This window comes from Equus asinus, chromosome 17 (genome assembly GCF_041296235.1).
Source record: "Equus asinus isolate D_3611 breed Donkey chromosome 17, EquAss-T2T_v2, whole genome shotgun sequence".
Taxonomy (NCBI): Eukaryota; Metazoa; Chordata; class Mammalia; order Perissodactyla; family Equidae; genus Equus; species Equus asinus.
The window spans coordinates 23,506,377-23,578,465 of NC_091806.1; the positions used below are offsets into that span (position 1 = coordinate 23,506,377).

The 72,089-nt window shown below is 37.6% G+C and overlaps 1 protein-coding gene and 1 pseudogene across 8 annotated transcripts; both read left to right on the plus strand.

The window, feature by feature from the left end:
- The first annotated feature begins 7,347 nt into the window (after positions 1-7,347).
- LOC123277808 (olfactory receptor 5L1-like) lies at positions 7,348-54,067 on the plus strand. 8 transcript variants are annotated; one of them, XM_070487781.1, is made up of 3 exons: positions 7,348-7,396; positions 16,116-16,202; positions 51,247-54,067. In XM_070487781.1, the coding sequence occupies exon 3, from the start codon at positions 51,328-51,330 to the stop codon at positions 52,261-52,263; it is 936 nt and encodes a 311-aa protein (XP_070343882.1). In that variant the 5' UTR covers positions 7,348-7,396; positions 16,116-16,202; positions 51,247-51,327; the 3' UTR covers positions 52,264-54,067. The 8 variants fall into 8 exon arrangements, with proteins under 8 accessions (XP_070343882.1, XP_070343876.1, XP_070343877.1 ...); XM_070487775.1 differs by lacking the exons at positions 7,348-7,396; positions 16,116-16,202 and adding exons at positions 31,358-31,463; positions 49,400-50,084; XM_070487776.1 differs by lacking the exons at positions 7,348-7,396; positions 16,116-16,202 and adding exons at positions 31,358-31,463; positions 49,846-50,084.
- Positions 32,297-43,295, plus strand: LOC106821887 (olfactory receptor 5D18-like; annotated as a pseudogene).
- Positions 54,068-72,089: the final 18,022 nt, after the last annotated feature.

A 72,089-nucleotide genomic window follows, 5' to 3' on the forward strand; every position in this document is an offset into this window, starting at 1 on the left:
AAGGACATATTAGTAGACTGGAAGATATGTGAGGAGAAATTATCCAACTTCTAAGACAGCTAAAAAGATGGAAAATATGGAGAAGAAAGTGAGTAGGTCTAACACACATTAATTGGTGTTACACACGCGGAGAGGAGAGAGTGGGTTAGGCAAAATTTAAAGAGAGAATCACTGAGAATTTTTCAGAAGTGAAAAGATAACCTGTAATTTCATGAGGCCCAACAAATCGCAGTCAGGAAAATTAAAAGAAACCGTTACGCAGATTCATTATAGTGTTAGTCCAGAGCACTTAAGACTGAGAAAATCTTGGGCCAGCCCTGGTGGCCTAGGGGCTAATTTTGGTGTGCTCCTCTGTGGCGGCCTGAGTTCAGTTCCCAGCTGTGAACCTACATCACTCCTCTGTCAGTGGCCATGCTGTGGTGGAGGCTTACATACAAAAAGAAGAAGATTGGCGACAGACTTTAGCCCAGGGTGAATCTTCCACAGCAGAAAAGAAGGAAAAAAGGAAAAGACTAAGAAAATCTTAAAAGTTTTCAGAGAAGAAAGGTGGAATTATCCTAAAGTTAGTGACAAATGAAACAAATTGACGCAGCAATAAGACGCATGAAAATAATAAAATGATTTTCAAAAATGAATGGAAAGAAAATAACTGCCAGAATTTTATACTCTGAAACTGTGTGGGGTAGTCTCACCAAGGCACTTTTCTTTGTGACTAAGGTTTCAAGGGCAGTTCTGAAAGACAAAGATTATTACTATCCCTCCTGTTTCCATGTTTCCTACACCCCTAGACGTGGGGTGCTTCTATTGCCTCCCCTGCCACAAAATCTGTGTGTCCCAGTAATTTTACCTTTTTTCCCAGTAATTTCCTACTTGTACCTGACTTTTCCTCCAGAAGGGCAGGTACAAGAGGAACAAAGACATTTTTATAAAATTAACACGGACTCGTTGTGCCTCCCACTTTGCCACTGTAGGGGAACTAGGTGAGCAGTGTACTCAACCAAATAGTGGTTATCTTCGCATTCTAAGACCACTCAGTTCAACACAGAAATCCAGGTATCTGAACTGGAGTTAAGTCTGGGAGCCTCCTGGAGGGTTTACCAACCAGGACGGCCTAGAGTTGCCCTTTGGAGAAAGAAAAGAGCATCATATCCAGGAATGGTTAGGGTAGAATTCTGAATTTTTAAGTTGGTCTCCATAACTCCTCTCATTTTCTTTCTGATCATTACCTGGGAAGCAGCTGTGAGGGGGAGCTTCCCTAAGAATATGTGTGGAACAGGAGTAAGTGAGGGAGGCAATTACAGCCTTTTTACAGTTGATTTATGAGGAGAATTCTAATGCTCAACAATACCAGTTGTCTGGATGATAGGGAGCATAGGAGGTCCATTGACTGCTTTGACTATCATTCCTTTTTGAGTGTTTTTTATGGTAAGAGGTACACCAGTGTCAGATTACAAGTGGTCTGGAATGGTTGAAAATATGAAGCATATTAGTTCTAAGGGCCAGAGTTGCCTGATCAGACTGGAACAGCACGAGTGTCACTTGAAAAAGTGTCAACAACACTGAAGTACCACTGATAGTCCTAAGAAGGATTGGGGCAGGAGGGGGCTGTTCAAAGGTTTGATATAGTCAGTCTGCCAGGAGTGGGCAGCCACACCCCATGCAATGTGGCCTCCTTCACCATGAGAGAAACAGGTCAACTTTTGGCAGGAGTCACATGTCTGACATGCAGTGGTAGCTTCTATGTTAGAAACAGAGAGTCCCTTAAATGGTACTTAGTATATGATTGTGGACATGTTGCTGTGGTGGATGTGATGATAGATTGAAGCAATGGTGGCGATCTGGGTAGTGCAAGCTCGAAAGTCATCTCATTAGAGAACAGGCACCGCTGTATATCCATCACAATGGCTAAAGTTAAAAAGACTGACAATACCAAGTGTTGAGCATGTAGAGCAACTGGAACTGTCATAGACTGTTGGTAGGAATGAATAATGGCATAACCACTTTGGGAAACTGGGAATTTCTAATGAATTTCAACACATACTGTGCTAGGACTTAGCATTTCCACTCCTAGGTGTGGACCCTTGAGAAAGGAGTGTAGAGTAGCTTTATTCATAATAACTAAAAACTGAGCGACCAAGTATAAGAACAGAATAGTAAACAATGGGTGGTATATTCACACAATGGAATAGTAAGCAATATAATGGAAAACATTTTCCTGGTACTGGCAAAAATGTGGAGGAATCCTCAAAGCAAAATGCTGAGTGAAAGAAACTTGACATAAAAGAGTAACTGCTGTGTGATTCCGTTTACGTGATGTTTAAGGACGGGCAGAACTAATTTATGGTGATAGAAGTCAGGATGGTGATTATTGAGGGATGGAGAAGACGGCACTGTTGGCTGAAAAAGGGCATGAGAGGCTTTGCTGGAATAATGGAAATTTTATATATTTTCGTCTGTGGTGGTCACATGGGTGTATACATATCTAGAAAAATTTCACTGAACTGTCCATTTAAGATTTCTATATCTTATTATATGTAAATTATCCCTAAAGTACTCCTACCAAGAAAAAAAGAATATTTAGCTATGTTGATTAATAATCAATATAAAAAGATTATATTTTTATGCATAAGAAAGAATGAGAAAGTGAAATTTTACAAGCTACCATTTAAAACACATAAAACTATTAAAGACCAGGAATAAATCTAATAAGAAATGTGCAAATACTCCAAGAAAATTGTTAAATATCATTGAGACACATTAGTGAATATGTAATGATTGGAAATATAGTCTATTTCACAAATTGGAGGACCGAACGTTGTAAAACTGATCAGTTCTCCTTAAATTGACTTACAGTTTAGTGTGATCTAATCAAAATACCAATAGGTTTTTTTTTTTCTTTTAAGACTGGCACCTGTGCCAACATCTGTTGCCAATCTTTTTTTTCCTTCCCCCAAAACCTCTAGTGCATGGTTGTATATTCTAGTTGTGGCACGTGGGACACCGTCTCAGCATGGCCTGATGAGTGGTGCCGTGTCCTTGCCCAGGATCCGAACTGGCGAAACCCTGGGCTGCTAAAGTGGAGCGCGGGAACTTAACCGCTCAGCCCCAGGCCAGGTCCCGCAATAGGTTTTTTTGAAGGCAGTCAACAAGATGATTCCCTCCACTCTCTTTCTCTCCTTCTCTCCCTCACTTCCTGCTTTTTTCTTTTCTTTTTGGATGATCTATACAGCTTAAATGATAATGCTTGTTTTCCAGTGAGTATGCTGCTTCCCCAAAATGGACTTAGATAATCTAAAGTGGAATGTTTTCAAGATTACTGCTATAATTCGGTTTAAATAACAGTACAAAACAAAGTAAAACAAGCAAACCCTCCCCCCCCCCCCAATCACTGCAATAAAATTTCACTGGGAAGGTGAACATTTACCCTAAGTTCTCTGAACATTCAGTATGGGAGAAAAAGAGACACAAAACATTTTGTCGTCTTTTTCTATTGCTGAATGCCATGGTCATGACCAGTGTTGGGAAGATAAGAAAGCAGGTGATGTGTAGGGGGTTTGGTTTTTGATTGTGGCTTTTGGGGTTGCCTCTCTGGGCATTTTGTTATAAGCTGTTTCTGAGCTCTCTGAGATTTGCATTGTTTTTTGTTTTTCCTTTTTTTTTCTCTCTCTCCTGGCAGCTTTAATGCCTAGAATATAGTTCTTGCATACTCTTTACTAGTTTAAAGCCTGGCTGGTATCACTGGCTTTAGTCTGGTGAGTCCAGGGAAGGGACCCTTATGTAGAAATTGGCGTTATAGAAAGTTTATGTTCATTAAACCAGTACTGGACTATAGAAGGGGTCAAGGGCTTGGGAATAGAGTAATATTTAGCTGGAGATGGGCTTTAGCTAAAAAATGAGAGAGGTATAGCATCATCTAACATCTTAATCATCCATTTACTTTAAACACTCGTTTAGCCCCTATATTTATCATGTAAGCTCTAGCGAAGAAACAGATGTGTGTTTCTGCCCTCCACATGCTAATGGGAGAGACTGAGTAATTAATAAATATTTTTGGTGCAGTGTAATAGATGTGTTTGTAAAGTCCTTCATGATCCTGGAGGAGGCGGTAGGAGGAAACCCACTGAAGCATGTTGTAAGTCCCCGGTGATACAAAACTGAATGAGTTGTAAGCTCTAAATCAAGGAGATCACAAAGTCATGGCATTCTTTCATCCACCGTCGTTTAGTACCATAATTTCACCATATGGTGTGGCTAAGGAATTTATAATAAACCTATTTCTTGAACACCTATACTTTTGTGATAATGAATGATATTTACCATATGACAGAATTGAGTTATATGAATAATTATATGTACACATATACACACAAAATATAATTTAGGAAATGGATATTCTTTTATTTTTGTATCTTAGGTAACTTTGAGCAGCAATGAGCATGTATCTCTTGAGTCCTAATCAAACAGTTATTACAGTTTGTACCTAATTTTACCTCTGTAAAAAAGGGTACATAGGAATGCTGGGGAGATGGTATCTTCAATTTATATCCTTGACCTTCTTTCCCTTCCCACTTGCTTTGAGGAATAGTATAACAAACAGTGCAGGCAAGCTACTTGGTCCTAGGAAGTACATTTGAGGCCATACATTCTCCCAGTCCTACGGGGAGAGATTAGGCAAGGGAACCAAAAAGTTGACGTAAGTTAGCTCATTCCATTAATGTAATGTTTAACGTACAAATTTGTGTGTAAACATACAAATCAAGAGGTGTATTTTCTGTGTAGGAGGGGGCAGAAAAGGAGGGTGAGGGAATTGATTGCATCAAAACATTAAAAAAAACCTTCCTGGATTTTAGTAATCTTAACCAGATCTAGAATAAGAAGAATATCATTATCTCAGGGCAGTCTGGATTGTAGATTTGGGTTGGGTCGTTGACATTTGTGGGCAATATGAGACCTAGTTTAAGTCAATCTGGTCTTGAGGCTGAATTTCCTTTTGTTATTACTTCGTGTGACTCATATATGCATTTTAATTTTTGCAGATTGGGTGTATTTTGTAGAAATTAGGTATTCTCATGTTTTTTATAACAAATGTCTATGTGACCCATTGCCTGGTCGTTATGATGGATGTGATCTGGTCTGTTGACATTATTAAGGGTTCATTTCTTAGTGGTATTTTATTATAATAGTAGGTTAAAAATATGTAATGGTAGAGGTTTATCCACCAGGAGATTCAGGATTGAGTGTAGTTTTCCTAGACTTTTGACCAGTTTATACTTTTAGAGTATGTTGTAGAATCCTCCTTTTAAATGGTGATTGTACATGCCCGCAGGTGCTGGTCAATTGCCGGATGCCTCTTCTCTCTCTTGTGTATGACCTCTGGCACTAATTCTTCTTTCCTGTTTGTGGTATTGTTGCTTCTTCCCCCAGAACTCATTGCTTGTTTTTGTTCATTCATCTTGAATTGCCAAGATACAAATAAGATCCCTTTATTTAAACTTCTAAATGTACATGTGCATTACAAAAGGAACAAAACTTTCAAATGAAAACACTCCCGTTTGTGAAAGTCAATAAGAAATTAAATATACCTTTCTATATACAGCAGTCTTTGTGTTACATAGACCTTTTGCATACTGTTAACTTTTCTCTTTTGAGCATAACCTAGTTGCTTTGTACATAATCCACTGTATTATTGCTATTGTTTTGTATTATCCTGAACTGTGCAGTTGAACAGTAGGAAGCCTCTCAAGTTGGCTCTGACTTTTTATCTTCCCTTAGGTTCTTGAAAACTTGCTTTCTGGCCACAGTGGGATGTTCTAGATAAATTCTGATTTTCTTCTGACCCAATTTATCTACCTAAATACCTTCCAAGAAATTCTGGTATACTTTAGTAGTAAATAGTTTAAGAGAAAAAGCCCAGGGGTGGAGGGCGCATGTGAGAGTTAGTTTTGGGGCAGAGAATACTGCTGCTAATGATGGATCACACTTAAAAGTGACAGAGGTGTAACCTGTTTATTTTTAAGTATATAAGGTTACTTTGACCTTTACATTTTAACAACTGTTGTTGTTACTTACTTTCTTTTAGTATGTGGTTTCGTTGTGTCCCAAAGAAAGACTTTATTCTATTTTCACATAAGTTATTTTAAGTAATGATGATTTGGAGTCCTATTACATTGTGTCTAATGTCATGTTGCAAATACTGCAGTGAGAGCTAATACAACAATTCACTTTTTCCCCATCATTAAGAAACATAGCTATATTATTTTGACATTGATCTAGTCGGGCAAAATCTTGAGCATAAAGATGATGTAGCATGAATGAGATTATCTCAGGAAGCCAAAAAATTGGAAAAACTCATTCTTGCTGAGGTTTTTGTAATTAACATAAAGTGGGTTAAGACACCTGAATATTACTTAAGGCTTATTTAGAACACTAAGTAACACATGTCTTGAGCAGGCAGTTTTCCAGCATGTAATTTCTTGCTTAAGAGCAAGAAAAACGTCATTGAGCCAAGTAGCATTACTCTTGCTGCGTTTAGATATATTTAAGATATTCTGTAGGCTGAGTTTATTTTCAGGAGGTTAGCCTTTTATTATTCTGACATGTAGATATTTGTTTCACTAGATTTTTCGCTAGGCAAACTTTTGGGTGAAGAAGTGAACACTAAGTATTCTCTGCCTTTATTTAACTGTCATAGAGTCATAGATATCTAGAACTGAAAAGAATCCCAGAGTTTACGTTATTTAACATTTTTTATAGGCAAGGAAATTAATGGTCAGAGGAGTAAAAGTGTAGTTTGTCCAGTTTTTGATGTTTTCTTGATGACTCAAAGTAATTGTTATAAAAACGAGTCATTATGTTATATTTTAAATATATACTTTAATAAAGTGATTACTCAGAAAACTTGTCTAGGTGCTATATTCCTGGTACTAAACTTGTAATTGGTTGACATAATTTAACATACTTTCTATATTATGTAACATTGTCTTTTTGTGTTTGAAATTTCATTTTTCTGAGGAAAACTGCATGTCTCTTGATCTGTTGGCATTGCCGCTGCTATATTCTTAAAGAAAGCTAACCTCTACTTGAGTAAAGTTGGCATTAAATATTACTTCCTCAAATACGTTATCCAGAGCTTAAGTAATTAAAATAGTTAGTTTGTGATATGCTATTTCCTAGGGTACGGCACTAGATTAATACTTTATTTTTTTTTTCATCATTTTCTCCCCATGGCTTAAGAGTTCTTGAAGCCAGCATAGCGGAAAATAAAGCCTGTTTGAAGAGGACACCTACGGAGGTTTGGAGGGATTCTCGAAACCCTTACGATAGAAAAAGGCAGGACAAAGCTCCTGTTGGACTAAAGAATGTGGGTAATACTTGCTGGTTTAGTGCTGTTATTCAGGTAAGGGTCTTTTTGCAGATCTGATTTGGTGGGCACGATAGCAATAGAAACTGGCTTGGGGTTGTGTTTCTTTTAAGTTGTATACTTGAAACATAACTGCAGGCTAAGTTTTAATATGCCTTTCTATCTAATAAACTAGTTTGGGGATTGCAGTATTCCCCACCCCACTCTGTTCCTTCTCCCGGTATGGAGTTTTAACACTAGAGTACTATCTGTGCTTTATTTGAAATTATTTTGAATTAATTTCTCCTCCTTCCCGGCTAAGAATTGTTGTCAGAATGTAAAGAAAATATTTTTGTATGTCTTGCAAATTAAGGGAAGGATGTAACCAAGATGTGAAATTAGAACTGCTTTTTTTGTGATTAGATTTATTTGTATATAATGGAAAGTGTTATTCATAGAATTATAGTCATTTAAATACTATTTTTAATACAAGGAAGCATTTCATTTGAGGAGGGTATAGATTGGCAGATAATTCTCAATGTATAGGTGAAAATGATGTAAAGAATAAATATTGATGAATCAAGAATAACACATGTTCCTTCTAACTTGGGAAGCCCTTAATGGAATGTTTTTTGAGCCCCTTATTCTAAAATGAAAAATCTTTGTATGCATAGATATCTGTCCTCTTCTCAATTTTAACTAATTTTCTTTTCTTTTTTTTCTTACTCTTTTATGTGATGACTATTGTCATAATTCTTTACCATTCTCAGTTAGACATTAATAATGTTATTAGATTGCAAAACCTTAACAATCTCCTTAATCTATGAATAATAACCCTTTAGGAAAATTAATATTTATGTTTATTTTGCTAATACAGTAGAATTGTAGCTTATTAATTAGTGTTCCTGATGAGTACTTTTTAAATCATTAAGATGTAGGGGCCGGCCCAGTGGCACAATGGTTAAGCGCGCATGTTCTGCTTCTCGGCGGCCCAGGCTTCGCCGGTTTGGATCCCGGGTGCAGACATGGCGCCACTTGGCAAAAGCCATGCTGTGGTAGGCGTCCCACATGTAAAGTAGAAGAAGATGGGCATGGATGTCAGCCTTCCTCAGCAAAAAGAGAAGGATTGGCAGTAGTTAGCTCAGGGCTAACCTTCCTCAAAATCAATCAATCAATCAATAATAAAATCATTGGATGTCTATGCCACTTCTTTTTATATTAAAAATATCTCTTCATTTGTAGCTTTCCAAACCTGTATGTATGACAGTGTAAATTTTCATGTGATATTAAAGCAGCTAACTTGGTTATGTAGTTCATTTTCTATAAGGTTAATTGTATTCTGTAGGATATTAATTTGTAATTTTACCATTTTTTCCACTTCAGTGTAATAAATTTCAACCTTTTCCCCCCTTTTTTTTGCTTCTGGCACATGATACCATGCAATTTGAATTCCTTTAGCTTTCTGGATTTATGCCTCACTCTTCAATATACTATGGTAAACACTAGTTAGCATGTAGTATGTATGTATATTTCTTTTCCAAGCTATTGAAATATTAAGGAATACCTGGATTAACCTAAATCTGTAATAATAGCTTTGTTCCTAGGCTTGATTGCACATGAATTATTCACTTACATCCCAACAATATCTAACATTTTCTTTGCTATCTTAGAGTCTCTTCGATCTTCCTGATAGGCTATCTTGCTTTACTTTACTTGCACTATTAGTAAGGGGTTTTACATTTCACTGTCCAATCTAAATTTTATAATTTAGACATCATTTTAAAATATGAAGCTCACTATGAAGGCTGTGATCTGAGTGTTCATGAATATGCTTCGCTGCCTCTATTTGGACAAGTGGATGCTATCTCTGCGCTATTATGGCCAATAAGTGAGGCTCATTGATTAGACGCTTCTCTTAGAAAACTTTAAGAAGAAAGAAAGTACTTGGAAATAATCAATATTTGTTTGTTAGAAGAGGAGTTCTTTATTTTTCCACAGCGTATTGTAAGAGGCCTGTTTGAAATGATAACTAAATTACTAATAATAGGTATGGGGATCATAACCTATCATTTTCATAGGTTAAACTCCTCTCATATCTTAATTCAAATTTGAATCAGTTGTTTATCTATTTCTATCTTAAGTGTTATTTGCTGACCTTAGATTTTGCTTTACATTTCAAATTTTTGGTGTTTTTTGGTAGAGAGCAGAATGAACTAGAAAAATCGCTTGTTTTCAAAATTTGAAGTAATTTTACTAATTTTTAAGTTTTATCTTAGATTAGTGGCTACTTAACTGGTAGCATGGCTTTACCACACTCCTAACATAGGCAAGTATAAGGTTTTCGGAATTACTTATTTTTTCTTTTGGAGAGATTTAGACACCTAGGAGAAGTAACCTCTAACCTTAAAAAATTTGAGTTATAGTGAATTATTAAGATATTGACTTGGGGATTTGGAAAAAAATGTTAAGCGTCAAATTTTGGAAAATTGTGGACGGGAAAAAATTTGTCTGAAGATCACTTTGTGGTTTTTTTTTTTTCCTTACTATAATTATTCTAAGTAGTTTTTTATTTTCATCTCTAGTAATAAAAACTTTTTGTTTTTTCATTTTCTGACATTATTCCTTAATTCCATAGACATAATCTGAGATATAACAGTTTATCATCATAATTGGAACTTCTCACTTATGAAAGAAAAGTTGGGCAGGAAGTCTGTATTAGTGTTGGAAGTGTTTTATTATATTTTCCAAAGTGAGTTGGAGCTTGTTCAAACTGTGACGTAAATGTACTATAAAGTTTCAATTACAAAATTTCTCAGGGATGGAATTTACTTAGTTGGCAGGACTTGCAGGAAGCAACTGGGATTCTTTTCCTTCTAAGTATATCTGCCAATTATAGAAGGTTACTGAGATTATAAACTGCTAACTTCGGAGTAGGTAGTGGGAGTAGGCTACAAAAGGTAGAGCTTTATTGTACTTGTTCTTTTAGCTATTGGGACCGATAATTTGGGAGAAAAGTGGTAGAGTATCAGAAAGGGATTATAAGAGGCAAAGAGAAGATTTTACAGAGAATAGCTTAAATAGTCTTTTGGATGCTAGCAATATTAGCCTGACTGTCTTTAGATTGAGCATCGACCCCTTATCTAGTCAGGACTGTTTTAATCCTGTTCAAATGAATTTTTATGTAAAAAGCACTAAGTGGGGCTACTTTCTCCACTAGGGTATCCGTGAGTGAGGTAGTTATTTAGAGGTATGTATTCTCCTCTCTCTCTAGTTTGGAGTGTAATCCGTAGATTCTCAGGATGATCCTTAGCACCTTTCCTATTTGGATGCTTCTGAGATGCTCAGAAGTAAGGTGCTCATGCTTCTCAGTTTGCCTGGTACAGTCCAGTTTATTCCTCTTGTAGATCCACTAGTGCCTATTAATTAGTCATAAAGCCCTCTTTCATCCTTGGATAATGAAGGATATGGTCACCCTACTCATAAATCATGTAACTACAGGTTGACTAAAATACAAGCATCCTGAGGGCAGAGAACATATCTTCTAGGTTATTGTTCTATACCAGTATACAGTACAGTGTCTGACACATTGGAGGAGCCTTTTAAGTAATTATTGAATGAGTGAGTGAATGAACCAAAAAGGACCATATATTATTTATGGTGGAATTGAAGACTTTAATTGCTTCTATCACCCTAATGCTGTATGGGATTGAAAAGATGTGGCAAGTTTTCAAAAAATCTCAAGATATCATTTAACATGTTTATTCACATTACTTGCTCTTATCTCTTTAATCTTCATCAAAGAACGTAAGTACATAGTTCAAACAGAAAACCAAAACCCCATAGCAATAAAAGGCTTACAGTGAAAAACAACAGTAATCAGCCTCAATCCTCCCTATATCATACTCCTTAAAGGCAACTACAGCCACTTCTAGCTGTTTCTCCTATCTCATTTTTCTAAATGACATGCCTTCCTGCTGAGAAGAATGAGGATTTAGCTCTTTCATTTCAGCTACCTAGAATTGCCTTTCCTTTCATCTCCCAACATAACTTATATTACAAGTTAAAAATAGTCAGTAGTGTTGATGTTTTCTGTGACTTTACATATTACACTGATTTACTACGACTACCCCTTTGAAATCTTTTGTTTTCCTGGAATTGTCAATTGCCATTATTTTTCCTTTCTGTTTTCTATATACTTGTTCTTAAAACTTTCTATATGCTCCAACATCTCTGTTATGGTCTTATCAATAATATGTTTTATTTGCTCGAACATATTAGATCCATTTTTAGGGGGGTTGGGGGAGTACTTTCCCACAGAAGATTGCCCTGCCTCAAATCCAGACTGGATTGTGATTCTTTTTGTTTTAAGCACTGTTGCTGGCTTTCCAGAAGCAGGTCTAGAGAAAGGGGATCCGGGAAGGGTCGATTGGGGCTCAGTTGGCGAGTTTTTACTTAATCCTCCTGTTTGTAGCCCAGAATCTCATGCCCTCTCCTACCATGGCACACACTGCGACTGATTTTCCTGAACCTCAGTCACTTAAGTTCAGTTATATCCAAAGACTAAACTTTCTGTATGCCACGCACGGAGGGAGTAGTTGTCTGATCTTCTGGGTCTGGGAAGGACAGAGGGACTTAATTGCTCTGTATCCAGACTTTCATCTTGTAATCAGGCCATCTACGTTTAGTCCCTACCTTACCTTGAAACTTACGTGGTACCATTTCATTTTTTTTTTAAATCTACCAAGGAGAATTTATCTTGCTTCTCCTTGGTATCCTCCATTACAGACAGTTGATGTCTTCCTTTGCTCTCTTGTCATTATTCTTTTTGTTTTCCACAAATTGTTTGAATTCTCATCTCTCATAGCTCTCTGCTGTTAGCAGGAGTTTAGGCAAAGTCCATTTCGGCAAGTGCTCTTCAGAATTCACATTTTAGCTTTAGACTGAATGAAAGGATACTTGTTTTCAGTGTGCATCAATCATAAACACAATTTAGGCAGTAGTGATATTTACCCTTTCCCACCCCTTTTGGAGGAATATGTTGACCACTACTATTATGACTGTGATTTAGAGTACAGAGTGTTTTGGACTTAAAAAAGTTAATCTCTATGATTTGTGTGATGGTCACAAGTTCTACTTCGGGTGATAACTTGTTAGGTTGTTCTAGACCAGCTTCTTGATGATATTTTCCTGGACTGCAAAACAAAACAAAACGAAAACAAAAACAGCTTTTTGAAGACATCGCATAACCCTAAAGCAGTGAGTAATTTTGAGGCTAAGCTTTGAGAAAACAAGAGGTTCAGAGAGTAAGCTTCACATTTTGGGCTGATTTTATTCTCGAGGCAATTCCAGAAATAGTTGCTGAATGGCTGGGAAACTAAGCAAAGTTTTGCACAGATTTAGAGCCCTAGTAAACACCTCAGACTTTCAGTTAGAATTATAAAGGGCTGGAACCTAGGATTAACTGAGACCCGAAAATAAAGCGTGCTTTATGGTTTCTGAATTCCACCTTCATCTCAGAATTGATTGGATGAAATTGATCTTGGATTGCAAATGGCCTCACTCTTGCTTTCTGCCAGAAGCAAATGTAAATTCTTTTGGAAGATAATATCATCATTGAATTTTCTCCAGTTCATCGTGTATAATGTCTAGCACTCACATCAGCTGTAATCAGTCATATCAGCAAATAAGATGTGTCTAAAAATTAATAGAAAATAATGGGCAATAGAAATATGCCTACAGGAAAACCTGAAAATTGAATTGATATAATAACTATTAATATGCTCAAGGAATTAAAAACCAGAATGAGGATTTTTTTCTTGATTTTTTTTTTTTATTTTATTGAGGTCTAACTGGCTTTTAACATTGTGTAAATTTCCGGTTTTCCATTATTATATTTCAGTTTTTGTATAGATTGCATTGTGCTCACCACCAATAGTCTAGTTTTTATCCATCACCATTCACATGTGCCCCTTTACCCATTTTGCCTGCCCCCTATCCGCTTTTCCTCTGGTAACTGCTAATCTGTTCTCCTTATCTATGTGTGTGTTTGTTTCAGATTGAGAATTTTGATAGAAAACTAAAAACTATTAAAAAAATAAAAATTTTAGAACTGAAAAATATAACAAAGTCACAAAATCAATGGATGAATTATAGCAGCATATTAGAAACAGCTGAAGAGAGAATTAGTCAGCTAGACAGTTGGTCTGAAGAACATTTTCAGATTAAAGCCATGAAATGCAGATAAGAGCATATAAGAGATTTTGAACATGGTGAATAGTACTAACATAGTGTATTTGTGGTTCAAGGGAGAGTAAAAAGAGAATAGGGCAAAAGTAATATTTGAAGAAATGACTGAGAGTGTTCAAAACCTAATGAAAGAGATTGAGCTACAGATTCAGGAAGGAATAGGAATCAAGTAGTATGGACATAAAGAATACTGTGACAAGGCATATCATAATAAAACGGAACAAACTATAGACAAAGAGAAAATCCTAAAAGTAGCCAGTTGGAAAAGATATATATCACCTCTATGAAGGAGCAAAAATAAATCTAACAGCTGACTTCCCAACAGAAATGCGATCTTTAAAGTGCTGGAAATACTAACTGGCCATATAGAATTCTAGAACTAGCAAAAATATACAAAAATGAAGTAAGAACAATTTTGATTTTAGCAGATGGTGAAATAATTCACCACCAGCAGACCTACACCAGATGAAATTCTACTGGGTGTTCAGGAAGCAGGAAAATGTTCTCCAGCGGGAACTCAGAGCACAGAAATAGGACTGGGATTCTCCTCATTTGTCCATATTCTCTTTCCAATTTAAATTCCTCATAAGAACAGCCCATACGTTGCCCCCCTTACTTATATCTCATTTCTTCAGTACTTATTACTGCTGTTCTTCTCCCATTCTACTGAAAAGATGGTTTTCTAATTGACAAATCCAAAGGTTGTTTTTCCTGCCCTTACTTTACTGGAATGTGGCAACCTTTGAGAGTAATGCTCATCTTGTCCTTCTTAAAATTTGCCGGTATTCTTTGATGTGCTTCAGAATCTTCTGTGGTACTTTGTGTCTTTGTTGAGAGGCCCCTGGCACAGGTTCCTTTTAAAGCTCCACTGTTATTCTGATACACAGCTATATGTGAAAGCCCTTGGTTTCTCTACTCCTTTTTCTTCTGTGATCTCATACTCTCCATTTCCCTTACTATTCTTATTTTGTGTTTCTCATCATTCCTCTGGCTTTTAAATGATTCTTTTTCCCTAGGGTTCTGAGCTTGGTCTACTATTATTGTATTCACATTTTTTCTGATTTATAATGTCTATACTCATTGTTTTAACTTGTAATCACAAGATTGTGATCAGGGCAGAGACTTAATATATTTTATTCTCTTTTGCCTGTCTTCCTTGTGTCTGGCCATGTAGTGAGTGCTCCATAAATATTTGCTAAATGAATAAATAAATGAATTATCTCATGTTCATATTGTTGCATTAAGAAATACTTCCAGATCGCAAGATAACCAAAATATTTTCCTACAGTTCCTGTTATCAGCTTTATGGTTTTACCTTTCATATTTAGGCCTTTAATCCACATCTATATCTATATATCTATATCTGACTCTATTTCTTATATATACTAGGCCAATTTTCCAAACACCCACCTACTAAACAAAACTTTGTTTTTATTTGTAGTGCCACCTTTATCTATGTGTTAGTCAAGTTGGCTAACCCATCTTTACTAAGATTTAATACATCATTGCCTCCTGTCCAGTGATTTTCAAACTTTATCAACTGTGATTCTCAGAAAGGAAGACAGTCTACGTTGTAAAACACTTTACATGTACACATGTATATAAAATATATACAAGAAAAATTTTACAAACAGTATCCTGTGGTGAATTTACAGTGTATGATATGTTCTGATGTTTTCCATTGCATTTTACTTCATGTTTTAAACATGTTCATCGTGATAACATTAATGGATTATAAGTTATAGTTTAAAAAACAGCTCCAGGAAACCTTCCCACGGACGTCTTTCATATGCTCTCGTTATGCTCTGTATGATCTGAATTAGAGTATCTTGGAATCATATTTCTATTGTTATAATTATATGTGTGTCTCCTTCTAGGTTGTGTGTCTCCTTGAGCACAGAGATAATATGTAATTTCTTTGCTCTGCTATCACTGAGCATCTGATTTATTTATTTATAAATAAATTTGTTTATTTTAAATGAATTAGAATTATTTACAAAATAAATTATTTATCATTATATTATAACAGATAATATAATAAATAATATAATAATATATTATAATATAATATACAATATATTATTATTAAATAAATTTAAATTATTATAAGTTTATTTGTGCTATATCCTTGTAGAATTGATACGTCTAGATAACTCATAGTGAACATAACGTGTCTGAAAAGTTGTAGACTTTACATTTGTTTATCTTCTATTTTGAGGAAACTGTTAAGCACGTAGTAATATAAGGAAAGCTTTAGTAATATAATATGGTGTGGGGTTTTATTTTTGCATTGTCCATGTATACTTTTCTGCTTTGCAACACAATAAATATTGTTAATGATCAAGAATAGTATGTTAAGGTATAAGAAATTTGACTTTTTCTTGGGGAGAAAATAGTCTTATGCTAATTGCATCTGTTCTGTGTATAAGCAGTATAATTGTCAAAAACAAATCTCTAAGACCCGTCATATTTTTATGGTTTTGTTAATAGAATTTTCCCTTAGTTATCTTAAATTGTTGTTCTTTTTCAGTCATTATTCAATCTTTTGGACTTTAGAAGATTAGTCCTGAATTATAAGCCTCCATCACATGCTCAAGATTTACCCCGAAACCAAAAGGTAAAATACAAAAAGATTTTTAAGCAGAGCATGTATGATATGGTCTTCCTGTATTATCTGTGCTTGTTTTAGGAGCACTTGCCCCGTCAAGTGTGAAACAGTGTCAAACTTGAAGGTCAACCCATTAATCTCACTTTAGTAATTGCTTTTTTCCTTCCTTTTGAGTTGTCAAATTTCAGTAAACTTTATAGGTTACAATTTACACTTCAAGGTCTTTCCTCAATTGTCTGCTGAAAACTTATGTAGAAATCAAAAAGTTTTTCTATTGTTTCTGTAGATAAGCCCTTGAGAAGATTAGTTTTGCACTGGCTGTCTTTGCAGTACAAATGTATAACTTATATTTTGTAAGTTAATGTTGTTAGGCAATATAATGTGAGAGCTCAGACACAGGGCCAGATTGTCTAGGTTCTGGCTGTGAAGCTAGAGCAAGTTACGTGATCTGTCTTTGTTCAGTTTGCTTATCTGAAAAGTGTAAGTAACAACAGCAGTTATTTTATAGAGTTACTGTGAGAATCAGATGAGATAAAACACATAAAGGGCATAGAAGGGCCTGGTACATAGTAAGTACCAGATGTCAACTCTTGTCTGTTATTATATTGTTTATATTAGCTTTTAAAAAGATAAGACTTGATTTGCATGCAGAAATTCATACTTAGTGGAAAAAAATTGCTTATGGAGACAGTATGCTTGAGTATAGGGCTTTTCTGGTCTTGTCATTAAAGAATTTGTAGCCCTGTAGGGAACTAGTCTCAAAGATATAGAAGTTAAAATTTTAGGTTTCAGTAAAGTCTTGAACTTTGTGTGACCTATTGTTAGTAGTAATGATACATTATTAAACTATAGTTTTCTTTTAGTGTATAATTTTGAAAACTACTTTTACTGTAAACATAGGAAACATTTATAATACAAGCCAGTGGGAATATAATTTGATTTATAACTAGCTTTTTAAGCTATAATCGTTGGGCTATAAAATGTCAGGCTGATAAACAAGCCGTTTTTAAAAGGGAACTCAGATCACCTGACAACCCCTCATACCTCCAGAGAAATTAAGAAAAACTCCTTCAATCATTACAGTTTGTACATGAAACTTTTTGAACCTATTGCTTCCTGTTATTGCAGTTTGTTATTATCGGTGGTTCTTTCTTCTGATGTCTCAGTTGAATTATATTTATAATTTATGTGACATTATTTAGAATTATTACTTCTGGTTAGGTATTCATATGCATATTGACCTTTTTTTTATGTTCCAGAATTTTAGGGCTTTACAGAGTTTTAATTTCTCAGTTGTAGCAGATTTTTGGCAAACTGAATCCTCAGTATATATAAAGGATAATATCTCACTTACAAGTGGGATTTTTGTAGGACTGCAAGATTGGTTTAGTGTTTAGAGTTCAGTGTAATTCACCGTTTTAACAGACTGAAGAAAAAAAACCATATGATTATCTCAGTAGATGAAGAAAAAAGGATTTGACAAAAGCTAGCATCTATTCATGACAAAATCTCTCAGAAGCTAGGAATAGCAAGAAACTTTCTTATCCTGACAAAAGCTCATTTATGAAAAATCTACAACTTATATAATATTTAATGTTGGAAAGGCTGAATGCTTTTCTCCAAAGGTCAGGAGCCAGCAAGGATGTCGGCCCTCACTACTTCTATTAAGCATTAGACTGGAGTTCTCAACCAGTTTTATTAGCAAGAAGAAGAAATAACATGCATGTTGGAAAGGAAGACAGAAAGCTGTCTTCTTATGTATATGACTTGACTGTCTATCTACAACATCCTAAGTACTCTCCACCTACAAAAAGATGCTAGAACCAAGAAATGAATTCAGCAATGTTATATGATACAGGCGAACACACAAAGATCAGTTGTATTTCTAAATACCAGCTGCACACAATTGGAAATTTAAATTAAAAAAATACTTATATACAATAGCATAAAATATGGAATATTAGGGCTAAAGTGGACAAAAGATATATATGAAAACAGCAAGATATTGTTGAGAGAGGTTAAAGAAATAAAGTGATATATTATGTTCATGGATCAGGGGATTCAATATTGTTAAGACATGAATTGTCCTCAGTTCAATCTATAGATTCAATGCAATCCCAGTCATAATCACAGCAGGCTTTTTTATCGGAATTGACATACTGATTCTAAAATTTATATCGAAAATCAAAGGATATAGAATAGCCATAGCAATTTAAAAAAGAAAGACAATGTTGGAAGAATTAATTCTCAGGCTACAGTGATCAAGACACTCTGTTATTGGTGAAAAGATAGTCATATAGCTCAATAGAACAGAATAGAGAGTCCTGAAATAGACCTACATGTACAGGGTGAATTGATTTGAGTCAAAGTTGCCAAAACAATTCAATGGGCAAAGGGAAAATCTTTTAAACTAATGGTGTCATAGGCAGAAAAATAATTCTCAACTCTTACAGGACACTATATATGGGAAAAGAAATTCATAATAGGGTATAAACCCAAAAGGAAGAAAACCATAGGAATTCTTAAAGAAAACACAAGAGAAAATTTTAGTGTCCTGAGCTAAGAAAAGATTTCTTAAGTAGGACATTAAGAAGGCACAAATCATAAAAGAAAAAAGTGATAAAATGGACTTCATCAAAATTAAAAACTTTTAATCTTTGAAAAATTCATACAAAATAAAAAGACAAGCCACAGACTGGGAGAAAATATTCTCAAAACATGTATCAGATAGAGAGGGTCGGAGCAAAATGGCGGGGTGAGCTGACCCGGGATTCTCTCCCCTCCAAAATACAACAAAAGATTGGAAGAACTGAATTTCAGAGAATAAACATAATGCCAGCTCGTTAGAGACCTACACTACCAAGAAGGCGGAGATCATAACCTTGCTTACACCCTCGGAGGCGCTGGAACGGTAGGAGAGAACATCGCTCCCTCCCCTAGAGTCTGCGATGCTGCGGCGCGGGTCGGGCAGGTGCAGGGGAGGGGCCGCGTGACCAGGGGATCATCCAGGACTCCTGCCGCTGATTCAGTGGAGACCCGCTGATGGGGGGGAAAGCTTCCGTCCGTGGGGACCGTATAAATCAAGGGCCTTGGGAGACCAGAGAACAGAACTGATCTGAACCCAGACCAGCACGTAACAGCCACTCCCCCCCAGCAAAGCCAGTGGGCGCAGCCATCTTGCCCCAAGGCGGAGAGCTAACGCCACTCCCGACCCCCATTTAGTGGCGACAGGCTGTAACTGCAACTGAATTCTACCACCATGAGAAAAAACCGCTCCTCTACCATCCAGCAATTTATAAAAGCCCCAGACCAGAAGGAAAACAATAAAAACACAGAATTAAGTCCTGAGGACTTGGAATTAGGTAAACTAAATGATAATGAATTCAGAGCAGCTATAATCAAAAAACTCAATGAGGTAGAGAGAAAGATAGAGAAACAAGCCGAGTTCTGGAGTTACTTCACAAAAGAGATTGAAATCATAAAGAAGAATCAAACAGAATTACTTGAGATGAAAAACACAATGGACCAGATAAAACAGAATACGGATTTCCTGAATGCCCGTGTAGGCAACCTAGAGGAGCAAATCAGCATAATCGAGGACAGACAGGCTGAATGGCGCCAGACAGAGGAAGAAAGAGAACTAAGAATTAAAAAAAATGAGGAAAATCTCCGAGAGATAATGGATTCAATGAGGAGTAAGAACATAAGGATCATAGGAATTCCCGAGAATAGGGAAAAGGAAAATGGAGCAGAAAGTGTGCTTAACGAAATTATTGAAGAGAACTTCCCAAATCTAGGGATCAACGGGGAAATGTGTGTAGAGGAGGGTTTTAGATCTCCTAGATTTGTCAGTGTAAAAAGACCCTCCGCAAGGCACATAATAGTAAAGTTGGCACATAGGAATGATAAGGAAAGAATACTCAGGGAAGTAAGGAAAAAAAAGAGAATAACCTATAAAGGAGCCCCTATCAGACTGTCAGCCGATTTCTCTACAGAAACCCTACAAGCTAGGAGAGAATGGAGTGATATATTCAAAGCTTTAAAGGATAAAAACCTTCAGCCAAGAATACTCTATTCAGCAAGAATTTCCTTCAGATATGAGGGAGAAATTAAATCTTTTCCAGACAAGCAAAGGTTAAGGGAATTTGTAACTAAAAGCCCTCCATTACAAGAAATCCTCAAGAAGGCTCTCATACTTGAAAAAAGAGAAAAAGGGAGAAAGGGGACACAAGCCACAGACTAGGGAGACCGATGGATAGAACCAGAACAGGATAGCAAATATTCAACTATAGCTTTAGGGTAAAAATAAGGAAACTACCAAAACAAGGACGATCTTAGCACTCTAACTACCAGTTAATAAGACAAGTTGGAATAAAAAATGAAAATAATTATTTAGGAGGGGAAGAGCAAAGGGTCTAAATCAGTGTTGGTCGAGTAAGTAAGAGACCACCAGAGAATAGACTATATTATACACGAGATTCTAAATACAAACTTCAAGGTAGACACTAAAATAAAGTACAGAACAGAGTCACAAATCATAGATAAGGAAAAATCTAAGAAACCCAGCATAAGAAATTGCAGTATTAAATGGATAGTCTAAAGCACACAGGAAAAGAAACACAGGAAAACAAGATAATGAGCGAAAGATTGACAGCATTAAGTCCACATGCATCAATAATCACTCTCAATGTGAACGGGTTGAACTGTGCAATAAAAAGACACAGAGTGGCAAAATGGATTAAAGAACAAGATCCAACAACTTCTTGCCTCCAGGAAACACACCTCAGCCCCAAGGACAAACACAGACTCAGGGTGAAGGGGTGGAGGACAATACTTCAAGCAAATAGCAAGGAAAAAAAGGCAGATGTTGCAATTCTCATATCAGACCAAGTGGGTTTCAAAATAACACAGGTAAAGAGAGACACAGAGGGACAATATATAATGATCAAAGGGACACTTCATCAAGAAGAAATAACGCTTATAAATATCTATGCACCCAACACAGGAGCACCAAGATTCATAAAGCAACTATTAACAGACCTAAAGGAAGATGTTAAAAACAACACAATCATAGTAGGGGACCTCACCACCCCTCTCACATCAATGGACAGATCATCCAGACAGAAAATCAACAAGGAAATAGTGGAGCTGAATGAAAAACTAAAACAATTGGACTTAATAGACATATATAGATCACTCCACCCTGAAGGAGCTGAATACACATTCTTGTCAAGTGCACATGGAACATTCTCTAGGATAGACCATATGTTGGGAAACAAGACAAACCTCTACAAATTTAAAAAAATTGAAATAATAACAAGCATCTTCTCAGATCATAGTGCTATAAGGCTAGAAATTAATTACAAGAAAAAAGCTGAGAAAGGCACAAAGATGTGGAGACTAAACACACTACTGAACAAGCAATGGATCATTGGAGAAATTAAAGAAGAAATAATAAAATACCTGGAAACAAATGAAAATGATAGCATGCCATACCAACTCATATGGGATACAGCAAAAGCTGTATTAAGAGGAAAATTCATCGCAATACAGGCACATCTTGACAAACAAGAGAAATCCCAAATAAGCAACCTTAAAGCACACCTAACTGAACTAGAGAAAAAAGAACAAATGAAGCCCAAAGTCAGCAGAAGGAGAGAAATAATAAAAATCAGAGCAGAAATAAATACTATTGAAAAAGGCAGTAGAAAGGATCAATGAGACAAAGAGCTGGTTTTTTGAGAAGATAAATAAAATTGACAAACCACTAGCCAGACTTCCAGAGAAAAAAAGGGAGAAAGCTCAAATAAACAAAATCAGAAATGAGCGAGGAGAAATAACAACAGACTCTGCAGAAATACAACAGATTACAAGAGAATACTACAAAAAACTATATGCCAACAGAATGGATAACCTAGAGGAAATGGATAAATTCTTGGACTCCTACAGTCTCCGAAAGCTCACTCAAGAAGAGGCAGACAATTTGAACAGACCAATCACAAGGAAAGAGATTGAAACAGCAATCAAACGCATCCCAAAGAATAAAACCCCAGGACCAGATGGCTTTCCTGGGGAATTCTACCAAACTTTCAGAGAGGATTTAATACCCATCCTTTTCAAGCTACTCCAAAAAATTAGGGAAGATGGAACACTTCCTAACACATTCTGTGAGGCCAACATCATGCTGATCCCAAAACCTGACAAGGACACCACGAAAAAAGAGAACTACAGGCCAATATCACTGATGAACATAGATGCAAAAATTCTAAACAAAATTTTGGCAACCAGAATTCAGCAATTCATCAAAAGAATCATACATCAGGATCAGGTGGGATTCATACCAGGGACACAGGGATGGTTCAACATCCACAAATCAATCAACGTGATACACCACATCAACAAACTGAGGAATAAAAACCACATGATCATCTCAATAGATGCAGAGAAGGCATTTGACAAGATCCAACAGCCATTTATGATAAAAACTCTGAACAAAATGGGCATAGAAGGAAACTACCTCAACATAATAAAGGCCATATACGACAAACCCATAGCCAACATCATACTCAATGGGCAAAAACTGAACGCCATCCCCCTGAAAACAGGAACGAGACAAGGATGCCCTCTATCACCACTCTTATTTAACATAGTACTGGAGGTCCTGGCCAGAGCAATCAGGCAAGAAAAAGGAATAAAAGGAATCCAAATAGGGAGGGAAGAAGTGAAACTCTTGCTGTTTGCAGACGACATGATCTTATATATAGAAAACCCCAAAGAATCCATTGGAAAACTGTTAGAAGTAATCAACAACTACAGCAAAGTTGCAGGGTATAAAATCAATTTGCATAAATGAGTAACATTTGTACACTCCAGTAATGAACCAACAGAAAAAGAACTCAAGAATACAATACCATTCACAATCGCAACAAAAAGAATAAAATACCTTGGGGTAAATTTAACTAAGGAAGTGAAGGACCTATATAATGAAAATTACAAGGCCTTTCTGAGAGAATTTGGATGACGACATAAGGAGATGGAAAGACATTCCATGTATGTGGATTGGAAGAATAAACATAGTTAAAATGTCCATTCCACCTAAAGCAATCTACAGATTCAACGCCATCCCAATCAGAATCCCAATGACATTCTTTACAGAATTAGAACAAAGAATCCTAAAATTCATGTGGGGCAACAAAAGACCCCAAATTTCTAAAGTAGTCCTGAGAAAAAAGAACAAAACGGGGGAGGCGTCACAATCCCTGACTTCAAAACATACTACAAAGCTACAGTAATCAAAACAGCATGGTACTGGTACAAAAACAGGTGCATAGATCAATGGAACAGAATTGAAAGCCCGGAAATAAAACCACACATCTATGGACAGCTTATCTTTTTTTTTTTTTTTTTAAAGATTTTATTTTTTCCTTTTTCTCCCCAAAGCCCCCCGGTGCATAGTTGTGTATTCTTCATTGTGGGTTCCTCTAGTTGTGGCATGTGGGACGCTGCCTCAGCATGGTCTGACGAGCAGTGCCATGTCCGCGCCCAGGATTCGAACCGACGAAACACTGGGCCGCCTGCAGCGGAACGCGCGAACTTAACCACTCGGCCACGGGGCCAGCCCCTGGACAGCTTATCTTTAACAAAGGAGCTGAGGGCATACAATGGAGAAAAGAAAGTCTTTTCAACAAATGGTACTGGGAAAACTGGAAAGCCACATGTAAAAGAATGAAAATTGACCATTCTTTTTCACCATTCACCAAAATAAACCCAAAATGGATCACAGACCTAAAGGTGAGACCTGAAACCATAAGGCTTCTGGAAGAAAACGTAGGCAGTACACTCTTTGACATCAGTATTAAAAGGATCTTTTCCGACACCATGCCTTCTCAGAGAAGGGAAACAATAGAAAGAATAAACAAATGGGACTTCATCAGATTAAAGAGCTTCTTCAAGGCAAATGAAAACAGGATTGAAACAAAAAAACAACCCACTAACTGGGAAAAAATATTTGCAAGTCATGTATCTGACAGAAGCTTAATATCCTTAATATATAAAGAACTATTGCAACTCAACCACAAAACATCAAACAACCCAATCAAAAAATGGGCTGGAGACATAAACAGACATTTCTCCAAAGAAGATATACTGATGGCCAATAGGCACATGAAAAGATGCTCATCATCGCTGATCATCAGGGAAATGCAAATCAAAACTACACTAAGATATCACCTTACACCCGTTAGAATGACAAAAATATCTAAAACTAATAGCAACAAATGTTGGACAGGTTGCGGAGAAAAAGGAACCCTCATACACTGCTGGTGGGAATGCAAACTGGTGCAGCCACTATTCAAATCAGTATGGAGATTCCTGAAAAAATTAAAAATAGAACTACCATACGATCCAGCCATCCCACTACTGGGTGTTTATCCAAAGAGCCTGAAGTCAGCAATCCCAAAAGTCCTATGCACCCCAGTGTTTATTGCAGCATTATTTACAATAGCCAAGACATGGAAGCAACCTAAGTGCCCAGCAACAGACGAATGGATAAAGAAGATGTGGTACATATATACAATGGAATACTACTCAGCTGTAAAACAGAACAAAATCATTCCATTTGCAATAACATGGATGGACCTTGAGGGAATTATGTTAAGTGAAATAAGCCAGCGAGAGAAGGATAATCTGTGTATGACTCCACTCATATGAGGAATTTAAAATTATGGACTATGAACAGTTTAGTGGATATCAGGGGAAAGGTGGGGTGGGGGGTGGGCACAAAGGGTGAAGTGGTGCTCCTACAACATGACTGACAAACATTAATGTACAATTGAAATTTCACAAGATTGTAACCTATCATTAACTCAATTAAAAAAAAAGAAAAAAAAGATGCTTTGTATGGTTTTAATCTTTTTAAGTATACTGAGGCTTGTTCTGTGGCCTAACATTTGGTCTATCCTGGATAATGTTCCTTGTGCACTAGTTAAGAATGTGCATTCTGCTTTGGTTGGGTGGAATGTTTTATATATGTCTATCAGGCCTAGTTATTTTAAGTGTTGTTTAAGGTCTCTATTACACTATTGATCTTCTGTCTAGATGTTTTATACGTTATTGAGAGCGGTATATTGAATTCTCTAGATATTATTGTAGAACTCTCTATGTCTGTCTTCAATTCTCTCAATTTTTCCTTCATATACTTTGAGACTGTTAAAAACAAGACAGCAGGTCCAAAATGGAGTCAGTTATGCTAATTCCAACATTACCAAACCAAAACTTGACTTAATTATAGTTTTGGCTCTTCCAAAAGTGGAATCTGAAGTCGGTCAATCAGGAATTGTCTGATCCTCACTAGTCAGGTAATCTGCATGATAGATTCCTGCCATCCCCTAAAGGAAAGTAACCTTGCAGCAACCAATCTGTTTTTATGCCTAGTATAACTTCCTTGTTCCTGCTCCCTTCTTCCAATAAAAGTCTTTCATTTTGTATAGTTCTTCAGAGCTCATTTCTATCTGCTAGACTGGATGTTGCCTGATACAGGAATCATGGAATAAAGTCAATAAGATCTTTAAAATTTAACAGGGCTCATATATATATACATATATATTTATAATTGTTATAGCTTCTTGACAAACTGAACCTTTTATCAATATATAATGTCCTTCTTTTTCTCTTGTAGCCATTTTTGACTTGAAGTCTATTTTGTCTCATATTAGTACTTCCAAACCTGCTCTCTTTTGCTTATCCTCTGCAAGGTATATCTTTCTCCATCATTTCACTTTCAATCTATTTGTTTCTGTGGGTCTAAAGTGAGTCTCTTGCAGACAGCATGAAGTTGTCCTCCAGGCTTTGCAGATTGGCTAAGGGCTGGGACACTCTTTCAACAATCAGCCAGGCTTATACTGAGCCTAGGGATCTGCCAAAGATGAAAGCCTAGGGTCTTCTCAAGTTCTTTCTGAGCATATATCTCTCCCTGAACATGAACATATCTTCCTAATTCCCCCATATTCAGACGTGCTTTTGAATGTCCTAATTTCCCGAATAAACTCTGCTCTGTATTTTCTTCTGGAATTTAGGCATCAGTAGATTCTTATTCATCTTGCAGTGTTTTCACGCAATACCCATTGTTATTCCCACCTGAGATTTGTGTTAGATGGAAGAAAAGATACTTTGTATCAGTCTTTCACGTAGCCTCCTAGCCTCCAGACAGATAAGAATAGACATACACAATAATTTGCAAATATGATTGTTTCTGCTCCCTCCAGAACGAGAGTTCTGAATCCCACACTGGGAATGCAGGCTACCATTTCAATACTGCAACCACACCAGGGAGAGGGTGGCCAAGGGCAAGTAAAAATGCCGCAAAAATTTGCTACCTCTTTTAAGTTACTTTTTATTTTTTGTTTTGTTTTATCATCACCTTGGTTGCTGTACATCTTTGGTGGTTTTCCAGTTTTCTGATAGTTTGTTCTGGCAGTATTTGCTTTTTTCATTTTTTGTGATTCTGGAGGAGCAGGAAAGCTGGGAGTGCCTACTCAGCCATTTTAATACATCAAGGTATGCACAAGAAGAAATAGAAAACTTGATTTGAGATATTTGTTCATTTCATTTTCATGAATAAGAATGATAATTGGCTTCTCTCTCCTTTACTTTACAAGAGGAATGGAGAGTGGTATTTTGTTAAATGCTGGGGACTGACAGCTCTAAATGAATTCTGTAAAAGTCTTTAGATTTCCCAGAATATAGGAAAAGAATGAAATCTGCATATCTCATTCTAAGTATCAAATTTTAAAGATAATATTTTAAAAATGTGATTAATTTCTCTTGTGAACAAATATGCAAAAATCTGAAATAAAATTTTTGCTATTGAATTCACTAAGCCTTTTATAATAGTATATTTAAAAATAAATGTATGAGACAGCATCAGAAAGCTTTCCATTTTATTTCACGTATGTGTTACATTGGTTTAGCATAATAAGAAAAGTCCTGGCAAATCTAAAGAGAAAGATAAATATGAGGTATATGATAAAAAATGACAAAATTATTTATAGTATTTGCTTATTATCTTTCTAATATCTATAGGATATCTTTTTTATTTTTTTAAAAAATTTCTTTTTTTCTTTTCTTTTTGCTTTTTCTCCCTAACTGCCCCCAGTACGTAGTTGTATATTTTAGTTGTGGGTCCTTCTAGTTGTGGCATGTGGGATGCCGCCTCAAAATGGCCTGATGAGCATTGCCACATCCATGTCCAGGATCTGAACCAGTGAAACCCCAGGGCAAGGAAGCAGAGCACGCGAACTTAACCACTTGGCCACGGGGCCAGCCCCAGGATATCCTTTTTAAATATTGATATTGGTAATGTTTTCTTTTTCTTTTGATACAAAAGCTGTGCATTTACTAATTGTATTGATCTATCCAAAGACCCAAATATGATTTCATTGATTTTTTTCCTATTATTTTTTTCTTCAATTTCTTTATTGAGATCAGTCAACTCTCTTTAGGTATAATCTCTTTTTTCTATTTAGGTTGTATTTTTTTGAAGTTTTTATTCAAGGCATATTTTTAATATTTCTAAGGTACTATTTAAGGATATTTAGTTCAATTAAAAATGTTATGTTATCGTTTCCTTCTGCTTATTTTGTGTATACTATTTTGGGGATTTTTAAAAATCATTTTGACTCTTATTTTGTGTCCCTCACCCCCCTTATAGAAACAGTGTGTGGATATAGACATTTTTATTAACTTTGTGCACTAAGTTGAGGGGTCTTTTCGGTTTACAAGATTTCTGGTTTAAGAGGCTTTATTGCTTTCTTCTGACAGTATAGTGAAGTGAAGTGTGTGTGTAGTTTAAAAACAACACTTACATACTTCCTTTTCTCTTAACCATTACAACTCTAAAGGATGCTGTCCTTGTTTTCCTTCCCTACTTTCCTTTAGAAATATTTTTCATTGAGTTTTTCACCTCAAATCCTGTATAATTGCTATACTTTTTCCTGTATCCAATGCTGTCCTCTATCAGACTTTGGAGGTGTTTTTAATTATTGGTTATGTAAGAGGAATTTTCTTATTGATTTTATCTGTTTTATATTACTAACAGTATCTCCACTTCCCTTTTCTCTTTTCTAAACCATTTCTTCAGACTTCTTCACTGGTCACTCATAGAATTATGGTAATTGGAGGGCCAGAGATAGTTTTTTTTACTTTTGATAAATATTTCTCTACTTATAGGCATCTTCAACTTCATAAGATTATCTTCCTTACAGTGATGCAGAAAGTGTGGGAAGTTCATTTGCTTTATCTGGTCTGAATGGGCTTTGGGCGGATGAGTGGGAAGATGGAATTTTAGGTGTTATTATCTTAAGACCTTCTTTTCGACCTTCGGAATGGAGTGTTTATTTATTTTCATTTAATGAGTTTAATAATATCAATATGCATTTCCATAAAATTTCTTCTGAAACTTGCCTAGTATATATCTCATATAGTAATTTTGCAGTCGTGGTCTATATTTTTCCTTTGTTATTTTCTAATGGCGTGCTTTTACATTTTCAAATGGAATGACTTATTGTTTGATAAACATTGTTATTAGTTTATATTTGGATTTATTAGTATTCACGGAATGCTGTTTACATTTTTATCTATTTACGTTGTATCTATTAGTATTCAGGGAATGTTATTTACATTTTATTTTTTGTTGGATTTATTGTGGTTACTCTTGGTTTAAAATATAGTCAGTTTTCATGAATGTTCATGTGCAGTTGAAAAAAATTGTATGTCTTATTACTGGAGTTCCATGATATATATGCGATTGTGTTATTTGGGATTATAACCTTAGTTACTAAATGTCATTTCTTTTTCTTTTCTTTATTTCTCTCTTTTTTTGTGCGTGTGAAGAAGATGGGTCCTAAGCTAATATCTGTTGCCAGTCTTCCTCTATTTATTTTCTCCTCAAAGCCCCAGGACACAGTGGTATATTAGAGTTGTAGGTCCTTCTAGTTCTTCTGTGTGGGATGCCACCACTGGCATGGCTTGGATGAGTGGTGTGTAGGTCTACACCCACATTTCAAACAGGTGAGCAGTGGGCCAAGGAATTGGAGCATGCAAACTGAACCAGTAGGCCACTGTTTGTTATTTTCCTTTTGTCTTGAATTGAGAGTCTCTGTTACTTCTCCTCTCATCTCTTATAGCTTTTGGTTTATGGAAATCATTGCTTTGTCATTAGATATATAAATATTAATAACTGCTATATCTTCATTGTGGATTCTAGCTTTTGTAATATAGTGTTTGTTTCTTTTACTACATTTAAAACTTTATGGTCTGCATTTTCCTTTGTCACATGTCATGATTTTGACATCATTTTATTTCCTTTTTTCTAATACCTTTATCAAATTGTAATTATTTTTTTAGTTTTAACATGCATACAAAAAAGTGCATGAAAGCCAGCATGTGTTTTTACAAAATCAGCACAGCTCTGTAACTAGCATAGAGACCAAGAAGAAGGACTTTAACAAAACTCAAGGCACGCTTGATCATTTTCATTTACCAACCTTCTCTAATTCAAATAAAATTACTATATAAATTATAACATCAATATTTTATGTTTTTAACTATAAAACTATACAGAATATTTTTGTATCTAGTTTCTTATGCTCAGCATTATATTTATAACATCTATTCATCTTGTTTGCAAATTTCTTTGAATATATCCCAAATTATAAAGGTAAAAATGTTGATGGCTTTTTAAGTTTTTTTGTTTTTGTTTTTTACTTTGCAGGTATTACAGATAGTGGCAGTACGAAGAATCTTGCTATATTGTTTGATGAACATAAATATTTCCATGGGGTATAGACCTGGGTAAATTTCTGAGTAGTATCTTATGCATGTGTTTATCTACTTTAAACATTATGAAACGAGACACAGAGCTAAGTCTCTCTAGAGAAACTCATGCAGCTATAATAATATAAGACATACTATATTTTAAGTAAAATAAAATTGCTAAATATAAAGAGGATTATTTCTAAATGTTATAGAGCTCTACCAACTAAGAAGAAATTACAATTCAAATATCCATACACTTGATAATAGATCTTCAAAACAGGTAAAGAAAAGATCCAGAGCTATAAGAAGAAATAGATAAGTCCTTCATTGCCATGGCAGAATTTAACGTACTTCTCCCATTGATGAATAAACAAGCAATACAATATCTAAGAATATAGAAGTTGTGAATTACATAATTGAAATATTTGACTAGTTAACTTTCAAAGAATATGACTACCAACAAAAACAGCATACATATGTTTTTCAGTGCACATAGAAAATTTACTACAATTGACTATTTGCTGGATCATAAAGCAAACCACAACAAAGATTGAAGGACTGAAATCATTCAGAATATTTTCTGTGACAATGAAATTAATTTAGGGATCACTAACTTATTCTTCAATTTTAACTTTACTGAATCTCCTTGTTTATGAATTTCTCATGTATATAGCACAGTGTTGAATTTAAGCATGTCCTTAAATTTATTAATCAGTATGTTCTGTTTCAGTTCTGTAATATTTTGTCATGTATAAGATATTTTACATCATACACATGCATGTATATTTATACGGATATGTAATACTCATAGGTGTGTATATATCTAGAGAAATGACTTTTCACCATTTTGGGTTTTTTGCTCATCTTTTAAGGAAGGTTTGTATTTTTGTCTTTATACTAATATCTGTATATATTGTTGATCCCTTTTATTTGTGTATTTACTTATTATAAATGAATTGAAATGAACTGTTAATGCTCTTTATTACTCGAACTGTGTGATGTGTAAGCAACCACGAGACAACACATTACTCCTAGTTTAAAATTAATAAACAGAAAAACAGGATAAAAATAAAAGGTGAGTTGATGCTTGAATTGTTACGTAATTTATCATCTTTGCACATATAGTCCCTTATCCCTGAAAGAAAGAGGATGGAATAAACGATCTTCAAGGTATATTCATACTGTGAACATCTTGTTTTCTATTCCTTTTCTCTGTTACTCTTTAGAGAAATTAATACACTGTGATTTTAGTGTCTTGATTTAAATTATGGTATCACTTTGCCATCTAGTCGTTATTGTATTTGTACCACTTGTAAAGGAAAGAAATTCATACTTTGCTACTATTTGCAGAAGGATTTTTGTAGTACTGGACCTTATGAAAGAATTCTGCCAATTCCTATATAATTTGGTTGATAATGAGATTACAAATAGATGAAAGCTGAACTGGCAATGTTGGAAGTAAGTGAAACCAATATTTCTTTCTCTTTACGTCAAATTAGAATAACCTTAAGAAAAAAAATTACCTCTTTTCTAATAACAAATAATACTAAACTGAGATTTAAGAGATTCAATATCAAGTGTACCTTAACTCTTTAATCTTTTCTGAAATATGTGCCAGATTGTAGACTCAACTTAGATCAGAGAAAGATGAAGAAAATTGCCTGTAATCACATTAATTGAGAGTTATACTACACACAGAGCGCTAGTCATGGGCATACAGTTTATACTTTCCATTATCAAAGCTATCTATATCTCTATCTACCTATCTACATCTATACTAATATCTATATATCTCTATCTCTAGCTATATATGTATATATCATACTGGATTTGGGAGGCTATTTTGAATTGAATTTCTTCTTATTGTATGCTATACTTACATACTTATATATGCTTGCATGAATGGTATCCTCATTTGAAGGAAAGAATTAATAAGTCTTACATTGAACCAAATCCCTTTTGGTTAGGAAGGTTAGAGCATGCTACTTAATTAGTGTAAGAGTCACTTTTTTTGAAAGGGTGGTTAAACCAATCCATGAGATACTTCTAATTTCTGAGATCTGAGAAACATAAAAATAATTTAAAAACAATAGAGTATTTGGGAACGCCCAAAATGAAGTGATCTTAGCTAGAGCTCCTATGAATATGAGGATTAGTCACAGAATATGGGAAATGCAGAGAAACATCGTAGAGTTTTGTTGTTTTATTGAGGAAGACTAGCCCTGAGCTAACTGCTGCCAATCCTCCTCTTTTTGCTAAGGAAGACTGGCCCTGAGCTAACATCCTTGCCCATCTTCCTCTGTTTTATGTGTGGGATCCCTACCACAGCATGGCTTGCCAAGCAGTGCCATATCCACACCTGGGATCCGAACCGGCGAACCCCTGGCCACCAAAGCAGAACATGCGCACTTAACCGCTGCGCTACGAGGTCAGCCTAAGGAGTTTTATTGTTTGTCTACATTCTTCCTCAAGAACCTCCCCGTTCCTTTTACTTACATTAAAGTTTTTATCTTTATAACCTCTTCTTATATCCTATTAATAAAATTGAGCAACAAAGGGATGCTAAGAATCATTCATACTATTCTATTTTTGGACACTCTGGAGAGAAAGTTCTTTTTCTTAATTCTGAAATTGGTTTTCCTGTGGTTTTTAATTTAATGGAATTAATTCTCTTTCTTGAATACACAGTAAACAAGACCAGCCAGTCTTTCACATTTTAGCCTTGAAATATTTGAAGACATTGGTCAGAGTCTCCTTTTACTTTTCTTCTGTGTTCCAGAAATCTCGAGGACATTAATTGGTTTATTAGATGCTTTATTGCAATATATATTTCTCACTGCTATTTACTTGACACTGCAGGGTACCTACACAGTTATTCATAGTTATTGGGAACCACTGGCTCACACAATGAGATGCTATCCAGGACACAATGCTTCCTTCCAAATTAAAATGGAAATGGGAGTTGCCTCTTTCTGTCTACATAATCTATTTATGGAGTCAATATATCATAATATTAGAATGGGATCAATTTCATTCACAATATCTGTACCTTTTGACAACCACAACTTCTTCATCATTCCTTACTTGTTCTGTTGGCATGGGATCCTATTAAAGAGTTCAACCACGCTGACCCCAACTGCATTCTCTTCACAATTTGGCTCTTCTGATCCTCCAACCTTATCTTTTACTGCTACCTGCATAAACTCTACTTCTAGTTGATAGGAACATGAGCATCCCTATTACTACATTGGCTCAGACTATCTTCTGCTTAAAAATTATTTTGTTTTGCTTTCTTGTCCCTGCAATCCTATCTTAACATTATAGTTCAGCTGGAAGTTCAAAATCCTATTGTGATTTTGCCAATAAGAAAAAAATCTTGGATGTTATTCAATTATCAGAACTTATGAAGAGTATTCCTAATGTGCTTGACAACAGTTTAAAGTAAAAAAAAAGAATGATAAAACAATGAAAACTTTGTGCATAGTGATCATGTAAAAAGTGTAGTATCTTTTTTTTTTAAAGATTTTATTTTTTCCTTTTTCTCCCCAAAGCACCCCAGTACATAGTTGTATATTCTTTGTTGTGGGTCCTTCTAGTTGTGGCATGTGGGGCGCTGCCTCAATGTGGTTTAATGAGCAGTGCGATGTCCGTGCCCAGGATTCAAACCAACGAAACACTGGGCCGCCTGCAGCGGAGCGTGCGAACTTAACCACTTGGCCACGGGGCCAGCCCCAAAAGTGTAGTATCTTTTAAAACAGCTGTTGTGCTTGATAGGTGGGGCTTCCCCACTGAGTCTGTGCCTGTGCCACTCCCTGTGACCATGGTGGGATCCTGGACTCTCCCACTGGTCAAGAGAATAACCACACAGGGGCTCAGCATTGTCTCCACCTGCTCCCACAGTCTTGCCAGTTGTACTGCCCCTTTGGGGATGCTGTAATACTGTGGACATTTGTGGCAGCTGAGGGCACTTTCCTATGTGCTGCAGATATGCCACATCTGTTCCTAGGGCACACCAGCCTTTGTGCTTGGTGGGCAGGGCTTCTCCACTAACACTGAGCTGAGTCTCTCCCTGGAGCTGTGGTGGGACTGTGGATTTTCCCACTGGACAAAGGAGTGATCAAGCTAGGGCTCAGGGTTGTTACCACCTGCTCCCGTGGTCCCACTGGGACTCACTTCCCCTTATGGGAGTACAGTAGAGCTGCGGGAGTTTAAGGAAGCTGGGGGTTTGTTCACCCAGAATTGCACTTGGAAGTAAGAATAATCACTAGGCTATTTATTTCATTGAATGCAGCAGTCACTAAAATAATCTTCTGGCCAATGTAGGGGTCAGAGCAAAACACAGAAACAAAGAGCTCGATCTTCAAGATCATAAACAAAATTACAATGAGTACCACAGGAATATAAAATATTATAAGAGAATACTATGAAAAATTATATGCCAACAAATTGGACAACGTAGAAGAAATGGATAAATTTTTAGATTCTTATCAGCACCCCAAAGTGAATCAAGAAGAAATAGAGAATCTGAATAGATCCATCACAACTAAAGAGATCGAAACAGTAATCAAATACCTCCCAAAATAAAACTCCAAGACCCAGATGTCTTCTCTGGATAATTCTATCAAACATTCAAAGGAGATTTCCTACTTATCTTTCTCAAACTATTACAGAAAATTGAAAAAGATGGAACACTTCCTAAGACATTCTATGAGGCCAACATTACCCTGATATCAAAGACAGACAAGGACAACACAAAGAAGGAAAATTACAGGCCAATATCACTGATGAACATAGATGCAAAAATCCTCAACAAAACACTGGCAAATGGAAGACAGCAATATATTAAAACAGATCATACACCGTGATCAAGTTCTATTTATACCAGGGACACAGGGATGGTTCTGATTTGCAGGAACATCTGCTAATGAATCAATGTGATACACCATATTAACAAAATGAAGAACAAAAACCTCACGATCATCTCAATAGATGCAGAGAAAGCATTTGACAAGATCCGACATCCATTTCTGATAAAAATTCTCAACAAATTGTTTATAGAAGGAAAGTACATCAACATAATAAAGACCATGTACGAGAAACCCACAGCCAAATCATACTCAATGGGGGAAAACTGAAAGTCGTCCCTCTGAGCAAAGGAACAAGACAAGGGTGCCCACTCTTACCACTCTTATTCAACATAGTACTTGAGGTTTTGGCCAGAGGAATTAGGAAAGAAAAAGAAATAAAAGGAATCCAATTAGGCAATGAAGAATTGAAACTCTTGCTGTTTGCAGATGACATAATTTTATATATAGAAAACCCTAAAATATCTATCAGAAAGCTATTCGATGTAATCAACAATTACAGCAAAGTTTCAGGGTACAAAATCAACTTACAAAAATCAGCTGTATTTCTATATTCTGATAATGAGCTAACAGAAAAAGTCAAGAACACAATCCCATTTACAATCACAACAAAAATAATAAAATATCCTGGAATAAATTTAACCAAGGAAGTGAGAGACCTATACAATGAAAACTACAAGACTTTGCTGAAAGAAATTAATGATGACACAAAGAAATGGAAAGACATTCCATGCATATGGATCAGAAGAATAAAGATAGCTAAAATGTCCATGCTACCTGAAGCAATCTAGATTCAATGCATTTATCTTCTTTCAATGCATTCATAGTTCTAAGAATCTATTCCAAAGATAGAGTAACAAAACTATGTATAAATCACATATTCCCAAGCATTATTTATAATATCCATAGACTGGATAAAATCCAATATGAGGGTTGTTGATTAAACTATGGGTCAGAATAAAGAAGTATACAGCTATGAAAATGGAAAAAGGAATCTTTCTATATATTGCAATGGAGTGCCCTACAGGAGATTTTCTTATGTGAATAAAGACAAGACAGAAAATTTTTGTAGTGTGATAAATTGTGTGAGAGAAGAGGGAAAGATAAAACAAAAACTAATAAAGATAGGAAGAGATGAAAGAAAACTTTTAGGAATGTAAGTTATAATTTAGCTTTGATTTGGGGGAATGTAATATTTTACATACTTTAAAAGACATATTTATCTCAAAAAGTAAACAAAAAATCTCTAAAATTTAAAACAACAACAAACGAATCTATAATGTTGGACACATGGTCACACAGTGTTTCTATAAAAGACTTTAAACACAGCGTTTTGAGAGTATATCCTCATTGTGTAATGTTTATTTACTATAAATTAAATAAGTAACTATTGAAATATCGTTGAAACTAAAGTTGCAAACATAAAAGAGTTACAGCTCTAAAGGAAGAGAAGATATGCAAAAAACTTTTCATCTTAATTTGAAATAGAAATTTAGTTTGAAACACTTTTTCTCTTAAAAATAGTGTCACTCATAGTGACAACCTGGTAGCAATGAACATCCCTATTCCCAAAATTTTCTCTAAAGGGAAATCTTTGATCTCTAAACAGAACCAGAACTTTTTGGAAAAACAAATGATTTGAAGGCTGAGGTAGAAAATGTTATGACCCTTAAGCAACTTAATTTTCCAGAAAGCAAGAATGTTTTTAACAGCTAGTTGAATCATTTCAAAGAGATATAGAAGGCAGTTTGAAATGGTTCCCACTGGCTTACAATTAACATAAAAATGAATGTTGATTGCAATTAATTTAAAGGCATGAAATATGTTTAAATGTAAACATTTAAATCCAGATGCCAACAACACAAAAAATAATGTCACTGGTTACTATTAAATGAACTTTGCTGGGGGATCAAATCATTACTTTGAAAACTGGTAAATAAAGAAGATAAATATTTATACTGGCTTTCCTTTATGAACTTTATATCAGGATTACCTAATAGTTTATGAGGGGAAATTCAGAAGAAATAAGAGCAGATAAAAGGATTGAGTTGATAAATCACAACTTTGGAGCTCCCAATAAAAAATGGATCAAGGAAATGCTTTCAATAGATAGTAAAATCATTAAGTGAAAAGTTGATAAGAACTGTTAAAAGGAAGTAATCAAGCTGACGCTACCTGAATCCACAGATCAGACTAAGTGGCACTAAAATTTGGAGAACTAATTAACATGTACCTTACAATTTGGTGCAACCAGAAGTAGTCAGAACCACCTATGAAGAATTCTTGCCTAAAAGAAGCAGAGTGAAACTGAAGTAATAAATCTTGATGTGAGTATCAATTTACAAACATTGGTGCAGGAACAAGACAAATGACAAAGCAATAAGCTAAATACAGAACTTGCAGCATTCTACAAACGGTCCATGTTTTCCAAAAAGTTACCCGAACACACATATGTGTACAAACTCATACACGCGTGCAAACACACGAGGAACGGTACATAATAGAACATAATGTTACATAATAGAGAAAGCTTAGTTATAGCAAGGATATTTTTTTGATTTTTGAATCAAACTAACTGTAAAAATATATCTTTGAAGCAATTGGGGAAATTTAAACATGAGTTTGGTATTAAATTATTTAAGAATACATTATTATTTTTATTAGGTGTAATTTTGACATGAGTGTTTATTTGAATGTTTATTTTATCAGTTTACATTTTTTATAAATTCCTTTTAATGACTTAGTTCTGTTAGCAAGTGGATTGATAGAGAAATATAATACCCTAAACATATAATTATATTTTAACTGACTCAAATTTGTAAGACTGGAAGTCATGGACTCGCTGTCCCTAAAATGTCTCAACCCTTCAGGACAAAGAACACCACACGTAGTCCTGTTTTCTGGGCTTCACACAGCACTTTTGGCCAAAAATACATTTGGGACAGGAAAAATATCGGTGTAGAAAGCAGTTCTTGTAGTTCCTTGTTTTGAGACTTGCAGCATTGGCTGAAGTACTTTTTGTTTTCATGAATGCCTTCAAAAGACTTAAAGTTTGAAAATTACATTGATAAACCTCTTTTACATTTACAATCTCAGTTCATATTGCAGACCTGAATTTATTTCATGGTAGTTTATTAATGAAAATGTACTTCAAAAGTGCTCAACTAATGTCATCTCATATTTTGTTATCGTTCTAATAAATAACAACACTGTGGCATAAATACAGCTTTAAAGGACATCCATAAATGTCCCAGATAGATGTCCTTGTTTTTCTTTCTGCCATAAATAATGTCATTCTGAAAAACCCGTTGTATTTTTACAAAAGGGATTTAGAAGGCATGAAATATCACCACAAACTGCAAATTATTGAGATGCATTAAAAAAAAACAAACCTGATTGTCGATTTGAAAATCAGTAGTATTTGCTGCTGCCTTTGGCAAAAACTCAACACTCTTCCCCCAGGTATTTGCATAATTTACTCTCTCACTTCATAATGGTCGATACTCAAATAACACCTCACTATGGTCTTTGCTGAGCTCCCTGTTTAAAATGACACCTTCAATTTTATGTTTCTTCCATTTATAATTACAGGAAATTATGTATTTTTTTGTTTTTTTGTACCCCCAATTACATATAAATTTGTTGACAAAGGGGAGTTCTTTGTCTTTTTCCCCAATACCTAAGAGAGTACCCAGCTCAGGGTAAACCTGTAATAAATATTTATTGAATCAATGAATGAAGGAAAGAAAAATTAGCAATTATGTATCCCTATTACGTACTCAACCTTCTTTCCCTGGTTTCTGACTAGAGAGAAAATTCAGCAGAGTGCACATTTGTTTTGGCATGTTTTTCTTTTATTTTGACTGCCCAGTTTCAATAATCACATCTAAAGCATCCTTATTGTTCTTTGTGAAGTATCTCTTTTCTCAAACTTAAACCCTTCATGGTTCAGGTAGGTTTGGCTCTATTCCCAGTTCCTTGAAAGGTCATGTTTATCATTCCATAAAGATTCATGGTATACTTACTTTATGCTAGTCACTGTTCTAGACACTTAGACTATATCAGTGAATATATTCTCTGCTTTCCTGGACATTTTATTCTAGGAGGGGGAAACAAACAATATGAAAGAATGTAATAAATAATGATTAAACATATATTTGAACCATGTTACATACTTGAAACACTAAATTGGGTAATGCAGTAACCCCTGGAGTATAATAGTATGTTCATGGAAGTTTTCACTGAAAAGGTGCATTTGAACAAAAACTTAAGGGAAAGCATTCCACGGTAGACAAAAAAAGTGGTAGAAAGGACCATAAGGAAGGAGTGTGTGATATTTTTTGAGAAACAAAAAGTGAGGAACAAAAGCCAGGCGGCCAGATTAGCTGGAGAAAGTAGAGGGGAGAAAGAGTAATAAAATAGGACAGAGATTTTAAAGTAACAGGACAGACGGTTTTCCCAAATTAATATTTAACTTTGTAAATATCATTGCTTTAGCTCTCTATGGATCACGATGACCTAAAAGATGAATCTTCACACTTGTCCGATATGGTAAGAATGGATGGTATAGAGGAAGAGGGTTGTGCCCAGCATATAGTAGTCAATCAGTTAATACCAGATAATGATGACTTCTATAATTACATAGTTTTGATAATTGTAGGAAGGTGTGGAAGTGATTGGGGGCTGGAGGAAGAGACTAAATGAAACTTCATTTCATATAAATAAAATGCCCCTCATGTTGCTCCAGGTTTTCTAGTACACAAGAATTACATCAGAGAAAAGTCATTGATTTTAACTGTTTACTTAATGACCTCAAGACAATGGGGCAATAGGTGGTCTCTAGGGTTCCTGTCCCAAAGGTAGTGACTATAGCTATAAGAATGCATACATCACTCTCAACCTGCAGTGGTCCTTCCTTTGCCATCAGCAGATTTGTTTTAAGATTCTGCGGAAAGATTGATGTTAATTTCAATGTGTGGTATGTAGAAAACAACATGAGGGATGGAACTTGCCTTTTATATCTAGACAGTTCTTGAAAATATTTAGTCAAAAGTTACATATCTGAACATGCAAGGAAGAGGTTGACCATTTACTTTACAGAGCTTTGCGTTAGAGGGCCTGGCTCAGCTGAGCTCCTCACTAACAGCCCATGAACAACAGCTACTGGTGTGGATGGGGAGAGAAGAGCTCTGAGAATTTGAGGGACTGTGCATTGTCTTGATTCTGTAAAATTTTTGAAGGGGAGTCAAGTTAGAATACAAAAATGTTTAAATAAAATGAAACAAGTAGAGATTGAATAGACTGTCTAGTGAAAATTAAAAGGGACCAGCTTTAATTAAGATTATAAAGCAGGAAACAGTTGTCCTGTGAGAGCAAACATTACAACAAAATGGGGAAAGAATTATAAGAAAGAAGATTTTAACTGTTATATTTTCTATATAGCATTTGGGACACAAGAGGCATTATATTAAATATATAATATTAGTTTAAAGTGAATTCCTTTTTTTTCAAAAAAGATTGGCACCAGCGCTAACATCTGTTGCCAATCTTTTTTTTTTTTCCCTCCCCAAAGCCCCCAGTACATACTTGTATATTGTAGTTGTAGGTCCTTCTGGTTGTACTCTGTGGGATGCTGCCTCAGCATGACCTGATGAGTGGTGTCATGTCAGCACCCAAGATCAGAACAGGTGAAACCTTGGGCCACCAAAGCAGAGCACATGAACTTAACCACTTGGCTACATGGCTGGCTGGCCGAAAATGAATTCTTAAATGCCCTAGCTAAATTAAATATTGTATTAAGAAAAAAAGCTTGATAATTAGAATGTCTGGCTTTGCAATGGATTGTCTTTTGAGGTTGTCTTTAATATTCAAATTTATGGGTATAGAAACAGGACCATTGAGGGTCTCAGTTTTGCATATGATCTGACATTTTATTGATGAGCCATCTGAAATCTATTTCTTGGGTCCTGAGACCAGAGATAATCTTACCACAAATGATAAAGAAAGAGTTTTCCAGAATGGTAAGATCTTAGAAGTATTGGCAACAGTTTAGAGAAATATAATTCTCTTGTATCACTATTTCCTCATGAAATGTCTTCAGAGTGCAATACTACCTCAATTTATAATCTCTCCCCTTCATACATAATATAGGACAGAATGAATATCCTATATGTCTTGAAGGGAGAACAGAAAGAGAGTAAGACAGAGACTTAGGAAGGGGCAGTTTCTAAGTCAGAGTCTTTACTATAGTTCCTTATTCCTGAGAGAGAAAATTTCCCTAAATGTCATTCCTATTTCATCTTGATGTTGCTTTCTAGTATAACTCTGTGGCATGTATGCTGTCTTTGGACTATTTCCCATAGGTTTAGAGTCTCTAGTTTGTCAATTAAAAGTATGATGATTTAATAAAGGAAATATGTTAGCATCTAGACTAGAATATGGATCAGAGTCTGGTGTAATAAAATGGATACAGGGCTGGGAGTCTGGGGATCTGGGATCTAGTCATAGTATGTAGATTGGTCCTTATTTGCATTTCATTGGGAAAGCCAAGACTCTCCAGCTTTGTGTTTTGTCACCTCCACAATAAAGAAGTAGACTACATTATCTTTATCATCAGCTCCATTTTTATTATTGCATAAGTATTCAGGAAGGATTGACTCCCTGAACTGAAGGGCATACTCTGAAAATAATTAATTAAGGTTAATTTTGATAACAGATTTACTGAGTCAGATCCAAAAGCAAAGATTAAAGTGCTATATGGAATTAACAATAAAGGCACAGATGTAAAGTATTAGGGGTGTTCATTCTTAATGTCACAGTGTGAGTGTACAATGCAAAAATTAATATTTTCAGAAATTTCTCATTTTTGTTACTGACTATAGGACTGACTTAATCAGTCATTGCATTATGCTAGGCTTATCTTTTATGAACTTACAATGTTCAAGGAGAGCTGAAAAAGTCATGAAAATATTTGACAACATAACTATAAATCTCTCGATTTCGTATTATTTTTAAATATTAAAAAATTACAATTGAGAACTTAAAAAAGTAATTCAATAATTGTATTGTTTTTACCTAAAGAAAAATTTAAAATTTTAAATGGTTATCATGTTTGAAAAGTTTAGACATTGAGCATGTCGTAAATAAAAATTACACAGAGAAATCCTGAAAGATATTTTGCTTTGTTTTCCAGTCTTGGTAAGGTTAGTTAACCAAGCTTCTTATATCCTCACTCTCCTTAATCTTTTTGTTTTCAGGACTGATTCAGACTCTAACAAACAGAAACCATGTTGCTGTCAGAGAGAAATAAAACTGGGGCCACGTTCACTCTCTTGGGCTTCTCAGATTTCCCAGAACTGCAAATCCCTCTCTTCTTGATTTTTCTGGCCATCTACAGTGTCACTGTTGTAGGGAATATTGGGATGATTGTAATAATCAAAATTAACCCCAAACTACACACCCCTATGTGCTTTTTCCTCAGCCACCTTTCATTTGTGGATTTCTGCTATTCCTCCATCATTACTCCCAAGACCCTGGTGAACCTAGTTGTAGAAGACAGAACAATTTCATTTATAGGATGTGTAGTACAATTGTTTTTCTGTACTACCTTTGCAGTAACTGAATTCTTTTTATTAGCTGTGATAGCCTATGATTGCTTTGTGGCCATTTGTAACCCTCTGCTCTACACATTTGCCATGTCCCAGAAACTCTGTGCCGTGCTAGTGGTCAGATCATATGCATGGGGAGTAGCTTGTTCCTTGATATTCACATGTTCCGCAATCAAGTTATCATTTCAAGGTTTCAACACAATTAATCATTTCTTCTGTGAATTCTCCTCATTGCTGTCCGTCTCTTGCTCTGATACTTGTGTCAACCAATTGCTGCTTTTCATTTTTGCCACCTTGAATGGGGTCAGCACACTACTCATCATTCTCATGTCTTATGTGTTTATCATTGTCAACATCCTCAAAATGCATTCAGCCGGTGGGCGCTGCAAAGCCTTCTCCACCTGTGCCTCACACCTGACCACCATTACTATCTTCTACTGCACCATGCTCTTCCTCTCCTGTGTGCCCAACTCCAAAAACTCCAGGCGCACAAAGTGGCATCTGTGTTTTACACCGTGGTGATCCCCATGTTGAATCCTCTGACCTACAGTCTGAGAAATAAGGATGTCAAGGCTACAGTAAGCAAAATAGTGGACAGTAAACTATTTCCTTATTAAGAATATTATTTTAGGGTCGGCCTGGTGGCGCAGCGGGTGAGTGCGCATGTTCCACTTCTTGGTGGCATGGGGTTCGAAGGTTCAGATCCCGGCTGCGGATATGGCACTGCTTGGCAGGCCATGCTGTGTTGGCATCCCACATATAAAGCAGAGGAAGATCGGCACGGATGTTAGCTCTGGGCCAGTCTTCCTCAGCCAAAAGAGGAGGACTGGAAGTAGTTAGCTCAGGGCTAATCTTCCTCAAAAAAACAAGAAAGAAAGAGAAAAGGAATATTATTTTAGTAGAGTTTGTCCCTGACATGTAAATAAATACTGCACATAAAAGTTGATTTTAAAGAAACCTTTACAATTATGAAGAGTTAATCTTGTATAATGGAAAGATCATGGATTTTGGTTCAAACAGAGTAAACTTGGCTCTGTCTCTTACTGGAAAATAAGACAGCCATCTCTCTCATCTTGAATTTTTCATCTACAAAATTGAGATAACATAAAATAGCTCTTAACCTGACTGTGAAGATTAAAAGGCTATATGAATATCATGTGTAAAACCTTGTATAATCTCAATAAACAATTTTGTCCTCTTTATTATGCATGTAATACACTACGCTTTCAATAAATATGTGAATATCTCTCACAAAAGTACCAATAGCAGTTAAAATACAACTAGTTTTCATCCTTCAACGAATGTAAAATCCAGTGTGGACAGTAGGGCAGTGAAGAAAGTGACCTTTGTCTAAGGTAGAAAATAATAAATATCATAGAGAATTTGAGAGAAAGAAAAGTTTCAAATCCATTTAAAGACTTTAGAGAAATTCCTTCATAAAATAGATATTGTTTGAATTTGTCCTTGGATAACAGAACAGACACAATTTTAGGAGACACATTTCAACAAGCTTTGTTGAGAAGACAGAAGCATGGTAAGATCAAGGAAACCAAAATGTAGTACTGAGTCAATGATGCAGCAGTTTTTTTATTGAGCAAATACTTTATAGCATGCATGTATGTGTATTCGTGTGTGTGTGTATTTTTGTGTATACAGGTTACTTGGAATGAATGGAAAGTTGGTAATATGTGATCTGTATTCTGAATGGGTTTCAAAGGAGCTCCTGTATGGCAGGATGATAAGCTGTGATAGGCTCCACCAGAGCCTGAGAAATAGTAGAGTGGATCTCAAAAAATATTATAGGCAAAAAGTAAGCAGGATGAGTGTCTACCCAATCTGTATTTTATGCTATCATTTTGCCTATAACCCGTCAAAAACATGATCAGTTCTTTATGATTCTTTTTTCTGAACATCAGTGTAATCTCTGAATCCTCAACTGAACATCCACCTTAAAAAAAAGTGTGGGGTATGCCTAGAGGCATAGCAGTTAAGTTAGCGCTCTCCACTTCAGCAGCCTGGGTCCACCGGTTCGGATCCCTGGTACAGACCTATGCACTGCTTATCAAGCCATGCTGTAGCAGGTGTCCCACATATAACATAGAGGAAGATGGGCACGGATGTTAGCTCAGGGCCAATCTTCCTCAAAAAAAAAAAAATCCTGTTTGGAGTTGCCTCAAGTGTTGAAAATTAATCAGCTATGTAACTTCATTCAAAATAAAGTGAAAACCAGGCAGTCATTAGCGTTAAGACCTATTTCACCTGGTAAATAAAAAATACTAGATTTCTCTAACATCAATAACTCACTTTTGCTTGAATGTCTTGTAAACCCTTTTGCTTCTCTTTACTCAATGTGTCTACATAAAATTCCAAGCTAGTCATCAGTATAATGGAAGAAATAAATTTCCAAGTGTGTTTTGGTAAGGCAGAACAACTAAGGTGGGGGATAATTTTATATGGATTCAAAACACTTATTTGGAATGTTCATATTATTTTAAACTTATGATCATTATCAAAATGTTGCATTCATGTATATTATATGATAAGAAATCAATGAAACAACCCCATTGTACGGAAAGATAAAATATGTAAGAAACAGTGTTTTGGATATTGGATGTCGGATGAAGGAATGCTTTTCTCTTCTATTGACTTCTGTTTCTCTAGGTATTCACAAATTTCTTGTTTCGTACATATTTAGCAATTACACAATTTCTAATTTTCTTTGAAATTAAAAAATTATTTATATTAATCTTAAATTGAATTCATGATGATTAATGCCTCTTTATAGAGAATTTTATTTTACTTCTGTCCTGCTTGGAACAAGGATGACCACATTTTGTGGTAGAACTAACGCAACCCATTTTGCTTTTACTTTGAGGAAATCACGGCATATGATATTTAAATGACCTGGCCCATTGTTGATGGAATTAATGCAATCATTCAAGACTCCAGACACATCAGATGTACAATTTCCACTAAATACCAGCATACAGTCATATTGTTTTCATTTTCAATTTGTGACATTTCAGATTCTTTATGGTAGATTCTGTAGCTTCTATGTAGAACATGAGTTACGTTAGTAGCCTTCACATTTTTTGGTCATGTACTTCTCAAGAATTTAATTTTACATATAAAATATTTCATCATGAATTTAGCAGCAAAATGTGTAATTTGCAGTGCATAGCATGATCTGTTTAAAAGACATAAATAATATCTGAAAAAGCTTTGTGCCTTTCCTTCTCTTGAACTTATATTCAATCCTACTCTCCCCACTGAACATTACAATTTTATTAATCAGATTCATACTTTTTATTTCATGATGCTTTTGGGAAAATCAGAAGTTTTTCTTTCTGTATTGAGTTAACCTTGTAATGATTCAATAATAATTGCACCACTAATTAAAAATATAATTGCATTGAAAATTTGGATAAATATAATTAATCAAAATTAAAAAATATTTTAGGACATATTTCTTCATATGATTAATATTATGAGTATATGTCTGCATTATTTATTTTGATTAATTAATGTATCCTTGGAAAGACATCACTTAATTTTAGAAAGCAAGAGGGTTCAGAATCATTTCTATTTCCATTTTGTAAAAATGAAAATACTGAGACTATTCGGTCATATTAAATGTAAATGAGACTAGAAATTCTGCCAGAAATAGTGCTTTAATAGGAATATCACTCAACTCTTTCAACTCCATCCAAGTTATGTGACAATTTGTCACAATGATCTTTCATGAAAATATTTTTCAATAATGCATTAAACAAAATTAGATTGTCTTCCAATTTTGCTAAGGGTCAAAATTTTGGAAATTATATCTTTCAAAAGGAGTTGTTACCCAGGGACATAGAAAACTTGGTTCAAATTCTTTAGTCCTTTCCGTATCCAAGCCTCCTTTCAACTCTTCTGATCAAATGGCAGAATCATTTTCTCCATTCCTGGGATGTAAGCTGTTTTTGTGCCTAGCTTTGTCTAGCTGAAGTGACACCGCATTAGTTTCAAGCCTCTGAGAGGGCTTGTGAATCTTTCACAATCTGGAATTTTCATAGTCCCTTAGAAAGCTGTTCTGTGAACAAGCACAGGCTAGCATATTGGATAATGAGAAACATAGACACCAGACTTGAGTCTGAAGCCTCCAATCATCTAACCCACCAAGCTAATATCATACACATAGCTAACCACGCCAAGATCAGCCATGTCAGGATCAGATCAACAGAAACTAACTTCCTGACTCATGCAATACTGACCAGTGCAATAAATAGCTATTGGTTTTAACTAATATGTTTTGGAGTGGTTTGTTATGCGATCATTAGAACCACCCATGTTCACGGCCACCAGCTGGCTCAACGGTTAAGTTCTCATGTTCTGCTTCAGTGGCCTGGGGTTTGCTGGTTTGGATCCTGGGTGCTAACCTATGTACCACTTGCCAAGCCATGCTGTGACAGGCGTCCCACATATAAAGTAGAGGAAGATGGGCATGGATGTTAGCTCAGGGCCAGTCTTCCTCAGCAGAAAGAGAAGGATTGGCAGCAGATGTTAGCTCAGGGCTAGTCTTCCTCAAAAATAAAAAAGAAAGAAAAAAAGAAAAAAAAAGAACCACGCATTTTCTTAATTTCTGAAAATGTTACCACAAAGACTTTCCAAGTCTTATATAACAGTTAAGCATATCTGCTATTCTTCCAGTTACAGTTACCTTTATTAAAACAATGGAATTGAGAAGTTTAGAAAATTTAACATACTGTTGATTTCATTGAGCCTTACAATACAATATTTTACTACAATGGTATTATTATATGTGTTTTAAATACAATTCATCAAAAACTGAGAGCTTCATATTGATATTATTCAATTTAGGGATAATGACCATGAAATCAATTTCAATAAAATTTGTATATTTAAATCAGTTTTTAAAAACTCCTGCCATGTCTTTAAGTCTAAGACAAATAGATAAACAAAGTAATTTTCCTGTATGTGGGTTGCTGAGATGATATAAAACATCACTGCCAATGATACTCTTTATAGATAGTCTTTTAGTTTTTCTGTCATGGGACTCTCTCCTTCAGGAGGATGCATTTTGTGACAATACTTTCATGGTGCACTAAGAACAAAAAGAATAGATGTTAAAAATTCGTGTCATCAATCTACTATATATCTGATTTCAAAACATCACTGTATTGGCTAAAATCCATGTCTAATGCCATCATTTTCCATGAAAAGAAATATGTACTATATCTCAGAGTATGACAAGAAGTCAAGCCATGGGTTTGAAGTGTCTTCATTAAAGAAAACTACAGGATTCATGAAAAACAGTGTTTCAAATTGTCCTTATGTTTTGGAAGTTTGCTTTCATTTTTCTAATTGGGGCAATTCACATAGTAATATGCAAATAGTAAGAGGAATCCTTAGTTTTGAAAAATGTGAGAAATGGGATTGTGAGAGTGCTAGGTGGAACACAGACCTGGAAACACTCTTCAAACTCAGAAAATGATCAGATGGATCAATTTTAGGAAAATATGTATAGGTCGTTGAGAATTTCAAAAGTGATTACCTGTAACTAATTACATCGATGGAGTTCTTGAAATGTTGGGTATATCCAAGAGCACAAACACCAGACAGTAGTTTGAACACTGTTGGTTTAGGAAGACATTATACGGTCAGAAAAGGAGCAGACCTGGGAGAGGTCCTCGAGGCAATCCCATTTAATGGTGTCTGTCATTGAATAAGGAGTATGATATCTCAGCACCCTTCAGTAGCTTTGCTTTTCCTCACAGGGTCATATGTGTGGCACAATATAAAATGCAGCATTTAGTCTCATTCTGTCAGTGATTCTGTGTGTGACTTTGGGCAAGTTGGATCTGACTATGCCTCAGTCACCTCACTCATAAAGTTACACAACTATACCAGGCTCACTTATTTTTATAAAGATGAAATTTGTTAATAGTTGTATTCAGGATAGTACCAGAATATAGGAAGTGGTCAAGAAATGTGAGAAATTATTATTATTTTCAGTAAAAGAGTTCATTATCCCCACCCCTTTCTGGTATTTGTCAGAACTCTGGTGTGGCTTCAGCCCTTATGCCCTCCAGGAAGGAGTTTTTGAGTATAAGACAGGCAAAGTTTATAAGACCTATCCATATATTTCACTAAGGCAATGCGATCCCTGGCTCACAGAGCAATGCTTGGATGTATCATATAAGGCTCTGAAATTCATCATGAACTCTGGAAGTAATCACGTTAAATTATAATAATATGTACCAAGTTGTGATAGTATTTTCCCCTGTTTATATCTCCTAGGAGTTATTAATTGTTTGAGTCTCAAGTTGTAGTTTTCTCGATATCATGTTGATGTCCCACAGAGATCAATGATGATTTGGAGAAGCTTAAGAAATATGGGCCCCAGAGATACCCACACAAAAACATAGAGCCTAAAACATTTTCCATCATAGCATCTTCAGAAATAGGGGAAGCAATATCTATCCCACAGTTTGGTTAGTTGGACTACACTCTGGTTTTTGGGAATGGACATGAATGACATTTTCTGGGATCTGGATGCTTGCTATTTTTTTCTTATGGGATAATTTGTTATAGCCTTGTGTAAGAGAAGGAGAAATTGTAAGTGAAGGCAGTGGTATTAGACACATTTTTAAAAATCTGTATTTAGCTTTCTCTTAAGTAGAGAGTGTTTTAAGAAGTGCCATGTTTTGAGCACTCATTTATGAAAATATTTTCCATTTCTATATTGAAAAATAAGCTTAATGGAAAATGAGAACAGTTTAATCTGCAGAATCAAGTATCTTGTAATAGTATTAGTGTAAGAGGGAAAAGAATGTCAAGAAATTGGAAAGAATGCTTGATTTCTCTCTCCTTCCCTCTTTTTCCTTTCTCACATTAACTCCTTCTATGGAATGTGGTAAAGAGAGCATGGAGATTTTCCTGATAGTCACTCTGATGCTGAGAGTGGTAGTAAGTTGTCCTCAGGACTGCTCGTGTGGGAACACAGACATGGAACCACCTCGGAAGCAGAAAAGAGAGGAACTATTTTGGCCTTGTGCAAAGCACTTTGAAATGTCTCTTCATAGTAGGTTTCTCAACCTTGGTCCTATTGATGTGTGGGCCAGATAATATTTTGGTGTTTGCATGTGCTATTGGTGTGTGTGGGGGCTGGGGCAAGGACTGTCACATACATCATAGTGTTTAGCAGCCTCCTTAGTCTCTACCCACTAGATGTCAGCAGGGCCCCTCCTTATCTTGACAAGCAAAAATGTGTCTAGGCAATGACAAATTTCCCACGGGAATCAAAACAACTCCTGGTTAAGAACCACTGCTTCATAAGTAATCAACAACCTGAGTTTTCATCTTTAGGCTTGAAAAAAGGAAGAAGTTTATACTCAGAAAAAGATAAATAACTTACTTTTATTGACTGTTGAAGAGAGAAACCATATCATCAGAATAATTATTTGTTTTCAAAATGGGATTTCTTAATATATACATCCTTCAACTCTTTGAAATCATTTGAAGAATCAGGAAAATACTTGGCTGGAGTGAGTTTTCATACAGATTCTCTTTCCTCCGGGGATTACCAACTAGTGCCTCACAGTCAGGTACGTGTCTACCAACGGTCAGGAAGGAGAGAACAAATGAGAGTGTTCTCATCATCTATTGTCATTTTCTATTTGTCAAAGGCCTTGAATGTATCCTTCCTTTATTAAAAAAACAATCACACCCTCCTTCCCCATTCTACTCCATAAATCTTAAATTTTGTGAGAACTCGGGCAAGTTTCTACATTGCTTTTTTAAAAAAAATTGATTGGAACAAAATACTTCTGTGTCATGGATGTTGTGAGGATTAAGTAAACAACACAATTTATATAAACAGATACAATATTCTGCCTGTACAATCTGGCTTACTGTTTTTTAACTTGCCATTTTATCATAGCCATTTTTCAGCTCATTAAAAGTTCCTCAAAATATCATTTTAATAGTTGCATACTTTTCCATAATGTATAAGTACCATAACGTGAGTTATTTTCCTCTTGTTTGACACTTTATTTCTAAGTTTTATTTTCATAAACAATGCTGCAATGCAGCAGCAAGCATTTGTGTTAATAATTTTATATTCACATCTTCGAGTAGTTCTACAAATAGATTTAAAGCAGGGGATTCATTTGTCAAGTAGGTCTTTATAAGGCTTCGGAGTCATAGTTACTGGAGGTTTGAACCAGGGTACCAATTCCAGGAACAATGGTTGACATTGACTTGTATAATTAACAAAATCACTATGCTAATTTTATAGAAAAAATGCTAATATAGAGTATAAAAGCTGCTGTTTTCATCTAAAACATATTGAAAAAATAATCAGCACTGGTGGCTTAACACTTAAATAAGCATATCTTAAATAAGCATATTTCTCATCATTTCAGTGGAAAAAAGAGAAGGGTACTATGTATTACAAAAATTCTTTCCTGGGATCCCATTATTTCCAGTACTGATTAAAGGGAAATAGAGATTTTAGTTTCAAAAAATAATATGGCTAATTAGATAATTAATGACTCAGTTTCAAGCTCTTAATTGTATAGGACTAGTTTAAGGAATTGTATAGGCTTTTATGGATGTGAATGCTTTTGTGTGATCTGTGATTTTAACTGTGAGCTCTATGCATTTGTATGCTACAATGCCTGAACTTTTCCTAAACTTCACAAAAGCAACTTACTATTTCTTTGCTGAAAAAATTAACTATCCTACTTATTCTAATGTCTTTTTTAGGAGACAGTCAAAATGGAATTTGGGATCATACAATGGAGAATAACTACTAATATTGTTCTCCCATCTCAATAAAGTGGGGACATGGCCAAGGAGAACTGCACCACTGTGGCAGAGTTCATTCTCCTTGGATTAGCAGAGGTCCCTGAATTGAGAGTCTTCTTCTTCCTGCTGTTTCTTCTCATCTATGGAGTCACAGTTTTGGGCAACTTGGGCATGATTGCACTGATTCAGGTCAGCTCTCGACTTCACACCCCCATGTACTTTTTCCTCAGTCACTTGTCCTTTGTGGATTTCTGTTACTCCACAATCATTCTGCCAAAGATGCTAGCTAATATCTTAAATGAAGACAAAGCCATTTCCTTCCTGGCGTGTGCTGTGCAATTCTACTTGTTTTGCACATGTGTGGTAACTGAGGTCATCCTGCTGTCTGTGATGGCCTATGACCGTTTTGTGGCCATCTGTAACCCACTGCTGTACATCGTCACCATGTCCAACAATCTTTGTGTGGAGCTGGTGTCCTGCTGCTACCTCTGGGGGACTGTGTGTTCACTGATTCACTTGTGTTTAGCTGTTGAGATCCCATCCTATAGGTCAAATGTGATTAACCACTTCTTTTGCGATCTGCCCCCTCTCTTATTTCTTGCTTGTTCTGATGTCACTATGAGTGAACTGTTGCTATACATTGTGGCCAATTTCAATGAAATCATCACCATCATGATCATTCTCACCTCTTATTTCTTTATTCTTATCACAATCCTGAGGATGCGCTCTGCAGAGGGAAGATGCAAAGCCTTTTCCACCTGTGCCTCCCACCTCACAGCCATCCTTCTCTTCCATGGAACAATCCTTTTCATTTATTGCCGACCCAGTTCTGGCAACAGTATGGATACTGACAAAGTAGCCACGGTGTTCTACACTGTAGTGATCCCTATGCTGAATCCTCTGATCTATAGCTTGAGAAACAAGGATGTGCAAGAAGCTCTCAGAAAAGTGGTGGGCTCCAAAATATTTTCCTAGAGAATATTTTATTAACAGGACTCAGTGTCCCAAAGTGGAGACTGGTGAAAGGGTACAGCGATGGACTTCAGTGTTGAAGTGTTGAAGTGGAGGTAACAGTCAAGCAGCAGGTAGTTATGAGTGAGTCTTTTTGATTCACTTATCTGTGTGCCTCTTCCATGTACAAGGCATATCTTGGAATTTACAGATTACTTCTTTGCTGTTATTTATTCAAAATGAATTAATTGAGTATGGTTAATGGACTCAAGATACACATATCATTTGCTGTAAAAGCTTCATAAGCTTAATGAAGAAATCACAAGAGTCACATTTTATTTCAGTATTCATTAAGGAAAATATGATTCAATTCCAAGTTGAATTCCTATTATTTTACAATGAAGAACACACCCTTGTCAGATTATGCACAGAATGTGTACATATCCTGTTTGCTATTTCTTGCTTTCTTTATTATTTTTTGTTGTTGTCATTGCAATGTCCAGTGTTTTTGGAATTTCAGAGACTATGATGAAAAATGATGACATTAGTAATAATTATTTCACAGAAATCTTAAAAAAATTATATTACTTGTCATGTGCAATGAGCTTAGAATAATTCCTGGCATATAACTAGCTCTCTGTCTCTGTCTCTCTGTCTCTCTCTGCATCACTCTGTCTCTCTCATATGTTTTACTATTTGTAGTATATTTATATATACTTGCAATCATTTAATAACCATTGTTATGACTGGCAACATTTCTGACTTCGGCCTATTGTTTCACTTTATCTTTCAATTTTTATCTTCATGCTTATTTTACAATATTGTGGATCAAATGACTACTGTGACAGATAAGTGCACTTCTAACCCCTGTTTATGTTTTTGGTTGTGTCTTTACTGTTGATGAAATGATCTTTTTCTCCTTTTCTCTATGTGTCTAAACCACATTTCTTCTTTCAATCCTTATTCACGCACACTCTTCAGTATTTGTGAAGGGGGTGAGGAATGGTCGTAAATAACTGAAGTCCATTATATGAATTACTGAATCATAGAAATGTAGATCCAGCATTAAACTTTACTTCTATGTTTTGTCTTGGGTCAAATAAAATGATTTAGTCAAAGCACATAAAACAGCAAGAAAAAGTGTAAAAAGAAACATCTTCTCTATAATAATATGTTTATATTAGACAGGAAACATTATAATGATGATTTATTCAAAGGATAATTTATTTCTGTGTCAAACTAAAATTTAGGGACAGACTAGAAAAAAAGAAGAATTCGAAAAATAGATGTATTTAATGTTCAATGATTTTTAAACTCTTCTCCGTGAGGTTTCTGTTCACTTTGCTCCTACTCCCATTGGGTGTTAATATTCTTCATAATAATTTACAAGACATTTTACATTTAAAAACATTAACCTCAGAGGATAATATCTGCACAATTTGTTAATGTCTTTTAATTTTATGTATTTGGCATTCTTTTTGATATTTAGCTTACATTTTTTATGTAGTTATACTCAATTATTAGCAAATTAAAAAAGAATGTAGTGAAAATGAATCCTGCTCCATTCTATATTTTATCTCATCGTTGTATGATTTTTATCTTAAATTTTAATAAGTACTAAATTTATTGATTTTTATTTATTTTGCATATGTTTGCTGAATGAATGAAAGCTTACAAAGGAATTGTCCAACTCCCTTTCCCAAACTATATAGTAATGTCACAGCACCATTTATTGAGTATCCTTTTCTTCTCTCTTGTATGTAATATATCTAATTTGTAATGAATGTAATATGTCTATTAAATATTAAAAATTAAATATTTTAATAAATTGTGTTCTTAGCATTGATACTTCTACCAGACCCTGGAAAATATCCTACAGTCCTTACTCCATCTTCTTTAGTAAAGAATAAGGATACATTATTTTATAATGCTTTTTAACATTCAAAATACAAAATTTGTCTATGAGACTGCTGGTATTATGCAAGACTAAAATATACTATCTCTTATCGATTAGCCACTGCCATATTAATACATTGACAGAACAACGTTGTGCCCTTAGCTGTATACAAGAATCCTTGGTGACGGGAGGATGTCCATAAAAAGCAACAAAAATTAAACATCACATTTAATGGGAACAAGATACAGAGTTCCTTGCAAATGTTTTGCTGTAACAGTTGATTTATTTAGTAGTCACACTCCAAGAAGTAAATTAACTCAATTATATGACTATTTACTCATACCAGATGAAAAATGGCTTTTGAAAAGAATACTCAATAAACAGAAAAATGTATTGTTCAGAAATTTTAAAAAATTGAATTTAACATTTCAACAAATAACCATTTTAAGATCTGAGAAAATAATTTAAAGGCTAAAATGAACCATATTTTGAAATTTAATTCTCCTCTACCAACTTGTTTAATTCTTTGCTGGTATATGGATTCTAAGCAGAACCATTTTTGAAAATAGAGGAATTAGAGCCTGTTCAGGATATTGTTGCTCTACAGCAGAACATGCTTTACACATTTAAAGCTAATAACGTCTATGTCAGGATTTATTTGTCTGTTTGTTTTGATTTTCTTAGGTCACCAAGGGATGAGATTTAGCTGAGGCATATGCAAAACAAACAAGCAAACAGACAAATAACAACAAAAACACTACAAGTTATTCTACTGCTGGTTTTACTTATGTCACTATCTGTCATTTTAGGCAAATCCACTAGACTCTGTCTCCTCAGTCTCATCCCCAGACTTTATTTTGAAAGATAAGACTTCGACAGGAATAAGTCTCATTTTGTTTTCAAATTTGGCAGGATTATCCCAAGTGGATAGATGAGGACACTGTTCCCAAGTTTCTCAGAAATGCTACCTGTGAAATGTTTCTCACCACGCACTCTTCATCTCTATGTCCATTACCATTTCATAGTTCAAGTATTATAAGATTCACCATCACTAAATGTACACCCAGGAAATAATCTTTACTTGTTCAACTATGAGACAATGATTTCTTACCATTAATTGTAAGATACATCCAAACTCAGAGATGTTATAGTGGGTGAAAATATGTCTTAAGAAGCAGATGAAATGTAGTAGGGATTCAAATGCTAGAGCTCTTCTCTAGAATTCTGTCAGGGAAAACAAAACAAAATGAACAATTGAGTACATATGGCATCACACATTTTAAGTTTAATTTTCATAACTAAAGCAAGGCTTTCCCGTGCATGACCATTTGATCCTTACACTACAAGGCCAAAGGTCAGTGTGGTATAGAAGAAGGATCGGAAGACTAGAAGATAAAATTGAGATCTAGGTTTGGCTGCAGCAATTAATACATAGACTTGAACAGTGAGCACATTCTTACTCCTGATGTGAAGAGCATCAGAGTTAATCCAAATATTTCAGGTAAAGAAAACAAAGCTAAGTGATCTGCTTCAATAATACTGATATATGTATGCCTTTATTCATGAGTAGACATAGAAATATGTGAGGAGGATACACAAATGAAAGAGAGATTGTTCATGACATCCAGGAACCCACACTGTAGCTGGAGAGAAACCCGTGTAAATATATAAACCCATAACTACATCCAATTGGTAGTACAACGAATAATTAAAGGATTATTCACAGAAATTATGACTTTCAAAGAATAATGACTTTTGTCTAGAGAAATTAGAAACAGTTTTTGGAAAGTTTTATGACTCAGCAGTGTTTTGTTGATGAATGAGATAAGTGGTAAGTTAAGGATATCTAGATGAATGAGACATTGTACAAATGTGCAGATATGTAAAACAGTATACAGATAGATAGATAGATGATAGACAAAGATAGAGGTAGATAGGTATAATTACATATGCAGACAAATTTGTACAGAAAGTGGACAAGGATAAGTCTAGTAGAGAAAATCTGGGAAGAAATTTTAGGAACTTGGATATGCACCTATAAGTGACTAGGAGTCACTCAAATTTACAATCCAGGGAACGATTTGCCATTATAACTTTCAGTTACTTATTTTAATTTCGTTTACGCTTATTTAATGTATCTATTTTTAGAATAAGTGATATATTTCCATGGTCCACTTCTTTTCTCTCTACCATGTGAAAAATGCCTAATACATACTCCACAGATATTTTATGCATATTCAAACAAATATCTAAATGTAAGTTGACTTCCTTTGAAAAGAGTTGTTTTAGTGGCAGTGTGGCAGACAGATATAAGAGAGTGAATCTATAGGCTTAAAGACCAACTTGGAGACTATTGAACAGTACAAGTGTGAAATGATAAAACTAGGATCTAGAGAAATGCCAATGATAGAGAAGGCAGATAAAGAATTTTGCAGCAATGTGGTATTTTAAAGGACTGCAGATTTCTGGATAAAAGCTTTATGACAAATTAGAAGAAAAGATGTTATCATACTGTGAACAGTACACAATACATTTGTTTATCCAGTATCCAGGATGTTTGCAATAACTTTAGAAACCCTAATCTGCTGGTTCTAGCCAGATGTAGCTACGTCTTGGGACAGTGAGAAACCAAATTTCCATTTCTAGTCCTATCAGCAATATATATGAGGTGATCCTCTGCTCCTAATACCATTAGCAGGATCATAACAATTATTCTTATTATAATTGAGGGACCTGAGCAGGTCCCACTCCTTCAGTGTACTTAGTGTAACTGGGAGCAGTTAAGCCTTACATAGACCAGGGACACGGTAGATACTTAAGAAATATTTCTCGAAAGACAAATACTGCAAGATCTCACTTGTATGTGCAATCTAAAACAAACTTGTAGAAGCAGAAAGTAGAATGGTGGTTGTCAGCAACTAAGGAGGGAGAAATGGAGACATATTGGTCAAGGGGTACAAAGTTTCAGTTATGCAAGCTGAAAAAATTCTGAAGATCTAATGGATAGCACGGTGATTAAAGTTAACAATATTTTACTGTATACTTGAAACTTGCTAAGAGGATAGAATCCAGGTATTCTCACCAAAAAAGGAAGAAAATAGTAATTTGAAGTAAAGGATATGTTAATTAGCTTGATTGTGGTGATTATTTCACAATGTATATGTATATCAGAACATCAGGTTGTACTCCTTAAATACATATAATTTTTATTTGTCAATTATACCTCAAAAAGCTAGAAAAATTGAAGAAAATAAACAATGTACTAAAAAAGAGAAAAATATTTGTCAAGTAAATAAAAAAGATAACTTCTACTATGATTTGTTATACAAAAATTTGGGGAGACTATGCGAATTATCATGCAACAGGAAGAGAAGACATTTAAACTTTCAATGAACTTTTATATAAAATGATTCTTAAGCTTAAGTTGTTTTTCTTCAGGTTTTCCAGGAAACCAGAAATACATCAGAAAATAATCGTTAATTTTAATTGCTTAAGTCCTCTGGAGAATAAGGCAAGTAATTTTCTCTACAGTCCTGGTGGGACAGGGAGTGGAAGGAGATATAAGAGTCGGCAACTCCCATAGACTAGCTCTCCAGAGGCAGGAGAGGGCCTGCCTTTTCCACCAGCAGGTGGTTTGTAGCTCAGAGAAAATACGGACATTCTTTTTTCATGTGAGATATGTAGAAGATGCCTTAGATTCAGTCAGTTCCTCATAGGAAAAATCATTTGGAGAAACTTTTCAGCCAACTGTAAACATTAAGTATCTGGAACAGGAAGTACCTCTGTTTACAGAGCTTTGTCTGGAGAACCTGGCTTAGCTGAGCTCCTCCATAGCAGTGTCTGGAATAACTGTTTCCTGAAAGTGGGGGAATAGAAGGGCCCTGAAGGTTTTCAGTTATATGTCCATGAGCTTTTGTGATTTTTTTGGAAATGCTGTGCATGGGAGAATAAGAGGTATTTAAATAAAATAGAATTGAAAGAAATAAAATGAACCTTCTGGAGAACTATAATAAACAGGACTTACTCTAAATAAGATTGTAGACGGTGAAAAAAGAATACTGGCTCACAAGGGAAAAAAGAGAAAAAAAGGGAAGAAAGGATAAGGAAGAAGGTTTTAAATACCACACTTCACAGATTCAAAAATAAAGCAAATTGTTTAATCCATAAAATAACATCATTTGGCCGATAAGGAACCATGATATTTAATTTGCATATTAGTTTTAAGTTGAATTCAAACAGAAGAAATGTGAAAATTTACCAGAGTCAAGAAAATAAAGCAGTAGTTCTCAACTACAGGCAATTATGTATCCTCCTCGGTTCCCGAGGGGACATTTGAGAATGTCTGGAAACATTTTGGATTGTCACAACGGAGGGACTGGGGATTAGGGTGATACTGTCATCTAGTGGATAGAAGCCAGAAATGCTGCTATACATGGTGCAATGCAGAGGGTAGCTCCCCATCACAAAAAAATAGTCCAGGGAAAAATGCCAATAGTGCTTAGCTGAGAAACCTTGAAAAAGGGAATTAAGAAATAATTTTATAATATTGATCATTGACATGAAAACGTTGCCTTCTGATTGATTTTTAAATCCTTGGATATCTGAACAAACAGGGCCATTGAGAATTCTGTGTTATCTGGGGCCTCTCACCTTTAGTGATGGAATATCTGGAACCGTCTGGTTCTAGAGTTGCAGAAACAGAGATGACCTTACCAGAAATGATAGTCTGAGAAAAATCTTCATTATAAAGAATTATAGTTGAAGGGATTCCTTGCATGCTTGATTTACAGTATCAAAAAGAGGAAAGTTCCAGAAGAACTGGGATGTGTTCCTGACCATAACATTCTGAGTTGTTCTGGATATAGGATTGCCAGATCTAGCAAACAAACATACAGAATGCTAAATTTAGCTTGAACTTCAGATAAACAATGAATGAATTTTTAGTATGAGTCTGTCCATACTTATAGCAAAAATTCGTTATCTATATGAGATTAAAATTTAACTGGCGGTTTTACCTCGTAACCAATTTGATAAACCCCACCATTCTCTCTGTCTTAAGAATTCCTTTATCATAAATGTCTTTAGAGTGTGGAGATATCTTAACACTCATCTACATTCTTGGCAGGTAATGGGAGACAGAACGAGTATTCTTAGAATCTTACAGAGAGAGGAAAGAAGGGTCTGGAAAAGGGAAGAGTCTTTCTCAATGTTTAAGGGTACTTATCATACTTATTCCTGAACAAGGATGTTTCTCTAACTCCCATTCTCTACATTTCATCTTGACGTTGATCTTCAGAACAGCTCTGTGGCCCTCAACACATTCATTGGACTGGTTTTCACAGTTTTATAGTATGAAGATTGTCTTTAAAATGGTCAAAAGAATTAGCAAAAAATTGTGAAAATGTGGTCTTTACAAAATAAAAATGTGAATATCTCAATTTATCATGTACGTCAGAGCCTGGAATAGAGTGATGGGTACATGGCTGTGAATTTAAGAATCTGAGTTCTACCTGTAGGTTGATCATCTGATATCTATCTGTCACTGAAGAAGTCATGACTTATTCAGGCTTCTGTGTGCTTACCTGTAGAAAAAGGCAGTTCAATAGAAATTCTTCGTTGAAAAACATAAGTAATTATTTACTTTGATATTTGACTTATGTAGTCAAAATAGGAATGGCCATTAAAGTGCTAAACTGATATTTAAAATATGGATATGATTAAGTATACAGACAATTCTTTCTTTATATCACAATATATGCACATCTTTTTATAAAAATTCATTCCAACTATAGAAGTTATTTTAGATGCTTTGCCTGTCATTAGTAATTGTAGGACATAAAAAACATTTTCTTTTCATTTTTCTAGGCCTTTCTTTGTGCAATGCACAAAATCAGTGAGATAAGAATGTCTTACATGAGGATTTGATTACATGTTACCACCTAATTTTCCTGAGTTCATATTATTCCATTTGTAAGTCTTTAAAGTCATATTTCAGAACATGAACAGAATTAAGTTTTATAAGTTTTGAGGAAGTAAAATTAACTAGTAATTCTTTTCTGAAACATTAGATATTCCTATCTTGGATACATAACACCTAACAGGATTATAACACAGATCTATTTTGTTTCACCTTATGCTATACACAGGGGAGAGTGAAGTATGCTTCATGTGTCAATTGCTTTCCATAATGTATTATTTCCAAGACTGACTTTCAGATCTTACCATCAGGAAACATGTTTCTGGCAGAGATAAATATAACTGATGGGGTCATACTTACTCTCTTTGGCTTCTCAGACTACCCGGCACTGCAAATTCTCCTCTTCTTGGTATTTCTGGCCATTTACAGCTTCAGTGTGATAGGGAATCTTGGAATGATTGTGATCATCAAAATTAACACTAACTACACAGCCCCGTGTACTTTTTTCTCAGCCACCTCTATGTAGATTTCTACTATTCTTCTGTCATTGTTCCCACAATGCTCTGAAGCTACTTGCAGAAGACAAAAGTATTCCATTTTCAAGATGTATGGTGCAATCCTTTTTCTTTTGCACATTTGTAGTGACTAAATCAATTCTATTTGCTGTGATGCCCAATGACCGCTTTGTGGCCCATTGCAACCCTCTGCTCTACACAGTTGCTGTGTCACAGGAACTCTGTGCCATGCTACTAGTTGTAGCATGTGCATGGGGAGCAGCACGTTCTTTGCTACTCACATGTTCTGCTATTAAACTTTCTTTTCAGGGTTTCAATATAATCAATCACTTCTTCTGTGAGCTGTCCTCCCTGATTTCCCTCTCTATCTCTGATTGTTAGCTCAATCAGTTGTTTCTGTTCATTGTTGCCACATTTTTTGTTTTTTTTTTCATTAAGGTTATGAAAGTTAACATCCTTGTGAAATTACAGTTGTACATCATTATTAGTCATGTTGTAGGTACACCACTTCACCCCTATTGCCCTCCCCCCACCCCCCTTTCCCCTGGCAACCACCGATCAATTCTCTTTGTCTATATGTTAGCTACCACCTATGAGGGGAGTCATACAGAGTTCATCTTTCTCTGTCTGGCTTCTTTCACTCAACATAATACCCTCAAGGTCTATCCATTTTGTTGTGAATGGGACGATTTTGTCCTTTTTTTGGCTGAGTAGTATCCCATTGTATATATCTTCCACATCTTCTTTATCCAATCATCAGTTGCTGGGCACTTAGGATGGTTCCATGACTTGCCTATTGTGAATAATGCTGTGATGAACATAGGGGTGCATGGAACTTTTGGAATTGCTGATTTCAGGTTCTTAGGGTAGATACCCAGTAGTGGGATGGCTGGGTCATAAGGTATTTCTATTCTTAACTTTTTGAGGAATCTCCATACTGTTTTCCATAGTGGCTGTACCAGTTTGCATTCCCACGAACAGTGTATGAGGGTTCCCTTTTCTCCACAGCCTCTCCACCATTTGTCACTCTTGGTTTTGGATATTTTTGCCATTCTAACAGGTGTAAGGTGATATCTTAGTGGAGTTTTGATTTGCATTTCCCTGATGATTAGTGATGATGAGCATCTTTTCATGTGTCTATTGGCCATCCGTATATCTTCTTTGGAGAAATATCTGTCCATGCCCCCTGCCCATTTTGTAATTGAGTTGTTAGATTTTTTATTATTGAGTTGTGTGAGTTCTTTGTATATTATGGAGATTAACCCTTTGTCGGGTAAATAACTTGTGAATTTTTTTTCCCAATTAGTGGGCTGTTTTTTTGTTTCAATCCTGTTTTCCCTTGCCTTGAAGAAGCTCTTTAGCCTGATGAAGTCCCATTTGTTTATTCTTTCTATTGTTTCCCTCATGTGAGGAGTTATGGTGTCCGAAAAGATTCTTTTGAAGCTGATGTCAAAGAGTGTACTGCCGATATTCTCTTCTAGAAGACTTATTGTTTCAGGCCTAATCTTTAGGTCTTTGCTCCATTTTGAGTTTATTTTAGTAAATGGTGAAAAAGAATGGTTGATTTTCATTCTTTTACATGTGGCTGTCCAGTTTTCCCAGCACCATTTGCTGAAGAGACTTTCTTTCCTCCATTGTAGGCCCTCAGCTCCTTTGTCAAAGATTAGCTGTCCATAGATGTGTGGTTTTATCTCTTGGTTTTCAATTCTGTTCCATTGATCTGTGCATCTGTTTTTGTACCAGTACCATGCTGTTTTGATTACTGTAGCTTTGTAGTATGTTTTGAAGTCAGGGATTGTGATGCCTCCACTTTGTTCTTCTTTCTCAGGATTGCTTTAGCAATTCTGGGTCTTTTGTTGCCCCATATGAATTTTAGCATTCTTTGTTCAATTTCTGTAAAGAATGACATTGGAATTCTGATTGGGATAGCGTTGAATCTGTAGATTGCTTTAGGTAGTACGGACATTTTAACTATGTTTATTCTTCCAATCCATGTGCATGGAATGTCTTTCTATCTCTTTATGTTGTCGTCGATTTCTTTCAAGAAGGTCTTGTAGTTTTCATTGTATAGATCTTTCACTTCTTTGGTTAAATTTCTCCCAAGGTATTTTATTCTGTTTGTTGCGATCATGAATGGGATTGAGTTCTTGAGATCTTTTTCTGTTAGTTCATTGTTAGCATACAGAAATGATACTGATTTATGTATGTTGATTTTATACCCTGCAACTTTGCTGTAGTTGTTGATTGTTTCTAATAGTTTTTCTATGGATTCTTTGGGGTTTTCTATATATAAGATCATGTCATCTGCAAACAGTGAGAGTTTTACTTTTTTGTTGCCTATTTGGATTCCTTTTATTTCTTTTTCCTGCCGAATTGCTCTGGCCAAAACCTCCACTACTATGTTGAATAAGAGTGGTGAAAGTGGGCACCGTTGTCTTGTTTCTGTTCTGAGAGGGATGGGTTTCAGTTTTTGTCCATTGAGTATGATGTTGGCTGTTGGTTTGTCATATATGGCCTTTATTATGTTGAGGTACTTTCCTTCTATATCTATTTTATTGAGTGTTTTTATCATAAATGGATGTTGGATCTTGTTGAATACTTTCTCTGCATCTATTGAGATGATCATGTGGTTTTTGTTTCTCATTTTGTTAAGCAAGCCTAGACATCGGAAATGGCAGCCAACCCACCAAAGGGGTGTATCAGTTGTTGGCAGAACGTCTGCTTCTAGGGCTCTGTTCTACAAAAACAGATGTACATTCCAGTACAATTATGGAGTGAACAATTGGAGATGGTGCAGTCCTTCAAAGCCAGGGCTGCTTGGTAGAAGGTGATGTGTGGCCACTGAGAACGCACAAGGGGACAGGACTGAGTGTCCCTGTTCCTCTGTGGGACATCAGGTCCAAGGATAGGAAAGCCCTGGGCTCCTGCCCACCAAACCCACTCACACTGCTTAACACACACACCTATATACGTGCAGGCACATGGGTCCTCAAAGATCATTGCCCTGTAGAGCGAAGAGTGAAAAGATGGATGGCACTTGTTGTGGGCACTTATTTCCCAGTCGGAGGAGTGGACCCTCTTTCCTTACTCACATTAAAACATTATTTTAGTAAATGAAAAACAATTGTCAATCCAAATTCTGAAAAACGTAGATAAGGTATGTTATTCCTTAAGATATTTGTAATCAATCTAAGTGTGTAATATGCGATAATCATATTTTGTAATTTGCTCATTGCATAACCTGATCCGTGGCCCATCCAGGAAGGGAAACGATGCGAAAGGTGTCTCCCGGCCTCACACATTCCCCTCTTGGTTTCCAGCTCTCGTGTCACCCTTTAAATGTGGTGCCTATCCCCAGACAAAGACAATAGTCAACATGGGGGCTTCATTTTTCATACATAAGCTTTGATGGAGCAGGGATTTTTCTCCCTAATAAAAACTGTTTTCTTGAATTTAAAAAGTGATTAATCATACTCCTCTGATATTACGTAGCCGGACACAAAAGGCCACATCTTGTATGTGTCTGCTCAGCTGAACAGCCCAGCAGAGGTAAGTCCATAGAATCAGAAAGCTCAGCGGGCCCCAGGGACGGGGTGGGAGGGAGGAGGACTGAGAGAAGAACAGGGAGAGGCCATCCCTTCCACGACAGTGTTCTTGAATGAGGTCAGGATGACGGTCGGGCAACACTGTGAGCATCCTCCTGGCCAGGGAAATGGACATTTGGAAAGGATCCAGGAATGACATCCTGTTGAAGTGAACATCACAAGAAAAATTAAAGGCAAGCATTAAGCATGTGCAAGACAAAACAGAACTTTAATGAACTGGTGGTAAAGGGGAAGGGGCGGAAATCAGTGGTGGGACCACGGTGCAGGGGCTGAGGCTCGTTGCTGGGAGGACGTGAATGGTCTTTCCATTGCTTGAAGTGCAATCCAGGCTGAGACTCGAGGTGGCTGCGGCGCTGGACATCGATCTGTGGCTCTGAGGTGTGGTGGGCACTAGAGTTGGAGAAGGGCGGCGATGTTCATCTGGGTTGGGGTCTTTCTCAGGAGCTGGTGCTGCAGATCCAAGAAGAGAAAACCACATCCACGTGACAAGGCACATGTGTGTGGTGACGGATTGTAATTAGTCTTTGGGTGGGGGACCTGCTGTAATCTACGCAGAAATCGAAATATATAAGGCTGTACACTTGATATTTATGTAAGGTTATAAAGTACTGTCACTGCAATCAAGAATTAACATGGGTGAATGGTGAAAAAAAAAGATACCCCAAAGTAACCATGCCACACACACACATACACACACAGACACAGACACACACACACACGGACAAACACACACAGGGAAACCAAACGTGACTGTCTTTCCATGTTCCTCCCACGGAAGGGAAACGGCTCACCAATCAGGGAGACTCAGTACACGAACCACCCTCCAGAAGGTCTCCCGTATCTGGAGTCCGTGGGAATTGTGATGGGAGCCAGCTCATTGCTCCCAGCCTAACCCCAGCCTCTGAAGGCTCTGTGCTGAACGGCCCGGCCACATTGCCTCCACACACGCCCGTGTCACACAGCCCGTGTCCTGCTCACCCTGACTCTCTGCCTCGCTGGGCTCAGGGTGCAGCAACTGTGAAAGCAGAAGGCGAGCTTGATGCTCCACCTGCGAGCCTGGCATGCTGAACGCAAGGAAGGCCAATACCCTTCTTAGGCTCGGAAAGTCTGGGGGCTGGAAAAAGTACTGGGGATAGGATTCCATCCACATGCTGAGAATGAAGGCCAAGGCCCTGAGGAGAGACAGGTGGGCAGCGGAGTCAGAGAACCGGCCTCTCCTTCCACACTGCCCTCCCAGGGTACCTCCGTGGGGGCCTGGGCTCCAGTGTCTCCTGCTCCTGCCTGTCCAGGGGCCAGTCCCACTTTCCGTGCGCGTGCGACCTGGCCAGTTTGGCAGAACAGGTCGCGTCTCCAAGGAGAGGCTGGGATAACACCTTGGAAAGTGAGAGCACTCGGTCCCTGGTGTGATCACCCATCCTTTTCCTCAGGGAAGCCTGACACAGTCCTCGAGTGTCTCCTGGCACATCCCACTGGGATGCCAGTCCAGGAGGGAAGGGCATGGGGCCATCTGCTCTGTTCTTGCACACATTGGTTCACAGTAGGGTGCAGTGAATATCTGGCCGATGAGGGAACAATGGCCTTTGTCTCCCGCCCATGCTTCCTACTGCCCTCCAAACACCTCAGCCTTTAGCTCCTGTGCCTCTGTGCTGCCTGATTCACTAGGTGACCCATGTGGGTGACATTCCCCTCCTGCTAGGGGCTGACACGGAGGGTATCATTTGGCCCCTGAGCAGGGAGTGGGCTCGCTGGGACGCAGCGGAGCCCCCACCGTGGAGGTTCTATGATATGAGTGAGCAGGATGCTCAGACACCTCCTGTTCTGTGTCCCAGGATGGGGAGTGGAGGCGGGACTGGGATGGGGATTGGATGCATCTGGGTGCTGTAGGAGCATCCTCCACTCCCCCCTGGGCTCCCACAGCGCCCACAGCCCCCTCCAGAGCTCTCTTGGACTGCTGTCTTCTCTTCTTTGAGAAGCCGTCAGAACTCTGCCTGCCCAAAGGAATCACAAGATGTTGGGATGGCGGGTGCTGCCAGCAACCCGATCACAGGCCCCACACTCCCCTCACAGTGTGGAGAGGGGAGGCCCTCCCACTTGATCCAGTGCCCACTCACTTTTTCCATAGGCGGGTGGGCGCGTCTTCCACTCTACAAAAGAGGATGAATCTGTAACTAGAGGAGACAGGAGGGCATCACATTGACTGTACTGGATGGCAGCTGCCTGAGGAGTCTTTTGTGACTGTCTAACTCCTACCTAGCACGGAGCCCTGGAGGGCCGATCCAGCTGACCTTTCATAGGGCTCAGCTTCTCCAAAGGGCCGTCCAGGCAGGAGCTCATTGAGTCCCTACAATAGCCCTTGGTGGTTGTTCCTCTGTTCTCCCCATTATTCAGAGGAGCAAACTGAGGCTCAGAGAGGTACGCGGACCTCCCCAAGACTCCCAGCATGCAGGTAGCTGGAGCCGCAGAGTCCTGGGGAGGGCAGGGCACTCACCTATTAAAGAACTCATCTAGAACCTCTTGTGTGGTGGCCACATCTGTGTATGTCAACAGGAAGCTGTGGATAAAAGTGGTGTCGCACAGCAGGAAGGCGGGCACAAGGTGAGCCACCAGACGCTCAAGTGGAGTGTTGTGAACCGTCCACAGCCAGGGAAACGATCTCTTCTCCATTGTGGATGTGTCAAGAGCCTGGGGTGGCACAGAGGAGAGGCTCAGCGTCAGAGACAGCATCCTAGGTACCAGGAGGTTTGGGGCTGGCCGTCAGAGCAATGCCTCAAGCTCCCAGTGACTTCTAGCAAGAGGTGGGACAGGAGTGTCCAGAGTAGGAAACACTTCTGGTCTTGTGGGTAGAATCAGACAGGGGAATGAACGAACGTGTTAGTATCAGTATCAGTAGCAGATCAAGGTGTTAGCGGAGAATTGACAGCACCTGTGTGTGTTAAGAGCATCAGCCCTGGGGTTTCTGACAGAAGAGCCCATTGCAGAGAGGAGAAGACGGGGGCTTTCCCTGCGGTGGGATGGATTGGGACAGGAGGACAGGCAGGACGTTCAGTGCAGCACTGATGAAAAGACAACATGAGGTCCCACAGCAGTGAAGGGCTGAATCAGTCTCGTCCACGGTCTGCCATCCAAAATGTCGTGCAGCTCAGTGAGGCCCCGGCCCCTGACCTGGAGGGGTCATGGGCACGTGTTCCTCAGGAGGGCAAAAGACAGAGCAACGCATATGTCCCAAGAGCCACACATCCTTTTGGGGAAAGGCATCCTTGTCCATCATGAGGCTGTGTGAGACATGGAGAAAGTGTGGAAGGATTGTGAGGTCATCATGGACACTTGGGGATGGGGTGAAAGAGGAAAATGTGTAGAAAAATGCAACGATCCCCTTGACCAAACATGAGGTGAAATGGGAGAAAAGTCTCTTTTCTGGGATTCGTAGAGTTATGGTGACAGTGACTTTGAACGTGGCCAAGACAGGAGCTGGGCAGTGCGGGCAGGTTGGGGTCAGAGATGGGGAGACAGATTCCTTCTGGAGCAGGACTGGTACCAGGGCCTTGTAGGACCTAGGGTTGTCTTTGGTGTCCTGGGGCCCTGGGTTCTGGGTGTGCTGAGCACCTGCACTCACCCAGGACCAGCGCTGGCTTGTGTCGGCCGGGTGCCGCATCATCCCTTCCTGTATAGTCAGGGAGAGGAAGGACTGATGTGTCTTGTCCTTTCCGACCTCCTGAGGAACAACCTGTAAAGACAGTGCCCGGCAGCCAGGCAGGAAGCCTCAGAGCACTGGCTGACTGACTTCGGGGGCACTCACACCTCGGTGACTCTCTCCACTCCAGACCCACATAGACAGATGGCCAACAGGCACATGAAAAGATGTTCAATCTCACCACTTCTTAGGGAAGTTGAAATCAAAACTACCACAAGATCTCATGTCACAGTCATCAGAATGGCTCTAATGAACAAGACAGGACAAAACATGTGTTGCAGAGGATGTGGAGACCAGGGACCCTGCCTACGCTGCTGGTTGGAGTGCATACCCATGCAGCCAGTACGAAAAACAGGATGGAGATTCCTCTGAAAATTAAGAATGGAACTACAGTATGACCCAGCTATTCCACCACAGGGTATGTGTTCAAGAATGTGAAAACACGAATGCGTAAAGATGTCAGCATGCCTGTGTAACTTGCAGCATATTTGACAATAGCCAAGACTTGGAAGCAACCTAGTTACCCATGAGGAAAATGTGGCATATATACACCGTGCAATACTACTCAGTCATCCGAAAGGAGGAGATCTGGCCTTCTGTGACAGCATGGATGGGCGTGGAGGGTATTATGCTAAGTGAAATAATTCAGGGGGAGAAAGTCCAATAGCCTTGTGACTACTCTCATAAATCAGGGATGACGGCAGCAAACAATCACAGGAGATAGGCTTTGGATTGGGGGTTCCAGAGAGGAAGTGGGGAGGGAGGAGGGTGACAGGGGTGATTAGGCACATGTGTGTGGTGATGGATTGTCATTAGTCGTTATGTGGTGAACACGATGTCATCTACACAGAAATCGCAATATAATGATGAACCCCTGAAACTACGTAATGCTATAAACGAAGGTGACTCCCATCAGAAAAAGAATTGAAGGAAACTTGGCCCAGTTAAGAGGTAACTTGGGAATCCCCTTTCCATGGTGCCAGCCCTGTCCTGGGATGTGAAGATGGCAGCAGCACCAGGTGATCAGCTGTACACCCAGCAGTTCCCGCCAAGTGAGGATCCCCCCCACGGAAGGGAGAGGGTGGGGGCCGTTCAGTGGGGGCTCACAGAGGTGGCCTGAGCTGGATAGCCCGATGTAGGCCCCCTCGTGTTACCTTTGATGACCTCCTGGCAAACGGCCATAGGTGTGGCGTATGAGAGGTGAGCCACCCTTTAAAACGAGTAAAAAGGTTATGGCTCCAGGTCTTCTGGGGACCATAGACGTGGTAAGGCAGGATACAGCAGGAAAACATCTTTCCGTAGCAGCTGTCTCCAGCCAAGTGAGCTGAGTGTGAGGATCTGGGTGCCTCTTTACAGGAGGCCCCTGCACTGTGGGCATTGTTGTGAAAGAGGTTACATCATTGCCTGGAGACCACGGTGATCTGAGCCACTTCCCCTCATACCACCCATTCAAGCAGTCCTCTGGGCAGGGCACTGCTCGCCCACTTTTCCATGCAGTATCATATGTGTCCCCAGGATCCCCAAACCACCTGTCTCCACAGGCCTCCGAAAAGGTCTGGGTGCAGCCAGGGTCCCAGCTTTGAGACAGACGCAGACACAAGTGCTCCTTCTTCCCTGTTCCTCATCCTGGAGAAGCCATCGTGCCTCGTGGGGCCATTCTGCCTCCAGTCTGCATGGGGGGGATTATCCTAGCCCATACTCCTTGGAGATGCCCTCAGGCCCGAGTGGGAAAATACCTGTGAAATTGGAGGAGCGGTGTCCCATGTAGGGAATACCTCTAACCGCTTTTTTCTTCCTCTCCTCTCCTCCCCTGTGTCTGCCTCTCTTCTGAGCCCACCCCATAGTCCGTCCTTCCATCTAAAGTCTCTGTGTGTACGTGTGTGTCACGGCTCAAGTCCTGGATGCCCAGGAGGAAACAGCTTCCACAGAGGAAGGGATGGGCAAGAGCTTCCCAAGAACTGACGGTTGCTGTTGTCCACCGCAAAGCCTATTGGAAGGGTTCCAGTCTTGCCCTAGAATATCAGAATACTTCCTTCTGCTTGGACTCTTGTCTGTCATGTGCCGTGGGCCAGTGTTTACCTGTTTATGGGCCTCAGTTTCCCAATTCTCCAGTGTGGGATTGAGTTCAGAAGTGCATAAGCATGAGCTCAGCAAAGGTGGCCCCTGCTCCCTCCACCCTAGGCGTGACATGGATGGGGAACACTCAAGTGTTCGCCTGCCCTGGGCTCATCCTCAGGCAGAAACTTGCCAAATGCACGACCAGGCTGCCGACTTCTCAGTCTCAGCCCCCTGCCCTCTCCATGTCTGACTGCAGTTAGAGCAGCACCGCATTTTCACAGCGCCCTGAAGAAGCCTGGGAGCAGCCAGGGCCCCATCCTTGAGGATGCCGAGCTGGGTTTACACCTGGCTCCACCTTGAACTAGACTGTGATTCTGCCCAGGGCATTGAGCCTGTGAGGTCTTCTCCTTCTCCCTCAATGGCCTCCTGTGATCCCCTCTGCTCGGTCTACACATGCTGCTGGAATCCACTCCCCTTGAGTGTGGCCTGAAGTTCGTGATTCCCTTCTACTCCGTGGAACAGGGCAGAGTGATGCGAAGCCAGTTCTGAGACTGGGTCCCAAACAGTCCAGGGCTCTCCTCCTGCTCACTCTCAGCTGTTTCTCTATCTCTCTCTGATCCCTCACTCTGGGGAACAGGCCTGTGTGTTCTGGGTTGTGCTCTAGAGAGGCTGCTGAGGCCTGGCCCTGAAGGAGACCCACCGACAGAGGGGCACGCAGGCCTCCAGTTGCAAGGGGTCCCTCTAGGACCCAGAGTGCGCTCAGAGGGGGAGGGAAGCAGATCCTGCCTCAGTTCAGAGCACAGCCTGACTCCCTGAGAGCATCTGGCAGAGGCTCCCAGCTGAGTGCTGCTGGAGTCCTGGTCCAGTGCCACTGTGACATAATCAACGTTCGTTGGTTGAGCCCATAAAGATGGGGAAAGGTTGTCACACAGCAATAACAATAGCTGCCTAACGCTGTTGCCCTGCCCCTGGCCCTGGCCTTGGCCTCCGCTCTCCTCCCTCCCTGACTCTCCAGCCAAGCTCCTTCTAGCCACGCTGCCCTGCTCTCTAACCTCCTCTCTGACCAACCTCACTTGTGCCTCCAAGAGTCTGCACTGCTGGGCGTTCCTACAGGCTACGGAGCCCTGGATTGAGGCAGGGCTGGCTCCTTGTCATGCTGCTGCAAATATGAATGTCACCTCGTGGCAGCCCTTCCAGGCCCCTCTCCTTCTGGACCTGGCGCTCCATAGCAGCATGGGCTTGTTTTCCTGGTGGCGTCTGCTCCTTTCATTCCTGTGGTTTTCATTTCGTGGTTTTGGCCAGCTTCCCTTCCAGATCTTTATCTGGGGGCACGAGCTTGTCGGGTCTTTTCAGCAGCAGCACTCTTGCATGCTCGTGGCACAGGTGTGGAATGAAGATCCATCCCACCACTGACTGGCTCTGTCCTTAGAGCCAAATAGACTTCCATCATTTGGATTGTGCTAGGTGGATCACGACTAAAGTTAGTCCTGTGACTGAGACTTTTGCTGGCATGTGATGAGTTATCGAAACTCAGCCCAAATTACAGGAGCATAGCACTATCTATTTTCCCAGATACCAGTGCATGGTGGGTGTTCAGAATGGAGGGACCACAATCTTTCACATGGCCTTCAGGAACACATCGTTCTTCCATCGTGTGCCTTCTCCCTCCCTCGGACATGATCCTCATCTGCATCCATCAGCATGATTGGAAAGAACAGAAGGAAATTCACGCAGGAGGATGTTATCAGCCGGGTCCAGAGCAGCACCAGTCAGTTCCTTTTCTCTTCCCTAGGCAAAGAAGTAGTCATCGGCCACCACGGAGGCTGGACCACGGCATGCAGCCCCGTGCCCCAAGAAGTGGAGGATGGATTTTGATGGACAGTTGAAGTTCTCTGCAACAATGAGTCTCTTGTCTAGATTTGTTGTGTGTTTTGAATCTTTGTTGAGGTTTTCCCATATGTCAGGCACTGTGCAAAGAGTTGGTGGCAGAAGTGACGGAGAGGCATCTTGCCCTGGAAGGAGCTCCCAATGTAGAGGGGGAGATGAGTTTTGGTGTCAACGCCTGCCACCCGAAGTGCAAAGGAGAAAGTGAAAGTGCTCCGGAAGCTCCGTGAAGCATTCTAGATTTGGAAGCTGTCTAGAGCTGCGATCAATTGAACTCCACTTC

Coding starts and splice junctions, on each gene's coding strand:
- LOC123277808 (XM_070487781.1), top strand. CDS start 51,328: ATGGCCAAGGAGAACTGCACCACTGTGGCAGAGTTCATTCTCCTTGGA.